Source organism: Malurus melanocephalus, unplaced genomic scaffold (genome assembly GCF_030028575.1).
Source record: "Malurus melanocephalus ecotype Western Australia unplaced genomic scaffold, MMel_1.1 scaffold_298, whole genome shotgun sequence".
Classification (NCBI taxonomy): Eukaryota; Metazoa; Chordata; class Aves; order Passeriformes; family Maluridae; genus Malurus; species Malurus melanocephalus.
Genome location: NW_026623530.1, coordinates 624,522 through 675,128, shown reverse-complemented (window position 1 = coordinate 675,128; position 50,607 = coordinate 624,522). Strand labels below are relative to the sequence as shown.

The following is a 50,607-nucleotide window of genomic DNA, read 5'->3' as shown; positions in this document are numbered from 1 at the left end:
CAAAAGGTTCACACAGCTGCTTGGACAAAAACAGATGGGAACCTGGTGAGACTCTGACATTGATCTCCTCCTCACAGCGGATGAAGCTGGTGGATTTTGATGCCCTTCCTCTTGTTGGTTTGGCCTTTCTGAAATCTAAGACTGGGCAGAGTGGCCCTGCAGCTCCCCAATCTCTCCAGCTGATCCTCTCCCTCAATTTTCTGACCTCAGACCAAAACCAAATCAAACAGTTCAGGAGGAAAGAAAAAACCTGCTGATGGATTGCTGTCCCAGTTTCCAAGGCCAGGGAAAGAGGAAAAAGAAAACCAAAAAATAAAGCCTAAGCTAATAAAAAGCCAAGATAGCTAAGCAAAAACCAGGAATGAGTCCACATAGCACCACAGATGCCTGAGGGTGAGGCTTTGAAAAAGCCCAAACAAAAGTCCAAGGCTCCCCTCTCCCTTGACCCCCGTGAATGCTACATTAACCATTTCTGAGCATAAAGTAGATGATYAGGGTATAARGTATCATCATAAAATCACCCCAAGACAACCCTGTAGTCATGGCAGYRTGTCCCTTTACATCTCAGCTCATGCAGTTGTGCAATTACATGATACCTTCTTCTGCCTTAAGAGAAATTTCAATYCCACGTGGTTCTGATAAATACCTTGAAAAATTCCACTTAAGAGGGAAAAAAGAAAAAAACAACTTTCCCCACAGACCAGAAAGGATCTTTAAAATTTTAAACTCATTTTATTTATACAATACAGACAWAATATTATCCTCTTGCTCTTAACAAAAGAAGAAAACCAATCCACAATGTATATTAGTTAATATTTTTATTATTGTTGTTTYTCTTCAATTAGAAAACACAGCTAATGCTGCTTCCATGAACAGAGGGTAATTTGTGCTTCAGATGAATAAACCATACACTGCTGAGATATTTAATCAAAYTCTCTGACTGGTGAAATCGGTCCTGAGAGGAAAACAAAACAAAACAAAACATGCTGTACATGTTAAAATCATTAATCTCAGGTGGATTTTAAGTTTCCTGTTCTGTCTCCCCCTTCGCCAAAATCTTCCTGTTCCATCTCCCTTGCAGAGGAGAAAGTCATGCCTGTGATAGCTCTGATCTGCTCTTTAGAGCAAAGGAATGGTGTTTCACAACCCCCTGTCTGATGCAGGAAAAGGGAAATCCTTTGTCAGGGGATGGACRTCTAACAACAATGCATCCCAGGGCYGAATTTTCCTCTTGTTCCCCACATTCCCAAGTATCTCCAGACCCTCCCGAAGCAGGCAGCCCAGARCTGGGCAGCACAAGTCTAACTCACTTGGAGGATGACAACAGTTTTCTACAGGGTTCTGTTTTCTAGCAGGAAAAGGAATGGTCCCTCAGGGACTCTTTTATCACTTTYCTGACAGAGACACTGTTAATTGTGTTCAGATTTTTGCCTTCTTTCCTCACTCCCCTTCCCCTCACCAAGGGCTGCACATGAAATATTGCTAGCTGCCTGCTTTAGTATGATTAAGATACTTTCTATTTTTGTAGAATAAAATACACAATCAGATGGGAGTTTTTTATAATGAATGACRTTGCCTACCTTATGGAGAAACCTAAATGCTATTAAACTGGAAGGGGGTAAGGATGGGGGGAATTAATCAAAACACACAAAACCAGACAGACATATACAGGGTCTAAAATATCAGATTTGGAAATAGCATTAAGTTTGAACTGTTTTATTGAATCATGGATAATTTTTTCAAATTTATAAATRATACTAAACCACCAACGCAATACTCATAAAGAAGCTTGGCTGTTTCYCTCAGGGGCAATAGTACAAGACTTTGAAATAATGGTATTTGTGGGAATAAATCAGATGTATTTTCCCAGCTAGTGTAGATCAACAGTGATGTGTAGTAGGACATGGAATTGGGCCAAATAATATCAGCTGTTGGGATGTGGTAAGACACGCTGCAAGAAAGGGAACTACAGCATCACCTGACATTCACAGTAAATAAAGCCATTTTCTTCAGTAGCTGAGAGATGTTAAGTGTTTCAGAGCAAAGCCTTAAAAACTGGTTGCTGAAGGCCTGGGGAAGGGAAGGAGTGATATATTCTCCTTGCAAAATTGGTTCGTGACAAATGCTCTCCCAAATACCTTTGAGACCCCACATGAAAAAAAAAAAAAAAAAAAAAAAAAAAAGAAAAAAGAAAAAAAAACCAGAATAGAAACATAGAATGGTCTGGGTTGGAATGGATCTTGAAAGTCATCCAGTTCCAAGCCCTGCCATGGGCAGGGACACATTGCTCTAGACTGCACAAATAACCTGGCAGTTCTATTTTGGGTCCCTGTTGTATCAAGAATTGAAATTGAGAGAAGGGAAACCTTTTTCTTCTGGCCTCTCTTCTGTGCTTTGCTGCTGATGCAAGGAGTGAAGCATCAGGGACAGGCTGTAAGGAGAAAGATGCACCATGAGCTGTTCCACCAGTATGGCCCTGGGTTATAGGTACTGTCTTTATTCCTAGTTTGTATTACAAGGAAAAGAAAGCAGGAAGCACTGTCTACCGCTCATAGAAAAACACTTTCTGAAAAATTGGAAGATGTCAGAGCATCAAGAGGGAGATCATAGAATCACAGAATGGATCGGCATAGAAGGGACCTTAGAGCTCATCTTGTTGCACACCCCTGCCTTGGGCAAGAATACCTTCCACTAAATCAGATTGCTCCAAGCCCATCTAACCTGGGTTTGGACATTTCCACGGCTGGGGCATCCTGGCAACCTGTGCCAGGGCCATACCACCCTCACAGAGAGGAATTTCTTCCTAACATCTAATCTAAACATACCTTATTTCAGTTCCAAGTCATCAAACTGTTGAGATGACCCTGATTTGCTGAATGAAGCAGGGGTGTATGAAAAGGGAGGCTGCAGTTTGTCAGACCTTGTGCATGACTCTCACCTTGAAAAGGCTCATCACCCTGGGCATACTGCTAATACAGTATGCAGCTGGTCCAGAGAAGGGCCTTGRAACTTAGAAGTTATGGCAAAAGCAGTGTAACACTGTTAATTAATAGACTAAAAGCCTAAAACATGGGCTAGGGTCACACAGACTCTTTTCTCAAAGAAGCAAAATTCAGATTAAGCCCATGATGGATTATCTAGAGGAGCCAGCAGAGATTTTGAACCTGGATACCCCAAAGTGCAAAGCTCCAAACAATTCAGTCATTTCAGGTCAGCATCTTCAGTAAACATCTGTGGCTTGAGGTGAGAAAGCATGAGGTACTGCTGTGGCTAAAGATCTGCTGTGGGTTCATTTCCCATCTAAAGGACCTGCAGATGAATAATTGATTTACTCCTTTTAATGCCAGGTGATGATTTCTTCTAACAGTAGAAAGCCAATCAAGGATCACAGGTCTGACATGGGAGGAGTGAAATGCAGTTGAAAACAATGTATCTTTAGAGCATTTCTTCCTTTTCATTATTTTTTTTTTTTTTACCAAGCAGAAAGACTCATGACATCAGCAAGGGAGCAAGAAAATGAGTTTATAAGAATGGCATTGAAATGCTCAATTTTTTCTTCAGTCAGAACATCCACACTTTGTTGGCTTCATCAGAAACTGGAATTAAAAATAAAATTCCTTAAAAGAATGAGAGTAGACAGTTTCTTTACGTATCAAATGAAGCCAAATTCTGGCATTGGAGAGSAGTGGGATTTGTGCCACCAGCCTGTCTGCATTCAGCCTAAAGACACCCACCACTCATCACATCACACCACAGAGATGTTTTAGTCCACTAGCTTTTATGGGGTGACAATAACACAAACCACTGACAAACTACCAAAGGCCTCTTTTTGCCTTCTCATGACTGGGGGAGGGAAGGAGGCAAGGAGATTAAACCCATTACAGCAAAGCAAAGTAGCTGAAGAGAGCAAAATATCTCAAATTTTGTTCTTATAACACATGATGCTTTTCTCTTCCAACTCCCCAGGGCTGCTCACACACATGTGAGAGGCAGTTGCCCCCTAGAGAGTGGCCAAGTGGGGAAAACAAAATAGAGGATTTGGAGAAAGATTGTGGTGTTACTTACACACTTCCCCCTAGGAAAGTGCCAGAGTCCCTCCACATTTGTGTAGGAGTGATTTTATGCTGCTTACAGCATTTTGCATGGGGATGGGATGGCCAAGAATGATGTAAAGGACATCAGAGCATCTGCTGCCTTCTGTTTCTGGAGCAGCATCCTTCCCCAATGTAATCTTTCATAACCAGTACACAGGGCTAGACGACCATTGGGGAAAAAAAAAAAAAAAAAAAAGCAAAGAAGGGAATCCAGGCTAAGCTAAAAGGTTCCCTGCACAGCAACTCCTGTCCATGTGCAGAAGCCAACCACCCATGACGTGAGAGCTATTAGTCCTTTTGTTATTAAGCTCCTCAGGGGCATTTGGAAATTTTGCAATGAGAGTGATCGCTGATTAAAAAACCAAAAGAGCAATGGTGACTCTTCTTTTCTCCAAGTGTTCTGTTTCATTGTCCTGGCAGTATCTTGGCTAATTCTGCTCAAAATAAGAGGCTGGGGAGGCAGGGAATAAAGGAACTTACCTATCCTATGCCAGTGAGYGCCTCAACCATAACCTTTTCCCATTCTTGGAAGGAAAATTGCTTTCCAAGCAGGAGAGTGAAACATAATAATCTAAAATTTTGCTGTTGAACCAGTAACTTCAGCATTTATTTCAATACTATTGTTAATGCTTGTTTATAATACAATCATATATTTATGTAAGAAGTAAAGTAGACAAAAGCATGAGATATAAATATTTCTGTATATCCGCATACAAAAGAAAATATGTATAGCCACAGACAGTGGTTCTCTGCTGTGGCAGGGCAGGGCCACATGAAGATCTGACAATGTTCCCATTCTTTCCTGCCATGAATAGCTGCTGCCTTCCATGGCTGAACTCCCTACAGCCAGGACCACTCTGCCCTCTGCAGTTTCTTGGGGTTGCACCAATAGTTTTGTGGGGGAAAAACAGCCAGTGGCGTATTTCCCCAAGGACTTGATGGGCCAGTGTGGAAGAATGTCAGTGACTAAGGGTACCACACCCAAAGGGCAAAGAGATAGAGAGCAGAAGCTTGCTTTTTTATTTTACTTTCCCATCCCACTGGACTTTGAGTTCACTTTGCTATTTTATCCTAATGGCTCTACCACTGTCYTGTGGACCCCATAAAGTCCTTCTTAGCCTACCCTAATCTCACTGGCTGCAGGATTCCAGGGGATTCTTTTTCATGGCTGAATTTTGTCCATCCTGGACAAATCAAGGACATATTTTCCTTCAGCAATAAATTCAAAGTCACAGACCTGTGTAAAAGAAAGATTAAAATTAGTGTTTAATTTCAGGGGATTCACCTGAAATCTTTCCACTTTTATCATTCAGAATGGATGATTCCCTGCTAAAAATTAAGTCTTTGGCAACAAAGGCAGTCATTGCTGAAAAAAATGCAGCATTTTGCCTTCTGGGATGGTCCTAATGGAGACTCAGTACCTGTGTTAGAAGGCGTAGGCAGGTGTGAGCCTTAGCTATTGTCAAACAAAAGTTGCTTTTCTTCCCCCAGGGGAAGTTTATATATTTGTTTCTCAGAATACTAAGGCACTTGAAGGCTGGACATCATTGGCAACCATAGGAAATATTTTGGAAGAAGATACCATCCCAAATGAGGTTTTGTCTTCTCAGAGAGCATTTTATTGGTAGGGGCAAACACTTGTGGGTTTGTTSCTTCTTGGGAAGTAATTTTACGTTCTTATTTTTACTGGTGTGATTGCTGCTTTTTCCCCCTACCATCTCTCCTCAAGTTTGTGTCTTTACAAGATAAATGATGTCTAGTCAAGGAAATGTTTTTTCTGAATAGTTCTGGGGTCCYGCTGCCATCTCAGCTCCCAGCTGGGCAGAGGAAGGTTTTCATTTGCACACGTATCTCTCGACAGTCCTCTCACACTTTTTACAGGTCACGTAGCAGCACCAGTGGTATTTGCAGTGRCAACGCTCCACCACTTTGTCCATGTAGGGATTGTAGCCTCTGCCACAGCACATCAAGTCGCAGCTGTCACTCCCATTGGAAGTCTTGTTGCATTGCCTGGAAGAGGGAAAATGCTGTGAGTGAGTGTAAATTCCTGCAGGGATTCCCAAAACACTGCCCTGCAGTGTTGCTGGGTCTGGCAGCTCTGCAAGACACTGGGTGAAACCAGCACAGCAAACACCCAGTCAACGCCCCCTGCACCTGCAAGAGTGGCAGGGAAATCCCTGTGCTGCACTCACATGAGCTGCTGTAACACCCAAAACAACATTAAATTCCAGTTCTGACTCTCAGAATGYTTGGCAGCATTCAGGCAAACCCGTCAGCTGGGCCAGGCTGCTCCCATACAGGCAGACAAGTAAAGTTATCACGATACCTACACAACAAAAACTGATCATTCCAAGCAATCTGTGCTCCCAGGCAGGCTCCAAAACTGTCTGAAAGGAGCTGGAAGGTGATGACACCCTAAAGAACAAACACTGGTATTTGCCCACTACTGCCTAACCTGAAAAGGACAGAGGAGGAACCCTGCAGCCAGCTACTATTTGCACAGACTCCATGCCAAAGGATCCCAGGCTGGGAAAAATCCAGAGCAGGCTCAGCCACTATGCAGCACTGACCCTATCAGGTCAATCACAACCAGTGCTAGCAAGGCTGGACTCTACACGTTTTTCCCTTTGATTGTCTCCCAGCACAGCATGAGCAGCTGTTGGCCCCACAACACCCCAAGTCCTGACCCAGGAGAAGGAAGCATGACAGGAGAACAGGGTATGATGACAAGTCACCAAAATATCACACAGACTTTCACTGCTTGTTTTGCTTCTGCTTTTAATTAAAGCCAGACTCAATGGGATAAGTCAGCTATGGTGTTGGGTTCCCTCATTTTGTCTGCCTGCCAATGAATGGCTTGAGGCTTCCAGAAGCAACTCATGAATTGAGGAATCTCTTTCAGTTATCCATTGATCACCATTTCACAGCTGTCCTCAAAAACTATCTATCCCAATTTCTAAAATATCCTAAACTGGGTCATTGTACATAGAAATGCACCAGACATTGACTTTTGAACGACATTAACCATGTCCTAGAGACACCGTTTCTCTGTAGACTGTGAAGATAACCAAGAGTGGATGGAAATGTCCATGTTTGGTCAGATGTTTGCACCTTTTGGTATATACCCAACACTATGGGGCTGTGAACTTGATGGAGTTTTGAAACTACTTCAAGAGAAGTGGTTCATCAAGTGGGGTAATTGTTGACATCTCTCCTAAATCTTTTTCTGTGTAGTTGTTTTGGACAGAAACACTCTAAGGAGTGTGAGATGAACCCTTGAGCTAAGCAGCTATTAACAGATGAAAACTGATCCACGAGATTTATAGGAATTGCTCATGAATTAATGTTTTAGGAGAAATTATGGGATTAATGAAGTGTTGAGATTTTGTTCTTGCTCTTCCTTCATTTTTTTCTGCCTTCTGTTTGTTATTCTGAATCACATTCCTGTCAAAGCTCAGTGTTTAAAGGCCCCCCACCCCAACTTGCTGTTATTTGGGAGTGTGTGTAAACATTTACAAACCTTTGAAAGACTCTACTGAAGCCAAAAGTGTGTGGCCACACCAAGCATATTTGTGTCACGCTGAACCAAAGGCCTTGTTAGTGCCCCTGTGAGCTGGGGCCCCTCCACAAGGAAACCTCCAAATARCTCCTCATAAATGTATTAGTAAATGCATTAAATATTCAGAGCAAAGGTTCAAATACAGGCATGCTGACATTAGAGGAGGGGAGGGTATTTGTCAGCTTTGCTAGTGGATGGAAAGTTTGTTGCCCAAAGGTTCACCCAGGGAGGATGGGGAGGTGGCAGAAGCATGGCAAGGGATGTGCAGTRCATCCATGTCACTTCATGCTGGGARCYCACTAAAATGGCAAARAAAAGGARTACRGRTCCACTCTGACTCCAGCTCACCACTGGGGACATTCACTCCCCAAATACATAGAGCACAAAACAGTGATTTACACCATTCAAACAGAGAGCAAAACTCTTCTACCTGCTGTATTGGGAATCTGGGATTCTCCCTTTCCCTCCATCCACTCCTGTGTTTTGCAAAAAAAAAAAAAAAAAAAAAAAAAGTGAATCTAGTAGGAGATACGCCTTTCTATATACCTTGCCCATTCCCCACAGCCTGAAACAAAGAAAAAAACAAACCAAAATCTTATTTAAAAAATCCTCAAGCTTCCCTCAGTTTGGTATCAGGAAACATTCTGGAATGGAAGGGTTGAATAGCCAAAACAAGGCTTTTGACCACATCCTAAACCTATATGGGCTACTAGAAAACTTTCCTGACTATGCCACTAAGCAGAGATTTTGTTTTCTGTTTTAAAGCATAGGCCTGGGTATGAATTATATTCATGCTTCATTAAACAAGATGAAACAGAGGGAGAACACAAAGGAGTCCAAAGACCAGAGTTYACCCATAGAAGCTGCTCTGAGCATCTGCTTTCAGAGCCTATGGCTGTGATCTCACCAGGCTCCTGCTGATGGGTTAAGTTCAATCTCATTTGTTTTGGGCCTGGTCCAGCACAATTACAGCAACTCCCAAGTTGCTCTCCTCCTGAGCCTCAGAGAGCAAATATGAAAGCATCTTCACACAACACTGTAACCTCTGGAATAACTTGGAAGACTGCTGAGAAATGATGCTTCGGTCATAATCCCAGCCAAAGTTCTGGCTCAGGAACGGGCTTTCACATTGTCACAGTGCTTTTTCCTTTGTTAAAAAGRGAGAAGGTCAGCACTGCTGASTAAACAAATCCMAAATTTGCCTGTCMAAAATCTCCCCTTTCCAGCCCTCATTTGCAGAAGCACTGCGATACACCATACAGACTCATCATGGGGGTGGCTCCTCAGCAGAGGTGGTGAAGGACATCCCAGTACATCTCAGAGCCTTCCCCCAGATGGAGAGTGGTAATTTTAGCTTTAAAAACTATGGGGAGATCATAGAATTATTTTGGTCAGAGAAGACCTCTGAGATCCATGAAGTCCAATTCAACAATGCCACACAATTTCATTGCATTTCACTGTCCCAACAGCAGATGGAAATATAAAATTCTTTTTGGTTGCACAGCTGTCACCTGGCATCCAAACTGAGGCCAGCTCTGTACTGTCACCCACAGTTATGATATATGATGACAGGAACAAGATATCCACTGGAACCTCACTCCATCAGTCCTATCGATAAGGGTTTTTTTACAAGGATATAAAAGAAGTCATGCTGGGGCACAGCAACTGCCTTCCTGGCCCAGTGCATCTCCCAATGGATGAGTGAGATGCTGTTACAGGAGTAGAACACAAATCTAAGCACTTTCTCTGTAGTTCTTTTGTTTTGGGGTGATTTTTTGATATTACTGTATTCCTGATAGTCTGCTTCATGCCCAGAAATGKGTCCTAYAGCTTTCAGGCATGCCTGGGGGATGGGCAGGAGCTGAGGGAACTCTGGGCTTTGTTCAAGCTCTCCCTCTCCCTTGTGCTTGGYTTGCTGTGCAGATCAGAGGCTACATTGCTGCGTTTAGCCAGCTTGGTTTTTGTTAGCTTAGGCAAGRAGWTTTTCCCTGGACTGCWGTACCAATTCTTCWGCAGCTTCTGTTGTTTTTTCTTGTACTGCTTGGTTTGACTTTCAGTCTGAATCAGAGCTGGTAGGCATGGACCAGGGAGGAAGCCACAGGGACACCCCATCTCAGCCCTCAGGAGATGCTGAACCAACAAAAGAAAGGATTCTAAATCCACCAGCTTCATCTGCTGCAAGGAGGAGACCAACATCAGAGGTTCACCAGGTTCCCATCTGTTTGTCCCCCTGACATCCTCTGTGGAGTTTCCTTCCCTCCCTCAGACAAAAGGCCATCTGCTATTTTGCTCTTTCTTGTGTCATATTYGGTAGTTTTTTCCCTTCCCCTGGYAYCTTGGGWTTKTTTGTTCTGCTGTGGGCAGGTGGAGGGGCAAGKTTCTGRAGRTTCAATATCTAACAGTTATTCTTGTTTTTTCCTGTGCACTGCACATTGTTTGCCAAATAAACAGGTCATTTTTTTCACTTGCATCCACAAAAATTAATTTCATTAGCGGGAAGGGATTGCTAAAACCCTTTTATTTAGAGGAAACATTCATTGCAGAGTGTTTTCCCCTWACAACTGTCTCCAAACAAAGACACCTTTTTCTCATACATCACCAGCACCTGGGCTGTTGCATTAGGGATGATAGAAAGGATGATCCTTCCTTGACATCTCATCCCCTTGGCTATGTTATTCCCTCAGCCCTTTATGACCACAGAAAAACCATCTGCCTTCATGAACTCCAGCAGTCCCAAGTCCCAGAACACAGTACTGCTGAGTATTATTTTTTTTACCTTTTAAATCAAATTCCTATTTATTTATTCGGTGCCCCGTGCTCCAGTAATGTCAAATAATGCAGCAGTATATAAAAGAAAGAAAGAAAAAAAAATTCTATCCCTCAGGAGTTATGTAACACAAYGGACATCAAAAATACATCAAAGTCCACAGCTTCATAAAAGATTTTAAGGGCAGAATCTTTACTACTTTTAAATTGCTTTATCATTCACAAGGAATGACTGGAGACTGACTCTAAACAAGTGTGCAACAAAGAGTTATCAATAGCATATGTCAGCAAGGAGATGTCAAGGGAGATCCTGGAACCAGCCTGTATTTTCATTAAGGAGGAGGAGAGAGCAGCTTAAAAATTTGGGGATAATGCTAGGGATGAAGGAGTTGAGGACGTTTTGTGACAGTGGATTAAAATGCAGAGTAAGCAACACACTTTGAGAAAGATCCAGCTAAATGTGGAAATGTTCCCAGGGGAGCCMGAGGTGCAGTTCTCAAAGTAGAAAACAATGAAGGAACTGATTTAGAAGAGTATGTAAGAAGAGGTGTCCTCCCCTCTATAAAAGATTATTGCTACRAAAAGAGAGAAAAATGTTCTTCACATGCCAAGGAAAGAGGATAAGAAATTATTAGTCTTGTTTTAGATTATGTTTAGTTTAAATTTCAATTAAGAAAAKACTAACATTGAGGATAGCAAAACCTTTTCAACAGGTTGTTTAGGGAAACTGTCTTTAAGAGCAGAGAAAAAAAGCATTTTCTGTAATGCCTAGGCGGTCTCAGTTCATTCTTGCTCCTGAAAAGATCAAGGTCCATGGAAAATCATTTGCAGATGCAATTTTCTCTAATTCCAATGCAATTTTGATGCAGAGGCACTAAATAAATTTAAGAGAACTAGATTTATTATCTATTGCAAATCTTCTGTGTAAAAATATTATTTCACAAATAAATTTATTATTCACAAACCCATTCAAGGAACTTTATGCTCAAATCCAGGTCTCTCAAAGTAGGAAGAATTGAATTTTCCCCACTCATTAAGTAAAATAACGGAAAAAAAGCACCGCTGGCCCAACTACTGAAATGGGTCCCAGCTGCAAGCATGTCACCCTGGGCAAGTAGGAATAACACCCAAATAAGGTGGGAAGAACAGAAAGCTAGTTTTTCTCACTTTCTAGGAAGCATAGAATAGTCTGGGTTGGAAGGAACCTTTAACAGCCATCTAAGTCCAAACAGCCCCCTGCTATGTACGAGGACATCTTTAGCCAGAGCAGTTCTTTGGGGACACTAACAAAAGAATTATCTGCTATTTGTTATTTAGAATTTGTCAGATCTTGTCAAAAAAAGGGTAGTGCATCTGATAAGTGTTCCAAAAAAGACTGCCATTGAACACATTATAACTTACTCAAAATCAAAGCTCATCTTTTCCTGTGCCATCACTAATAGAAACTAAAAGAAGCTGTAACGAAAACCAAACATCAAATGCTGTTGTTTATCCATAACTACTACTCTTCCCAAGCTACATATGAGTGCATCTGCTTAGAAATTTCATTGTCTACATAATCAAAGAATCACAGAGTGGTTTGGATTGGAAGGGAACCTTGAAGGTCATAGAATCATACAATRGAATCATTAAGGTCAGATAAAATCTCCWAGATCATCAAGTCCGACCCTGGACTAAATACCACCAAGTCCACTAAACCATATCAAAAAGTGCCATGTTCACTCACTTTTCAAACACCATTTTTCAAGCACTGGTGAGTTCCCTGGGCAGCCTGTTTCAATGCTTAACTWRTCTGTCACTGAAGAAATCTAATCTCGAACCTAAACTTCTCTCAGTGCAACTCGAAGCCATTTCCTTTTGYCCTGTTGCTGGTTCCCTGGGAGAAGAGGCCAAGCACAGCCTGGCTACAATCTCCTTTTGGGCAATTGTAGAGCAAGATAAGGTCTCCCCTGAGCCTTCTCTTCTCCAGACTCAACAATGCCAGTACTCTCTGTCGCTCCTCACAGGACTTGTATTCCAGACCCCTCACCAGCCCTTTTCTGGGCACATTCCAGCACCTCATTGTCTGCCGTGGAGCAAGGGACCAACACTAACGTTGTATTCAAGGTGCAGCCTCACCAATGCTCAGTACAGGGGCACAATGCAGTCCAAGACCAGCCAGTTCCAGCTGCCATACCATCCACCATGGCCTCGAACACTTCCAGGGATGGGGCAGCCACAACGTCTCTAAACAACCTGTTTCAGTGACTACCCTCACTGGGAACAATTTTTTCCCAGTATCCCATCTAACCCTGTTCTCTAGCAGTGGGAACCATTCCGTTTGTACTGTCGCTCCAGGCGCTTGTCCTCTCCAGCTCTCTTGGAGCCCCTTTAGGCTCTGGAAAGGACTCTAAGGTCTCCCCAGAGCCTTCTCTTCTCCAGGTGAACAAACCCCATACCGTCACACAATGCAAAACATACTTTTGGGGTAGCAGGAAAGAAGTGGYATCAAGGACTGCCACTGAACACAGAAAACTGAACAGCAGATGCATGCTCAGTCAGATTCATGTATGCTCGTAGGAGTTCAAGAAAGCTTACCAGCCTAAGACATTTGTGATTAATATTTTATGTAGAAGTAAAGAAAGGATATGTGAGCAAGGAGCAGCCACCAGAGAGTGGCCACATTCCTTGCCACAGTGAGTCAGCTGAGGAGTGGTGGCTGATCAACCCAGCTAAGCTGCAGCACATTGTTTGTTGCAGCCTGATTTCACGTTCAGCTTGATTCCAAGACTGCTCTGGGAAAGATCAGTAATAAACAGCTCGGTTATCTGCAAGGCTTCAGGGGCTGGATGCTTTCGCATGCACGGCAGAATTTCCCTTTAGTTGGATTCATTAAGGAACCTTAAACAGCCTTTGAAACATGATMCATTGCACCCTGCTGATAAAGAAGACTCATATTTTTGCCTCTTTTCTCACAAAAGAGATTTCAATTTTATAATCGGCTGTTATATTTCATTTACTCAAATATGATAGTGAATTTTTCAGGCAGGCGCAACTGAACTACTTTTTTAAGAGATAAAAAAATGCTTTTGTTTAGGCAATCTTTGAGAAGGGGTACATTTACACTTTTTCCCAGTGGCTGATTTRTTTTATTGAAAGTCATACTTTCAGCTTCACAGATCAGCTTCTTTAGACTTTTCTCCAGACCATTTTAAATTGGTAATGAAAGTGTGAAGGTGGTTTATAAGCACACAGAGTTTGGCTGGAGTCAGTGCGGTAGCAGCAAGACTTGTTTGCAGGAGACTTGGACACAAGTTGCAAAACTTAGCTCCTTAATCAGGTTTTGAGCACTTCAAAGAGTCCTCAAACCTCACATTTGAGTTTAGTTCCCTGACTTTGAAATCTGGATACACCCCAAGCACTTGGGAGGTATGCAGATTTGCAAACCATTTCTAAATCTCAACAAGCTAAGAAAGTCCAGAGTGTCTTAGAAAACATTTCAGGCTTGTTCTGAAGRAGGCTTTGAAATCCTTTCAGGAAAGAGCTCTAAAAGGCTTTTGAGTAACTAGGRGCACATTTTCTGAGTGGATTTTCACATGGTTCACCTACAGGATAATTTAATTCCCTTTCCTGAAAGGGAAAACACACAGTAAGTCTTCATAATATGATCCCTCACRTTAGAGGGATCACCAGTTAGATTACCCTTTCCACCCACCTGGCAGTGCAGGATTGTTCCCTACAGCATACAGCGAAATCCAACACRTCCAAGGTGYTGCAACTCAGCCATCAACCYCTATYCTGTTTCCAGCATTCTRTGAGAAGCACCAGASCTGGGGSTGAGGGTGTAGGAAAAGGGCTTTTCCTGGATATGCTGCAAAACTGCTAATTTTTTGTTACAACAATGCAGCAATATGAAATTTTAATCAAGAAACAGGGAAATGGGTTGTTAATGGCATATTCTGAATCCCTTTGGAGGCAGAAAGCAGGGATTCGAAAAATGCTTAAGATGCCCAGACTGAAGTCTCCTGAGCTGTGGAGACAGGAGACTGCCCTGAAACAGTCCATGGACTGATCTCTGTACCCAGAAATAGGCCAGAAAAGGAWTGGGAAAGTGGTGGAAAAACAAGCAGACCAAATGAGGGACCACAACAAAACAACCTCTTGACTTCATTGCCATGAAAGGCCTTAAAAACTAGACTACTAGGACACAGCAGCATCTACCTCCAGAAAACTTTGATGTGCACAAAGATAAAATGTTCARATGCCTCCAGGACTTGACTTGAAAAATAAAATCATGTTTGAGCTATTTTCATGTGAACATTTTGGCATCTTTCTGGAGTAAGCATGAACCACRTTCTGCCATGCCCTCTCTCTAACAGCATCCCTTTCTTGCTCCTTCTGCCTTATCCCTGTCATTAGGCATTATCTCTCCAGCAGACTGGAACAGAATCACCCCATTTAAAATGCATTTAGGCATTCTCTTCATGAGAGAAAAATTGCAAAGAGAAAAAGGCATCCATGGCAGGAGGAGACGAGGGAAGATCCCCTCCCCTTCCCTGCTCCCCCCAGGAAGCAGGGACCAATCTTGAAACATATTGTGTGTATTTTRCACTTATTTCCTCTACTAATTTAGTTGAGGAAAGCAGTTGCTATGTGTTACACATGCCAATTTTGAGATACTAGGCATCTTCTCAAGAGGCTGCAGATGGATTGTAATGAAAACAAGCCCAACTACAAATGGCCTTAAAACTTGGCCTGAATGATGCCTGCAGCTCAGCTTAGGACTACCTTGGCCTCCTCCCTCCCATGGCAATCACCATCTTGCACATCTGAGAATGAGGAGTATTTCTTGACAGGTTCCTTTGGGAAGTCATCCCTTCCTGCCTTAATATCTTGGTCTTCTAAATCCTCACTCAATCTCATTTTGTTTGTGCTCTTGGCTGGCAGGTCCACAATCACAGCTGTTGCCCAGCTTGGATTAAAGGGATGCCTGCAATACACATTTTCCTTTCCTCAGAAGGCAAAAAAAAAATCATTCAGGCCTTGACAAACTTTTCATCCCTAGATGGGATAAAATATCGAAATCTGCTGTAAAATAAGATTAGATAAAGAAGTTACACCTCCCTGTCTTCTGAAAGGATTCCAGCTCGTGGACAATGTTTTAATTGGCAAATCCATAATGATTTCAGTTTTGTTTTGACACAACCTGTTCATTTAATGAAATTTGCATAAAACTTATTTCCAAATAACCTTCAGCAATATTTTTCCTTGCAAAGCAGAGAGGTCCTTTTCAGAGTACAAATATGTCAAAATCCATACAAATCCCCAAAAACTTTCACTTCCACTCACACAACATTTTCCTTCAGAAACCAGTTTCAATACATGCTTTCTCCCTGCTAYTCCCAGTGACTCATAAACACCTTCACTTGATAATTACTTCTCCACTGCTGGACTGATGATGAAGGCCAGCAGGGTGTTCCTACCACAGGCAGTCCTGCCTCTGATGTCAGATACAGAACATTAACTATCATAAAACATCAGGGGACAAAAAGGACAGATGTGATGGTTTTGCTTGGTCCAGTGTTTTAGGGATGGGKGTGGAGACCATGRAAAGYCACAAAAATGGCTCCTGTGARAAGATTCTGGAARTCTTYATCACRTCCAGCAAAAAGWGCCCTSCACTGCTGTGTTTAAGGGCCAATCTCTGATGGCTCTGAAGGTGATGGACAKGCTGCTGACCAAACCTGGGCCAATTGGAGATGCTGGTTACACCTCTATGATGACATATAGTCTCATATTTAAGAATTCAAAACAASTTAATTTKCAGCAGCTGCCATTAGCACTTAGCCAGAGGTGGGGGGGAGGTAAGGAGATGTGAAAAAGAAATGGAGACTCCAAGGTCAGACGTGGTACTGACCACACCATGGGGGAGCAGGCTGTTYCCGAGRTGGAAGAAGACAGTGGGAGACCTATAGAAAGGCCCTGYTCCTGAGATAAAGGCTGGCCTTGGAGGACTGGACTGATCACAGCCTATGTGGGAGAGGTTCCCCTCACCCCTTCCTCCCCCCCATGCCTGGAGCGAGTGGATGCCTAGAAGAAACTGTGTTCTGCCAGGAGATTTGAGAGATTGGCCTTGCTCCCAGAACTAAGGCAGCCCRGCCTTGGGAGGACTGTTTCCCTTTTTGTGGACAAGGAGTCCCACGCCATCAGCAGGTTTGACACACTGGCTGTTTGTGGGAAGACCCTCACTGTGATACTGAGCAAAAAGAAGATCCTCCTTGAACAGATGGAACAGACTCATGGTGAGGAACTGACCAGAAATCTCCCACACCCTGCCCCTGCTGCGTGCAGGAAGGTGGGAGGGGTGGGGAGGGAATAAGAGAATGGTGTCTTCATGGTCCATTTTTCTTCTTGTGACCCCCTCTTACTTTGAATTAATTTCTTTCTTCCCTTTCCAGTAGTTTCTTAGTAGTTTTAGTAATAAATCTATTCTGCAACTTACGTTCCAGCCTGTTTTGACCACCATGGAGTATGAAATCTTTCTCTCAATCTGTAATCTTATCTAAAAGCCATAAATCTTTGTGTTAGTATTGGAGTTTTTGCTCTCCCCTCTACCTCTCCTGGGGGTGGGGGGGAGCATCATGGGTGCCTTGGTGTTCAGCCAGGGTTCAAACCACAACAACAGACTTGTCCCACTCAGTTGTCTTATCTACTGATCAGCTTCACTAATTAAATGCTGATGCACAATCACAGAATCATTTAGASTGCAAAAGCCYTCTAAAATCATCAAGTCCACAGCACTCCCAAGYCCACCAATAACCCATGTTCCCAAGTGCCATACCACCACATGCATATATTGTTTATCTTTTCTGCATTTGGATCATTTACTTTTTTCAGATCAGCAAAATSTTCTCTCTTCGAACCACAATGGTCCAAATACCACTATGTCCACTACATTAAAAGGAAGGCATCCCAAAAAAGGCCAGGCACRTGCTYCTGGCCACTTGCCTGAGTTTCCAYCATAAAATAACAGAAAAACCAAGGAAGAATTATGAGAACTATCAAAAGAAAGGTAAGTTGGCAAGACTAATGAGCCAGGTTGAAATCCAGCCATTGCAGCCACCTAACAAAAATTAGGGAAATTCTGGAAACACACAATTATTTGGCTGTTGATGAGTCTGCYGTAGAGAGATCAGATGGGTCTGCCCACCTAGAGATGCTCATATTGTTGAAATGTTGGATTAGTTTGTCTTGGAGGAAATTAAACAGATGGTGGGAAGAGGCAGGCATGTCTCCTGCCTGTGAAASGGGACCAGCCTGTGGAGGCTGGGCTTGCACATAATGATCTTAAATTCCTAAAACTAATGAAGTAAAAAAAATTCTCTGCAGATTCATAAGCAATACAAACACACCTGGACCTTTAAAATGTAGTTGAAGAAAAAAAAAATAAACTTCTTTGTAGTTTTTTGGGCTTTTTCAAAGGTGATCTAGAAACGCTGGTCCTGACTGGGTTAAAAATGCCTACTTAGAGGAGCCTTAGAGTAACAACTCTTCTAATCAGCAGTGACTGCAAGAAATGACAAAGACTCAACACAGTATAAAGCAGGGGCTTGATCCTTATGAGTTCCCATGGAGGTGAGCTGCCTGGGGAATTCTGAAATGCATCTTGTGCTTGCTTATGTAACAGAAAATGTGATAGCAGCYTTGTCTTGGCCACAGCCACCATTAACAGGGTTAGGCATTGGTAGGCTATATGGTATGTTAGAGATGTGCTTTACCTGCACGTATATGCCACCTCCCCTTGCCCCTTATTCATACATGTTCCCTCCCCTCTTGTCCCTCTCCCCCTGTGGGGTCAGAGTGCAGTGAGCACCCACTGCAAAAGTCCTCACCTGTCCTGGGTCCCATGTGACCCCACTTTTTCATTCTTCATGCAGAAATCAGGTGAACTCTGCAGGTAAATCAGCTCTGTCTCTTTAACTGGCCTGATATCAATATCCTTTGGCACAAGGTATTTGCGTGTGCCCATGGGCCGGTGAACGACCTTGGTGGCAGACAAATATTTGTTTTTGAGGTCCAATGCAATGTCTCGCAGTTCTTGAAGGCCTTTCCAACAGGTCTTGATAGAGCATGACCCAGAAACTCCATGGCACTTACATTTCATTTCAAGAGAGGCTTTCAAGACCTGCAAAAAGGAATGCAGGTGTTATGAGATGCCCTTCTCTGATCTCCAAACATCCCACAAGCTTGCTAATGAAGGCACTTCCTTAGCAGGCACGGCTGTAGGCATTTCTGCACAGGCAGTCCAGAGTAGCTACTTTGCAAATGGAATGGGATCCTGCAAATCCCTGATGATCACTGTCAGCCCAGGACTACTTTCACAAGGGCTCCTTTGCAGCCAAAAGACRGAAGAGTGCTTTGGCTTTTGATCAGATATCTATCTTTGGCTGCATTCCACCCTCTAAATTCTGAAGGAGATGAAAATAAAAAAACATTCCATAAACAGATAATTAACATCAATTTCAKCTTCCAGCAGCTTTGGGCTTTGGTAAGAGAGAGGTCATGGCTTTGTTTTGAATTCAGGGCATTCTCTCCCTACCTTTCTGCTGGTCACAGGGCCAAAATAACCTTTTACTTTGATTCTGGACTATTCTCATTTTGATGAGACGTGGCAGATGCTGCTAGGAAGGGCTGAGTGCATCAGCCATGACAAACAAAAATTTGACCTTTGCAAYTGAAGCAAAAATTCATGACATTGCAAAAATAAAATTTACAAAACCTCCAAACCCCAACCAAACAAACCAAATAGTGTGGAAATAGCAGGGGGAAAAAAAAGAGAACCAGTGAGGCTAAGTTCAGCATGTCTGTGCTTTGCAAAGATGGAATCAGCCTGTAGCTACACAGCAAGCTACCAATGAGCTCAACATGCTCCAAGTTTTGTGTGCACAGGCAGCTCTGGAAGGACCGAGCTGTCCAGAAGAAGCAGTCTATGGAACCACTGGAGCCCCAGAAATGGGTGCAGGGGTCAGTTTTATAGCTCCCCATCCATTTCTTCAGCTGCGTGGAGGGCTATTAGAGGGATTTGCACCGCRGTGCTCACCAGGCACTGCACATGGTAAGCATTATCCCTCCAYTGGATGCAAGCTGTTAAAAGCAGCTTGTGCCAGATATGAGAAATATCACTAGCACAGCAGTTTAAAAAGGAAAAAAATCCTCCCTCCTGGCTGCAGGGATGGCTGGAGGCAGCTGCTGCTGGATGCATGTAGCTGATGATAATCCTCCACGCTTACACAGCACTTTGCCTGCACAACGCCCTTGGCAGAGCACGACGGGACCCATCCCACTGCACCTCCTGGGGTAAGCAAGCCAGAGCCAACCTGGACTGTGCAACAGGTGCTAATGATACATCCCACCCATGGTTAAACTGGGCTGGTAATAGCATCTGGGACCTCCTGAGTCACTGGGTGAGTTATACAACCACAATTTTCAGCAGGCCAAAGGAGTCCAGAGCAATCTGAGAGAAATCTGTCCTTTCACTAGCTGGTAGAGACACTGAACCTCACAGAGGGACCAACACTGCAGATGATTGTACAAGTACAATAACTCTTGTGGATTTGTTACCTGTCTCCCTACTTCACTGTTGTGCAGATGCATCAGTTTATTGGCTTGTGATCCTGATTTTTTCATCTTCATGGGAGCATCTGAAAATTTGGACCCCATGATAAGACCATAGTTGAGGTTGTCTGCACATCCTCCCCATCGATACCCAGGTCCAGGTGTCTCACCTGGGATGGGACCACAGGAACAGCCAGGGAGGTCCCCGGAGGTGCAGGCTCTGGCAATGGTGTGGCTGATGGCAGCAGCAGAGAGGGCATACACAAATGCTGACTCCCTTGTACCTGAAAGAGAAGAACTTGAGCTCAGCCTCTGGGCCAGGTAAATATTCCCCAAAAAGACACTCACGCAGTCTGTGTCCCACAGAGCAGCCCACACTCAYTGCAGTTAAGATGTCCCATGGCACCACCATCTCCCAAATGAGCTCTTCAACATAAGGCAACATCCCAGCAGGGCAAGGAGTCACRTGGATTTAGGCAACTTGTTCATTGTGATGTGATCTGCTCTTGGAGCATGTGGAGAAGCCCTTCCCTGGACTCTCCTGCCTCCTTTTGCTCCTGTGCTCCTCCCATGACTCCCAGYGGGATGAGCAGACCAGAATGCTGGTCAGCTTTGTAAGAGTTGTGGTAGACCAGGTCTTGGACATGACTGGCACCATGGTGATGAACAGTCTCAGAGAACAAGGCAAGCAGGCTTTGGAGTCCCTCCACATCCTCCCAGGAGCAACACCCTTCCCGTCTCCACTGCACACACACACCCACATGCACGTTGGCTGCCTCTATTCACTCCAGTCCCAACTGAGCCAGCAGCACTCTTTACCTTTCTCTAARTCCAGCAGGTAGTTAGGAGCCAGCTCAATTGAAGAGCAGTTCCACCGCATGTCTGAGAAAGTTTTACGGCAGATCTTTATCACTTCCCGTGCTGCCTGAATAATGGTCTGCATSAGCTCCAGGTTGCTGCGGCACAGCTGCACCTGAGAAACCACCAGGCCTTCGAGCTGCTTGCAGTGCTGGGTTTGATTCAGGGCCAAAGCTGAGGGAGTCTTAGACAGAGCTCTGAGGAGACAAGAACATGCAAAAAAGCATTAAAGCACATAAAAAAAATTAACCTTTGGGTTAATATTAATTTCTGGACTTCTAGTGCAGTGAGCAGCRTTCACCTGACTTAATTGAAGCTTTCTGTAAAGAGGTGCCTAGATAAAGCTGGTGAGAAAAATGAGCAACTATGAAAAGTGATTTATTTAATATAAAGTAGGCATTTAAGTGAGGTGGGAAGAAACACCCTCTAGAAGTGTGCAATTCTCTCCATTATCTAGGGGAGTCTACACAAAACTCCGTGGGCATATGCCAAGTCAACTGGATGTGTCAATCCTGTGGGAAGGTTTTCTGCTGAAGAATGAAGAGCACAGGCCTCCCAACAGAGTGAAAAATGACCCATCAGTTCCATGATATAAGAAATCTGGATCCTCCAAAACTGTGGTGTTTGGGGAAAAAAAGCGATGGTGTTATCAGCATTTTGCATTCAGCATCTGTCTAACACACGCTCAAAGGATTATGCTAAATGTCATGTAATTAATTACGAAGAAAATCCCCTGCGAGGCCTAGAGAAAAATCACCAAATTTGCAAAACATATGCTTTCACTTAGAGTTAATGCCAAGGGCCTCCACTGATTCCATCATTGTTGCACATTGTCTGTTTCTCTAGTCTCTGAAAACCATAGTGCAAAAGCTCAGTGGGAGYATGTGCAGAGGAAGTACCACAGTCAAATCCAAGAAAGGATCCATGAACACGAGCAAGAATGTTACCATGGAAGAAAAGAACAACACTCCAAAGTGGTGGCTCTTCCAGTGTCCAACTGCCAAACTTTCCAGGTTAAAAAAGAACAAATGCTGCAATGCATCTTACAGGCTGTGCTTTCCTTCACCCACAATGATCAGCAGAAGCCTGGTATGTACTCTCTTTGTATCTTTATGGCTTTCTTAGGGTAGTCATAAAAGTTATTCCTTCCCATAAAACAACTTTCTAGCTGGCTGCRCCAATAACTGGCATTGAAGTTGTGCTGATCCTGGCAACACAACTTTAACACAAATTTTTTTCTCTCATTGTTAAATGTGTTGGCTTTCAGATTAATCCCAAGTCATCTTGGTTAGTTTGGCTTATTAGCAAACACATTTCTGGGTGCATTTCACTTTATTGCTGTAACATCTACATCCCTCAGAAGTTAAATGAGATGGAAACAGAGCTTAAATTGAGCCCTAACCAAAATGAAGTATTAACTCTGATCTTCTGTTTTCCAGAAAATGTATCTATTCCACCAGYTCCCTCAGGCTGGCTTGAACCAGATGCTGTGTATGTTGGAGCTCTCTTGGGGCTGCACATAACTGCAAACTCAACCACTCTTCCAAGCAGGGAAAAGCTACAGTCCTTGCTGGGGCTGAATAGGTCTGCRCTGACATATTCCCAGGTGACTGGAGACTGGCATTTCTGGCACTAGATAATCAGTGGCAAACTTGGAAGGGAAACCACCACTCTGCTAGCTATATAAATATACACATCATGCACATATTTAAGAGGTCTGTTAAACATACTGCAAACAGAAGTCCTCGCCAGTGAATTTCAAGGGAAAGGAAAAAGTAGTGGACTTGGCAGTGTTAAGTTATTGGTTGGACTCAATGATCACAGAGATCTTTTCCAGCCTAAATGATTCTATGATTTAATCATCAGAGATTCTGCTCTGTGGATCATCTTGGTCCCTTACACACTGGTGTTCATGCATTTTTCCATGTTTGGAGAGAAAGCAACTCATCCTGCCTTAGCTGGGACCCTGAGCTGGTGGAGACAAAATGTGTTCATTATTTACTGGGTGTGCAGGTATCTCAAACAAATCATGCCCTGGAAGGGGGCATGAGTTTCTGAATAGTATGACCACCACCTGACTGCAAACCCCTACAGTGTAGACCTCACAGTAGTCCTTCAGGGCCCTTCTTTAGCCCATCGAAAGCAAAAAGCCACATCTAGGAAGCAGTTAGCCTTTAGTGCTTTTTGAGACCTACAATAAGATACTATCATGACTTAGAAGTGCTTATTTTCTGCACTATATAGAAAACCCAGACACACCGAGCAGGGACACAGACATCTGGATGGTATAAGCACAGAGCTGGATGAGATATGTCCAACCCCTAGCACTTGACACCAGGGATCTGTGAAAACTTATCCCAGAAAGCCTATCAGCAACTCCCAGGAATGGGCTGAAAAAAAATCAGGCAAGAGGCCAAAGCAGCTCATCAGTAATAGAGTAAAAATGATAAATACTCCAGCACAGCATGTCCCAGCCACAAGGGAAGCAGGCAGGGTGCGGCAGGAGAAGTGAGAGAGCTTCACAGCCTTAGCTTCAGGCAAATGAGGAACATTCCAAGTCTCTGAGAGAGGCTTTACTCTGAGGCACCAGCTCAGTTTTCTAATCAGAGGTGTCAGGTGACACTTGAGAKGCCTTGGGATGTTTTAGCTGTCCTTGCAGAAGGATGCATATATGTCCTAGGTCCTGCACCACGTTTTCTGATCCTTTATAGAAATCTTCAGCATCTTTAAAGTACCTGGAAGGATACCTTGAGGCACCTCTATCTCACCATTACAGACAAGTCATGAACAGAAATAAACACCAACAGGTTGAGAYGAAAGCTCAGTTCAGACTGAAACTCATTCTCAATGTGAAAAGAAATGGGATATGGTGCAATGAGACTGTGTTATTATATCACTTCAGATGGCCTGAAGTGATCACCATTAAAGAAGCAGGTTTACAATGCAACATGGAAGCCATTTGCTTCATAGAAGAAAAAAAAATAAAAATATGTTCCCGTTGGTGAGAACTCAGTAAGCAGCAGCAGTGGCTGTTTCGTGCAGAATGAGCTGAGCTCCAGGAAGCCCACCAAGAATAAAACTGCAAGATGCAGGAAGGTGTTTTTGAACATCTCTCAGGCCTGAACTTTACACCTTGGCTTGTGAGAACCTACAATTGGAAACATCTCAAAGCATCAGGAGGAAAAAGTAAAAGGTAATGGAGATGGAAAAGAAAACTTAGCTACTGTAGTCACTTGCTGAGACTGAAAAGTGCATTAATAAATCACAGATCAGGAAGGTGAGAGGCCTATTAGGCCGTCAAGTCCATGCCCTGACAACCCAGGTTTGTTCAGTCTCTGTCCTACATTCAGAAATATCTTCTCCAACCCATGTCACTCTAAACCCTMCCTGTGGAATGCACCCCCCTCCCCTGCTTCCTAAATTCTGGCAGCATCAGAGGATGGATACCCACTGCCTGCAAAGACATTCTTGGGAAAAAAATGTCCGTTTGTAGGGCAGTGGAAAATAAAACACTTTTCCCCAGGAGAGTCTGGTCCATGATAGGATTTGGTGGTGGGTCTCTGTCCTATTTGTACCCAGTTTCCACCGAGCACCAGCACCAGGAGAGAAACAGGAGTCAAAGGGGCACAGCCAGCCTGAAAAACCAGCTCTCAAGGGCATAGCTAGCAGAACTGCCTCCATTCCTCAATCTGGGAAAAAAATCCCTGACAAACATCTTTCTATGGACTCAATCCCTTCATCTGAAAAGGGGATGTCACCTGCTTCCACCCTGTAAATACTGTTTTTCACATTTCCTGCTGATAACATCGTGGTCTTCYTCCTTAATTCTCCCACCCCATCCTTCATTCTCCAGACAACTGAGGGGTGGTTGTTTCAGGGTTTTTTTTAAAGACACATATTCGACCMATCTCTTTAAATAAATAGGGACTAAACCAAACATCTCCTGCTCTATACATAGCCCAGCAGGTCTTGCAATTGATGTTACGGATACTGACAGAAAACCACAAACATAATTACAGAGGAAATATGATTCATGGATGATCATGACATTAGTTTACTCTTTTCGTTATCTCAGGCAGTTAATAAATTCATTCGAAAATATGAATGATTTGTAGTGTTAGATCCTTTGAGAGGTATGGGCCCATTCCTACATATGTGGGCTCCATGAAAGGACTTTTCATAGCAGCTGCAGCTCAGGAAGGACCTTCAGTTCTCAGCAAATGTCAATGAAAGCCACACATAATTTGGTTTACAAGGTACACTGTGAGTAGGACACTGCTCCAGGTCAACCCAAAGGGAGAAAAAATCCTTGAATTGAGCAGCAAAGCACTGATGTCCTTTAAAAAGCCCTTGAAGGGTGGAAGAATTTCTTCTCTGGAGAGATCTCCCCATCCTCCCTTGTGTGACATGATCTGGAAGGTCTCACAAAGGGACTGCTGGTGAAACTGTGAGCTTCTAGTCCATTCTGCAAGGCACTCTTTTCAATACCTACTCCTAAACCCCTTAATCTTGCAGGGATCTGGGTGAAACAGAAGAGATTTAGACAAAATTACATGGCCGTGGAGAGTGATGTGTGTGGGAAATGTTAATAAAGAGAGGCAGAGATGGAGGGTTCTTTTTAAATTTTATTCCATTGAAGGTTTTTAATCTGCAGGAGCCTCATTTTTTCAGGTTATCATGTRGAAAAGGCTGGCAGGAGTGTTACAATAACCTTGTCTAATCTCCTGGTAGCCAGACGCAGCCCATGCYGCTGCCACCCTGCCCTGCATCAGTSCCAGTYTGGGGACCARAASGGGAATGTGRTGTCCTGGGAGAGACACCACATCYCTAGTAAATGCTCCCCCAGGTTCTGCAAAGCCTTTTCAAACAGAGAAGGAAGATTTATGTGGTTAAAAAAAAAATGAAAGAAAGAGGAGGAAGAGGGAGAGAAGTGTGTGGGTGTGGAAATCAACCCTGAAGTAAAAGCTTAAAATAAAAGCTGCTTTCAGATATGGTGCCAAATTCAGTGCTGGCAGTAGTGGGCACAAGGCCATTGATCTTGAGCCCAAGCTTGACTGAAGTTGATGCCAGCACTGAGTTGGCTCACTGAGCACTGAGGAAGGCCATGGAGYTTTGTGAAGTTTTCCTGAGCTGCCTATGGAGTGGAGAGCAAACTTCAAAGACGTGGTACCCCCCTCTCTCGCCCCCAGCCTACTCCACTCCTGCCATCCCCATCCTGCAGCCCTTTCACAGCAGCTCATCTGGCAGTCCCTTGCCAGGCAGACAGTCTCCTCTCGGGTGCCCATGTCCTCATGTCCCAACTCCCTCCCACCACTGACTGAAGGAGAAAAGTAGGAGCTGCCAGGAAGGATAAAATCTTTCAATTTTCTCCCCTGCTTTCTGCTGCCTGCAGAAGGGTTGCTCAAGGCTGGTGGGCTTGTGTTCATGAAAAGGTGTGGTTAAGCCACTTTTTGCTTCTGAAGGGCTGCAATCGAACCATAGGAATTGTGCACCAATAACTGGGAATGGCTCCAGAGTCCATGGGGCCTGACTGGGTCACCACAACAAAGACAGGCAGAGACTTTCCAAAGCTTCACCTAAAAATGATGGTATTCCTAATGCCAGCACTTGCTGTCCTGGGCTTATTCTGCAAGCCATGAAAAAAAACCCAAAAAAAACAAAACCCAAATCACTTGCTGCATTTGGCTTATTTACAACCACTCTTGCAGTGAAGGTGACGCTCAATACAGAGGGACAGAGGAAATCCCAATTTCTGTGAAGGCAGAAGTGCCTCAGAAGCTACTCTGTGCCTGGACATCCCAACATCTGCAGACCTCTGGGGTGTGCACATCTGGACGCAGCTACCCCTAGTGCACATCTATTTTTCAGTTCTACCCAAATAAGTAACTCCAGCACCTGCTTGGTCAAAATCAAACCCTCCTGGGGAAGCTGAACGGGTTGCAAAAACAGATAAGGAAGGTGAYAGAATTCCTAGATGCATTGGCCCTAAGACGTGGAATCCATCCCATGGAAAACAAAGGGTGCCTCACCTCTTCAGCCACTGTGACAGAACAACACTGAACACCATGAAATGATGCAACCTCCCCACATACCCACCTTGCTCCAAGGATGGAAAAGTGTTTGCAAAAATAACACTCAGATTCTCACATACATTGATGAGAAAGGCTGCCTCTCCACAACAAAAGCGAAGATCTGGAGCCATATTTTGGAGTCATACTCTGGCTTTACACCCAAGCAGCTCTCTGGAGCTCAGATGGAAGATATTAATTTCTCCATCAGCAAGAGCATGTATGCAAGATGCTGACTGTTCACACACCATGCTGGATGTTTGGTGGCGCCCAGTACCAATTTACAACAGCTGGCTATCTGGACCACATAAAAATAAGCCAAGTAAAATAATTAACTCCTTTTTTCACCTTCTCCCTGCTTTTACTAATTTATGGGATATTTGTGTTACTGAGAAGTCCTAAATGGTTGAAATGTGTGTTTTTCTTCTTCCTCTCCCCCCGCAATTACATCACGCGCTGAATCGAAGTTGAATTTCCTATCGCCTTTCATATCAGTCTCTCCCTCATCTCCAGGCYGGTGAAACCCACCTCCTTATCTCCCCCTTCCTCTCCCAAATCCTCTTTGAAGCTTGGCTCTGGCACCATGCCAACAAAAACGACACCRTGGGCAGACTGCTGAGAAAAGTCCACAATTGAAAACATCACATARCACTTTCCTCCTTCATCCCATCCTTTTTTCCCCCTTCTCCAACAAAAAGCAAGAGAGGAAAGGAGCAGATTYCAATTGCACAGCACCCAGAATGTGAGTCCAGGGCTGGGATTGCAGGTCTGAGGTACTACACAGTATTTGTTACTCTATTTACCAAAAACTTACCCAAGCAATTTCAAAGCACAGTCCCTGTCCCAAGGAAAAAGAGTGATGGGGAGCAGGGAAAATTTGCCTGTGTTTCCACAGAAAAACAAGGGTAGGGAAATGAGGAGCAGCAAATTAAAGAAAAACCCAATATAATTTTGTGAAATCCCAGCTGGAAGCATCCCAGTTGCAAAGTGCAGTGGACAGGGAGTACAGGTCTCTGCCAGGTTTTAAACAGGTGTGAGAGGAGCTCCGTGGCACATCTGGATGCAGTTCATGCTTCAAATGCCACTTTAATCCCAGCTTTCATCTTCCCCACTTGCATTTTGATAGGGAGGATATGTCTGCTGGGAAGGGGAGGAGCAGTGACTGTGATATCTTGCCTCCAACTGYTTCTCCCCTCACCCATCCCCAAAAGCAACCCTTGCAGTTTAACCACTTAGTGGCCAAAAGGCTGCTTTTTTTTCAGTAAAACTATTAGGGACCTTGCCCCACCCCCCAGCATTTTTTCATGTCTATGGCCTGACACTAGACTGTCAGATTCCCTGTGGAGTTCATCTTGCCCCTGTCCTTTGGAGGAACCCAAACCCCTCGCTTGTGATTTAGCACCTTGCCTAAGTGGGACCCCAGTGCCAAGCACATGGGCAAGCCTCTCCAGTCAGTCATAGTTCTACACATGTACTGAATTAGGGTGCCACAAAACAGCTTTTTTTGTTACGGTGCATAGAAATAAAGGTTGTGAAGGAGTCCCATGGACGTGTTGCCAAATGTCCTGTAGAAAGGAGATGCCTGCCCTGTGCAAGGTGTTGGATATAGGCAGAGCTGAGAGCCTAAATACTGGAGGAAGCTGGCAGAAAGAAACAGCTGGGCTATGTAATTGTGCTCTGCTGACTACTGCAAGGTATAAAGCCAAGACAACGAAGAGCAAACCAGATTCTGACTCTCCTCTACTTCCCAGATGGTTCTTAGAGTATGGAGATAGCAATTGAAAGATTATGGAATGGTTTGGGTTTGAAGGAACTTTAAAATTCATCTAGTTCCAACCGTCCCACCACAGACAATGATGCCACCCACTATATCACCTTGAAAGATGCACTAAAGTAGGTGACTATTCCTCCCACCTGTCCACATGCATATAAACACCCCTCTGGAGGGATTCACTCTGCTTCTCTTTAYGGATATAAAAGGCAGATGTGTAATCGCTAGCAGTACATGGCATCACCAGATGATAAAACTTAATGTTTCTCTTGGATGTCTGTTTGGAGAAGGTGAATTGCCATCTGGAAGATCCTCTGTTCCCTGACTGCATGACRTGCAGTAAAAACACCTGCTGCAGTTTCACCACCTAACCCAAAGATCCTTGCCTCAATGCACTRCAGAGTCCTCCTGTCATTGTATGTTATTGTGCCTTTTCTTTTACTGAAGATGCTCATTTGAGGCAAAYTCACATTCCCTTATTTACTTTGTAACCAGCTCCAAACCCAAGTAGAAAAAACAGATCACTCATGAAGGACATGAAAACAGATTRGTGTTGGAGTGGCTTGTTTGTGTATTTTGCAGCAAGCAACTAACTGCTTGCTTAAGYAAACAAGTGAGATAGTGATGTTTTCACTTTGCAGCGAACATTACCTGCAAGGAAACTCAATCCAGATGTGACCACAGTCCCTGGTATTTCTTTACCCTCCTCCCCGCTTCTCACCTCATTTTAACACCCTTCACAAAATCCAGAGGTTAAAAGGTCTGCAAAACCCCCATGTCATCTGCTGAGCACCCCCTATCGTTGGAGACTCGGGGCATTATCTCAGCTGCYTACTGCTCTCATCTACTCAGCACAACCAGTGCTCCTGGTGGGAGAGTTYCACAGCATGGCAGCAGCTAATGCCAGAAACTTCATTAATTGGCTCATGAGAACRTTCAAGTGTGTGCCTTTCCCTTGGCATCAATGAGAAGAAAAAAAACCAAGTGAACCTAAATCATGCATATTTTAGAAAGAAGATGGAGACATATTGTTAGCATAAGCCCCTAGTATACACACTTGAAATCAATGAATGCCTGGAGAACTGCAGTGTTTGCTGCTCTTTAAATAGCTTTACAGCATGCCTCAAACAGCAGTTGTACAAACGGGTAAAAGACCAGCAATTCCTACAAAAACATTAAAATGTAGAGATAGAGCCAGGTACTTACATCCATTTTATCCCAGAGCAAAGCCTTGTCTGCAGAATCAACAGAAAACCAGCTAAGAAAAATTGCAGACTTGGCTTCATTTTCTGCACCTTCTCCAATTTGCCGAAGGAAATCAGCTTCTTCAAAGAATTTTTCTTTTAAAAAAAAGGTTTTCCTAATATTTAATGCAATGTATTTTCCTTCAGTTTGGGTWTTGCTCGTTCTTGGAGGTGAACAACCTGAAAGAAGAGAGAGAAAGAGCCTGAGCTATGGCTAACTCTGAAGTTTAGTGAGTCACTGCGAGAGAGAAATCTATTATCCAAATTGCAAAGGAGTGGTTTACGAATCACGAAAAGGTTTGGATTATCCCTTCTCAGTCCCCTCCCTTGCCAAGCCTTGATACAACCTTTTGAGTCAACAGACAGACAAACCGTATGGGTTGAATTACACACTGAGTTATGGTCCGATTGTGTGTTTCCATTTAACCCTACACATGGCAAGACTTCATTCGCTGCTTCACTTTAGTGAGGTATTTTTTCTCCCCCTCTCCAAAAAGTCTGTGTAACTGATCAGGAAGAAGGAAGGAAGGAAAAAAAAAAAGATAGCTCTCTGGACTAGCCCAAATCTTCAGCTATTCATCTCTCCTCTCTCCTGCTTTCTTTTTCCTCTCTCTTTTTCTGCAGAGAAGACAAATTATAAAAACTGCATTTCCCTGCTTAATGCAGGTGCCCATGCCCTGCAGACTTTCTTTCTGATCTGTTACAACAAATGTGTTTTGCTCTTTACCTTTTGCTTTTCTTCTCACCTCATTAACTCTGCCTCTCACTTCTTCCAAGTCCTTGGCACCTGGAGCTCAYGGAAAAGGCTGCAACTTTGTAAACATAAAATCCCATTTTTGTCTCCAGGGAGCAAGCCGGGAGGAGGCAAAAAAAAAGCTCTCAAGGATTTCCCTTCCACYCCTTTTCTTTTTGTTGTTTTTCCCTTCTTCAGGCTAAACAAATAAACAAACCAGCTGCAGGACTTAAATTCTTAGAGGGGTGCTCTCTGTCTCCAGTGCACAGCTTGCTTATTTTAGCAGCAGTATTAATAGCAGTTAATGGGTTTCCTTTCAGTTATTCCCTTCAGACACCACTCTGAGCTGCTTTTTTGTGGTCTTTGCAGTGGTTTTCCACCCCATGAGAAAKCCAACATTAAAACAAACAGAAAAACCTGCCCACCCACCACATTGCATCTCTGGAGTCCCACAGCCCATCGCACAGCACATGGGGATACCCAAACTGTAACTGTGCATCCCCCCACACCACCCCCTCAAAGGGGTTTGGGAAGGGACTGGGAATGGCTGGAGCAGTCACCTTCACTTTGGGAAACCCCTCACCCTGGAAAAAGAGTATCCTACCTGATCCCCAGCTCTGGATTTGCACAGCTGCAGCTTTCTGTCTCAATATCCCCATTTGGGGAGCAACTGGGTTGGGGGGAATGGATGTTTCTGGGTGTTTTGTCTGCCATCTGCAGCATMTTTTTCCATTCAGGCAGCTATTTGGCTATCCCAATCCCAGCTCCTGGTGTAAAGGGTTACTAGAGAAGCACTGTTATTACAAAGGATTTTAATAACCTCTAGAGGCGAGTCCCCGCTCCCTTGAAGTCTGAGACAAAAATGACTGCCTACAAGGGAGGCAGGATTTCATTGCCATGGATTGTTTTGCTTTAATGCCCRCTTGGATTTGGGCTTGATGCATCCCTTGAAGGCAGTGCTCCCACAAGCATCCAGGCATACATACTTCTTGCCTCAGAGTATTTCTGTATCTTTTTATCTTTGGGAGCCCTCATCTTCCCACCTCTCCACAAGCACACAGGAAACCTTCTGCCCTTAATCCTGCCAGTGTGTTTCATTGTCTATTTAGATGTTTCAGAGCCCTTATTTCACTCCTGTGAACTGCTGGACAACACAAGAATCAGTTCAAAAATGCCTAAAACCCCCTCACTAAACCTGACCAGCAAACATCATTCTCTATTCCCCCACCCTCCCTCCCTGTTTCCTTGAAAATGTCACAGTTGTGATTTTTTCAACCCCTGGAGAGGAAGAGAATAGATCTAATTCTCCCATACCCACCCAAAGAATGTGAGCTTGGCCTGCAATTGCACCCCTATTATTTGGGGAGGTAATAATGCCTTTTTCCGCTCAGTCCAGCACAGGTTATATTTGCAAGAGCAATTTGCAAGGGGAGGGGAGGGAAACGCTTTGGGGCAGATGTGATGTTTACAGTTCTGGAGAGTTCTGGGTCACTGATCAAACCAACAGCAAGTGGCCTGTGGACTCCTTAAAAGAGAAGCTTTTTTTTCAAACCTCTTTCACCTCAAAGCTGTTTGCAGCCAGCCCCACACTGGCACACAGAAAACACCCCTATCACCTCCAAGACTCCAGACTCAGGGATGGGAATAGGCAATTTTAACTGTATATAAACCTGTGAGTATTCAGCCACATTTTTACAGTTTTCCCACCCAAGAAGAAAAGACATCCACCTGATCCTGCTGSCAGCCTGCAGCTTTCTCCAGGAGCWCAACGGCCTCGTTTAGGGGTAGCACATCCCCAATGACCTGCAGTGAGGACTGGGAGCAGGGAAAAGGAACAGAGGGTGGTGGAGCTGATTCCARGGGATCTCCCCACTTCCTTGCTGCCTTCTGTGTYTCCCTTCTCCCCTGCAGCCCCTGGGTGTCCCCTCTACYTTGCAGCCTCCCTGACTCCTCTTTCCACTGCAGCTCCTTGCATTGCCAGGCACATTTGCAGCTCCAAGTCTCCCCTCTGCCTTCAGTCCCTGAATCTCCTGTCTCCCAGCTGTTGGGTCTCTCCTCTCCCATGCAGCTCATCGGTCATGGGTATCTACACGCTCTGGGTCTCCTTCTGCCCTGGGTCCTCCCCTCTCTCCTGCACTCACACTGCCCCTCGCCAGGCCTCAGGTCTCTTMATTCAGCCGCTGAGTCTCCTCCCTCCTTGCATTCCCCAGGGTATCCCCTCTCCCCTGCAGTCTCCAAGCCTCCTTTCTCCCTTGCATTTCCCAGGTTCTCCCCATTCGTCCTTTCACGTCTCCCTTTTCCTTGCAATCCTCCGGGTCTCTCCTCTCCCTCTCCCTCTCCTCTCCTCTACCTTGCATCCTCCAGGTCTCCCTTCTCCCTTGCAGTCTCCAAGCTGCCTCTCTCCCTGGCATTCCCTAGGTCTGCTTTGCAACCTGTAAGAATCTTCTCTCTCTAGAAACCTCTCCCTCCTCCCATGCATTCCCCCGGAATGCATCCCCTCTCCTTGAAATCCTCTCCACGCCTCGCAAATGCCTGTTCTGGGCCAGCCCCGCACCTCTGGTGTTTCGAGGGTCCCCTTCCCACAGCTCCCGGCACGGCTCGCACCCCTCKGCGGTCCCCGCTTACCTCCGCCCGGGGACCGGCACCGCTCTGACGGGGCGGCCCCGGAGCCGCCTTATATGCGGCCCCCTCGGCTTTGATATGCGGAGTGATGTCAGCTCGGATTAGCATAACAAAAGGCTCCGCGCAGCGCGGATGCCACCGCGGGCAGGGCCGGGGCTTGGCGGGGCTCGGCTGATCCCCCTCCCCGCGTTCCATCCCCTGTGAGCGGGGCCGGGCGAGCGGCGATCCGGCGGGGCTCAAGGGTGTCACTGTAATGAGCGGTTAATGCAGCAATGATTAGCAATAAAAATAGCGAGTTGGTGTTTTCTCCGGAACGTGAGCGCTCCCGAGGGTGCGATCCCTGCCCCGGGAACGGACAAGGATTCTCGTCACCCTGGGGCTGTCAGGTAGATTTGGTTCTCCTGCGAGGATAAGGAACCTCCGCCCGGCAGTTCCTGCTCATGTCCTACCTCACCGTGTCCTGCTGTCAGCCTGCAGTCACACAAMCTCTTCTCTGATCTGTCTGGGATCGGTGGAAAGGGCAGATGTTCAAGTCTGGTTTTGCTTTCAGGTCGGTTTCAGGGTGAGAGGCTTGGTGGTTGCGTGCTAGAGAAAGAGGAAGAGGAAGGAAAGTATAAAGAAAAAATGAAAAGCAAAGAAAGCGGGGGCAAATAGGAAAGATRGTAAAAAAAAAGGAAAAGAAGGAAAGGAAAAAGGAAAATGATGCAAGAAAAGACAAAAGGTAAAAAGATAAAAAAGGAAAAAGAAAGAAGAATGACATGAGAAAAGAGGAAGGGAGAAAAAAAGCAAGAAAATTAAAAAATTAGAAGAAAATAGGAGACAATTAAAAGAGAAAAGGGAAAAGGGGGAAACGTAAAAAGAACAAAAAAGAAAGAGAATAAAAGGAAAAATAAAAAAAAATCATAAAAAAAGAAAAGTAAAATAAAAAAGGAGGGAAAAAGGAGAAAGGATACAAGAACAAAGGAAACAAAAATGTGCAAAGAAGGAAAATAAGAGCAAAAGGAAAAAAAAAAATTGAAGAAAATATTAAGATAAAAACCCTATAAGAAAGAAAAGCTCAACTGGCTTCTGGACATAAGGCCTYATGGGTCTGAATCTGTCAGCTATGGGCTCTAAAAAAATGGATGCTGATTGCAAACGCACTGGTGTAATTTTTTCATTTGGTTTAATTGTGGGTTTCAGGTGAAAGCAAAGAATAAATGTTTTCGACTCTGGATCAAGAGACTCAGAACAGTTTCCTTAAGGTCTATTTTCAGGACAACTATTTATATAGGATAATTTTTTAATGTATGTGTCCCTGTGCTGATTGCACTCATATACACAAGTTGCAAAAGGTTCTTTGTGAACAGCAAAGAATCCTGTATACACAATCCCAAATTCCCAAAGACACCATATTGTTTGTTTAAGACCCACTTTTGCCAGCAGCTTTGCACAGTATGTCCATTTTTCTTCATATGACAGTTGCCAAGAAGTACTCAAACTGCTCCAAACTTGTATTTCCCTGACCTGCCTCCCATCCCACTGACCCCCAAAAATGTGCACCTACGAGGAGGAGGTTTTGTCAGGGTTCTCCAAGGAGGACTTGTTTACATGGGGAAATTGCTGGGTATATCTATTGCAGYCTGAATTGCTGTCTAAATGCTCTGATCTCTGTATAAATAGACTTTTTTGAAACTACCTTAATCTTTAAAGGACAGAATGGAAAATGTAGTTGTTATCAGTCAATAGGAATAGAAGTAGTAAGTCGCACTAGTTATAATATTCAGGATTATGCAGTAGGTACCTGCTGTGCTCAGAACTGTGCAAACAATATAGCTACATGAGTCCTACCAGTGGATCTTCATATTGSTGCTCAGAGGTGACTGGCAAAACATGATGATGTAGAGGAAGAATATGGAAAGAAGGAGATGGGTCAAATCTACATGGTTTTCTTGAGCTCTRACTGTTTGTTAAGGTTCAGAATCACAGAATCATTAAGGTTAGAAAATCCCTGTAAGACCATGGGGTCCAGCACTGCCAGGGCCATCACTAAACCATGTCTGACATGCTGGGGAATCATTTAAAAAAAGGCATTGGAGTACATGTATGTAGTGGTTGCAGTGTGCATGGGTGCTGCTTGTCCATGCATTATCAGGACAGAAGGACATAGGAGATACAAGTGAAAAGGTGGGACAAAGAGTAAGAAGGCAAATACGCTCTGGACTATCCACAGGCATATAGGGAGTTRTGCAGGAAGAGCCTTGGGAAATTTAAAACCACTCCAAACCTTTCATTTGGGACAATTTTGTGCAGACAAGCCCCCAGCTCCTGACAGGCCAAACTATTTCAGCACATATTTAAATACTCCTCATGTGACATATTGCGTTCTAAGTGTTTTGGTAACTCAGGGAAATACATTGTCAAAATGTTGCAGTTTTTCATCTGCAGGGGTCTGCTCCTCATGCACACATTGGGATGTGGGTCTGGTGGCAAAGCACGGGTGTTTTTGGTTCACCTGGAAGGTAGGGAGCTGCCAAATTGTGCATGTGGGTTTTTTTTTCACAGGGCCTAAATGCTGAACCAGTGACCTAAATCTAAAAGTTTAGCARTTGTTAAACTTTCCTACTGCTTCTATGGGTCAAAACTATTACCATTTTAATCAGCAGAAGACATGATTCACCATTTTTTGTGGGATTTTCATAAAACAGAACCTGTCACACCAGTGTGACATTTAACAGACCAGATCTGGGGCTTTCCATTAGCATTTAAGCCCCATGAGAAGCAAGTGGATATTGAGCAAACAACCCTCTTTGACTTTGCAGACTGCACACATAGAGTGTGGCTGTATTAGCAGAAGTGGAGGCAGCTAGATGGTATTTTCTGGACTGCATTTCCTAATTGACCTAATTATTAGACTTGAATGTTTGGAAAATCATCCTCTTGCTAATATTTAGAAATACCTTTGGGGTCCTATGAGAAATTCATTAGCATGTCAGAAAGACAACTGGACTGGAAAATAAGGCTTTATTGTCATCTATTGCACTAGGTAACCGCCGAAACTCGAAGACCTCTCCAAATCTACCAGCAAGTCCTTGCAGGATTTACAAAGCGTGTCTATGGAGTTGAGACATAGAATCATAGAATCATTTAGGTTGGAAAAGCTCCACAGGATCATCAGGTTCAAGTATTCCCCCAGCACTGCCAGGGCCACCACTAATCCATGTCCCACATCCACACAGCTTTTAAATCCCTCCAGGRATGGGAACTCCAACACTGCCTTGGGCAGCCTGTGCCAGGGCTGAACAACCCTTTAGGGAAAGAAATTTCTCTTAATATCCAACCTTACCCTCCCATAGTGTGAMTGGAGTCCATTGTTCTGGTGTTACTGCCTGTTACCTGGGAGAAAAGACTGACCCCCACCTCCTTACAGTGTCTCTTCAGGCAGTTGTAGAGTGATACAGGAGAGATAAGGCTCTCCCCTCAGCCTTAGAAGACTGACATCAGTCTTAAAGGGTACCATGGGCAGCACAGGTGAGGTTCCCTTTACCCAGACTACACCTACACCTGTCCCTGACTTCAAATGTACTCAGAGAGAGTGACTCTCACTCAAGAACGAGTGAATCCTGCAGCCCCTTGCAAAAGTCCTAAATCTATTGCAGACCTTTGCCAATTCGCACTACACAAATCTGTGCCATTGAGAGCACGATACCACACACAGGGGCTGAGTTGAACTGGATTTCAACCAACCAGACACAAAAAAAAAGGCATATTTTATTACTAATGCCCTAAGACCACCCATGCAGCCTTCAGTAGCATTTCATTTATCWTTTTTTTTCATGTGTGTAGCTCCTCACGGTCTCTTCTTCAGTCCTCTCCCACAGGAGAAGACCCTCCATGGATGACTCAGGATAACATTAAACATTACAAATCCAAGACCCAACTGTAAACTCTCCTGGAGCAGAGGGCCATGCTCCTTCATTAAAAAAATCTCTACAGCAGTGTGTTGAGTCATGGCACTCTCCAAATATTTAATAWTATGACACAGTTACGTGTATTGTGGGTTGTGGCATTGTGGTTTCACAAGTGAGTTTCAAGATCCCGTGTGCTGTGAGTGAGCTATGAAAGCTATCATCCCCCCGCAGGGGTTAGGGTAGCATTTTGCCCAGCATTAGCGTGTGTGCTCATGTGGCAGCCCAAAAAGCCATGGATAAATGCTCCCAAGGAGACTTTAAAAAAATTATTTAGCTGGGACCGATGGCTGGAAGGTGCCAGAGCACATGACTGGATGSCATTCCTACATTTTAAACAAGTATTCTGGCCATCCTGAGGCACGGGCTACATCTGCAACTATAAATAACTTTGAGCTAGTGGCCATCTACCGTCCCAATGCACAACTGGAATGGAAAACTAAGCTCCATTACCCACACTCTGCATCAGGAAACATGTTTCTTTAAACCCCCAAGCTCTGCATTGACTTTGGTGAGTGGTTTATTTGTGAGCAATGAATAATAATAATATAATAATAATAATAAATTATAGGTCAGTGCCCATGTTGTGCCTTCGACCCTATTTATTTATTAGTTTAAGCAGATACAAGTTTTTCACTTGGGTCTTTTAAGTTTCAATTTCAAGCATTGATAGGAACTTTTTTTTTTAAAGGCTTTGCCACCTACTAAATATAAGCCAAATTATTATGATATGAATTTTGAATATTCACCCACATGCTTTATTTTCTGACAGGGAGAACAAGCAAAGATTGTTTGAGACGAAAATAATTTGCAAAATATGGAAGAGCAGGAGCATATATGAAAAAGTAAGGACTCAGAAAGTGAAGTCCCTCCAAATTAAATCAAGAACAGGGAACATCCTTGAGGAGCGCTTCCTTTGGACAACCTCAGAGCAAGCATTGATACTCCTGAGGGGCAAGTACATTGGTACAAGATGTTGGAGGCTAGGATATTTCCTTTTTTTTTCTTTCTGTCCGGGAACGTTCTCCCATTTGTTGCCTAAGAGATGGTAATCAGCACACTTATGACAGACAAAAGCAGTGGCCAAGGTAGCAGGGGGAGGAGAGGTAGCAGGTGTGCTCGACTCTGCTGTTCCAGACTGCAAAAAAAAAAAAAATTCCTGGGCTGTTAGGAGCAGATGCCAGAGACTCTGGGATATTACATATATGCAGAGTGACAGTAAAGGCAAAACAACCCCCTCACTGATGAGAGTCCGGGGCCCCAAGGCCAGTGCTACTTTGCAAGAAGAGACTGTACCTACCCCTGTACTGTGCTGTGGCAATGCCTGGCAGATGTAAGGTAAATAACACAAAAGAAATTTTTGTCTCAAGATGTTGCAGTCAGAAGGAGGCAAAAGCTCTGTGGTTCTTGTAGTACCCAAACCCTAGAGGTGGAGGCCAGATCCTATAGAGGCCATATGCAAACTGCCTTGTACCTATAGCATAGTGGACTCTAAAAGGGGATGAAGCCAYTCCTTGTGCTTCCTCTGGCTTGCAAGGCCACCTCTGTAAATCAGCAAGATTGCAGCAGTTTCTCCTCCACAAGACATCTAGCAGAAAATTACAGCATTTTCCAGAGTGAAATACAAGCTTGAGGAGTTATTCTGCCTCTGTTTTCTTCCTGCCCTTAAATAGCAGATATTTTTGTGCACTAACATGTCAATCACTTGCCTGTAAAGTTGCAGCCACACTCCATTTTCCTTATATTTCTGTGGGTTTTGTCTCCCTGGTTTAGTCTTTAGTATCATTACTCATTACCTATGCTGTAGGAGTGCCCAGGCCAAGCCACAGCAGTGACCAGTTCTTCTCCCACTGCACCAGCCCAGCTTCTATCACCAGCCAGAGGAAAATCAAAGCAGAGTTTCTTGACTTTTKTGCCTTTTGACTGGARACCACTCAAGCCTGACCTTSCAGCCTTGGGACTGACCAGAAAAGRCTTCTCTTCTATCCCAACACTGCCTTTTAAAGGCCTCAAATCCTAATAAAAAACATCTGTCGACTCCTCTCTCCAAGGCTGAATGCTTCCTTCAGGGTGGAGTAGTGCTTTCCCTTCCCTAAAGGGTTGCTTCCAGTAACCCCTCCTTTGCTGCAGTGCTGGGGATAGAGTCTTCATTGCAGGGGAGCTTAGCTGTGGATACATAATTAATAGCAGTGATTTGCAAGAATGGAGAGAATGAGACCAACTGGAAAGGAATATTTGCCTAAATAGCCTTTTTGGAATAGGACGAATCATGTAAAATGTTTAGGGGGGTGCCTTTCTTTATGGCCCCAGCTTTGCAGCTGCTGGCTAAGAGTGGAAACACCTCATCTGTAAGAAAGACATTTGTTAGACATCCCTGTTTCTGCCCAATTTTATTCTAGTCCCCAATCCCAATTCATTCTGACTGTGACATGAAGCAGGSAGTAGGAGAGAGCTGTGCCAGGTTTTGCTCTAGGCCAGTGGGTCTTGGGACCATCTCATGCAAGGCAGMATGAGGACCAGGTTATCCAAAGGGCTTTTAGAGAGGTTTTTAGACATGACTGACTTCCAAAAAAGAAAGTGGACTTTTTTGCAGGGCTCAAAGCAGCCATCCCTGCTACTATATCTCCTGGGCRGATATTCCAATGCTTTCAATACTTCAAAAATAAGATTTCTGTTGCCTAAGAGCTCAGGGAGCTGAGCATCTCTGCAAACCCATCTGTGACCACAGGGGCTGAGCATTTCTGGAGATGCAGTGTAAACTTGCTCTGCTAAARGAACATTCTTCTCCAGGTAACAAGCAATGGAATAAGAGGAAATGGGCTCAAGTTRTGCCAGRGGAGGTTTAGATTGGAGACTAGGGAAAAATTCTTCATCAAAATAGTTKCCAAGCCCTGGCACAGGCTGCCCAGGGCAGTGGTGGAGTCCCCATYCCTGGAGGGATTTAACAGATGCGTGGATGTGACACATGGGGACATGAGTTAGTAGTGGACTTGGCAGTACTGGGGAAATGGTTGCACTCCATAATATTACAGATCTTTTCCAACCCAAATGATTATATGATTCTATGGTTCYATGATACATTTTTAGACTCGGTGTGGTGGTGCATCCCCCCTGCCTTTTCCAGCAAAAGCAAAGCAAGACTGAGATGGGCCATGGATCACCTTGGTTAGTTGCAGTCCATGGCCTCAAGCAGAGAATGTAGAACCTCCAGACTGGGGGAAAGATCCCAAAGCAACCCGCAGTGCCCCATGTCAGCCAAGTATTTCTGTTTGCAACTGTGAAAAAAGCTGCTTTTTGATGGAAATTTAGGACAGCAAGGAGATTAATGGCATGATCACTTTATGACTTAACTTGACAAGAGCTGGCAAGGTAGCAGAGAAGATAGGAAAGCAGGCACCATTCTTTGAAACTCATACTGGAACCATTTGGACAAGGAAAATGTCTCCCAAATATACCCTGGACTATGTAATCATAAACCATAGATAACACCAGACTTTATGTTTTCACCTGAGATCTTCTTTGTTTTTCACAGGACTCAATTCATATATCTGTCTCACTCAAYCCTTCCCTGACTTGGAAACATAAGTTTTGAAACAACTCTACAGCTCAAGTGGGATCTACTTTTCACGCATCCATGCCCCATTAAGTCCCTGCTAATACTCTGCATGCTGATTTCTCCCAGCTGAGGGACACAGCTGTGGATACCCAGAGTTCCTCATCTGCTTGCACTGCTGGGAGACCAACACCCAAAAACCTGGTCTCTGATTTATATAGGCATTCTTTAAAACTTCCTTCCGATATTCTTAAGATATCCAGCCTGAGTTATCTTCCTTTTCAGTTGATTTCATTAAAAAACGATCTTCAGGGGGATGCTACAAAAACCTTTCATACTTTCTTAGAAGCAACCAGACTTGGTTGTTTCGCTCTTAACCTAAACTGCTCTCTTTCAGTTTAAAAGAAATTTCCCTTCTCCTATCACTACCTGCCCATGTTAAAAGTCACTCTTCTCCTTTTTATAACACCATGAGAGCCTTCTCTTCTCCAGGTTAAACACTCCCAGCTCTCCCAGCTTGTCTTCAGAACAGGCAGACCTCAGAGCATCTTCATGGCCTCCTCTTGACTTGCTCCAGCAGTTTCACATCCCTTTGATGTTGGGGACTCCAGATCTGGCAGTTCTGCAGGTGGGGTTTCACCAGAGCCGAGCAGAGGGGCAGAATCGCCTCCCTTGAACTGCTGATAAACAGCATTTGAACATGGACACAAAGGCATCAGGCCTTTGTGAATTATTCCAATCCACTGGATTGGTATAGCTGCCTAATCTGACAGAGCCACAAYTATCACATGGATGTGCATGTGATTTAACAGTCACAGAACCCAACAAGTTTAGAWATCATCCCAAAGGATGCACTCACAGAAAGGCTGAAGGCTCTGTGCTGTAACCATTTTGGGATTGATTCCCTGTCCCTCTCCAGATTGGATGACTAACGCAATGCTTTCTTCTTGTCTTTCAGTTTCTGAATCTAGTCCCTGATTGGCTCAGGGAAAAAGTCTTATTAATATCAATAGGACATGATCAGTTGTGAAAGCTACAGCCTTGATAAACTACAATAATTCCTATTCACTGAGGAGCTACTTCTCCTTCCCACTACTCTGTTTATCCCTTYTGCAGTTGTGTTAACAGTAAGACTTTTGCTACAAGAATAACCCAGAACTTGCTACTTCAGTGTGAAAACACAACAGCTTCAATTACTGACTCATCCTAATACTCTGTGGGAGAACTATATTTTTATGCTTTTAAAACATTTTGTACTCCCCCAGTCTTCTGCCTTATGCTCTTTTTTCCTTCAGCAGAAAAAGCACACGTAATTGTTCTTTGGTTGTTGTTTGTTTTTCTTTTTTTTAACTAGAGAAGGTGAGCAAGGGAAGGAGCTTATCAGAGCACATTAAAGCAGATGCTGGAATGGCAAGCCAGCAGTTATCCAAGAATATGTGGCAGAGAGCATCTCTCAATAAACAATAATAATAAAATAAAAATACTAAAAATAAAAGTAGCAGAAAGCTTTCTTTCATTCAACCAGGCCAAAACYGTAAAATTTTGGCAAGAAATAATCTGAGAAAGTGTCTGAAGAGCTGGAATTAGGTTCTGTATCATACAGAAGAGCCAAAAATCTGTTTGGCCACAGTGTGTGAGGCATTGCAAAATGCTTCACGAGGAGATATTTAGAGGGTGGGATGGTTGGCATGGAGAGGAAAAGGGGGGAGGCATCASTGGGGAGGAATATCTTTAGCCTTCAAACAACAGCCACTAAAACATCCCAAATGCTCTGCCTCCCCAGGGTTGAAAGTTTTGTGCAAGACAGCTTTTGAGGGATAATATAATCTCATTTAAAATTGTTTTTAACTGCTCATTTCATAGTGAGAAGGAAAAGCCCAAAGATAGGGCCTGATGCAGGGAGGTCAGTAGCCTTTGGATTAATTGGGTTTGGATTGGACCCATGGTGTAAGAGACAGTGCTCCCATCTAGCCATAAATAAAGCTACTCCATTAACATTTATATTTGCTYTAATTTATTTAACCAAGAAAGTCAGCAGAGGTCGATAGATCTCAGGATTAAGAATGAGCTGGCCAAGACAGCAGCAGATAAAATTTGCACCAGCGTAAATCAAAGCTTCCATAAGTCATACTCAAGAAACCATGGGTGARTAAGGCAATAAAACATGACCGTTGTTTCTTTATTGTCTCATTCTCAGCTCTCACTTTCTGCTGGAGCCAAACATAATTTTGTCTTTTTAAGAGGTCCTGGAGAGAATGGACCAAACTTATTGCAAACCCAGGGTCCAGAGCAGCAGTTCAGGAGCTGGGATTTGAAAGCAACTCACAAATGTTTTGCCTCCCTTTATGGCCAGATAAAAACAAAAATGAGATACAGAAGCTTTACTAYTTTTTTTTTCTTACTTAATGAAGTATCAGCTGCCCACCGATTCTCCAGCTCTGAAATACTAAAAAGGCCTGATGAAAGGGAGTGACAATGTCTTGCAGTTATGGTGGAATGAAGCCAGCACAGTTCTAGTACAGTGCACCTTCTTTAGATATCTTCTCTAGGCTGGAAACAAACCCTTTCTGATGTGGTGCCTTCCTGTTKCTTATTTCTTTAATCTCAACACAATTATTTATTCTTAAACATCCAGGTCTAAACATAGCTAAATCAGCATGAGGTGGATTCTGATGGCAGTGGACGAGCTTCTCTTCCATGGAAGCTGCTGTTTCTCTGGGATGCTCTGTAGGTCACCCATAGCACTCATGCAGCTCTGCCTGTGAAAGATGGTGTAGATATGTTCAAGCTCCAAAGAACACAACAGATGGCTCAGTGCCTGGGATGCTACAAGGGGCTCCTAGGAAAGCAGCCAGTTCCAGATCCATCTCCAACTCACTTTGGAGAGAAGGACATTCYCTTCTAGAYCRGCTTATCTCTTYCCTTTGCCTCKTATGGAAGGGGCAGAGGAGAAGGAKAAAACACAATTAAAGCAATGTAGCACAAAACCTGGACACCATGTTCTCATCTGGAAAGTGAGTGCAGTTCCCTACCCTGTAGGCTCACAGTGAGAGGCCATTRAAGACTTTTGCATTGATCAGATACTTCAGCCATGAAGGCTCTCCTGAGAGTTTAAAATTGACAGGATGAGGTATCATGACTGTACAAAACACTAATCTATCACAGCAATAATCTATGGAAGAAAGACACAACACAGTTACACAGCAAATGGTAAGTGACTTATGATGTATTCCACCAATCATATGCAGGAAAGCAGTATTAATAAAATATGCTGACATGACAGGTTAATAGCTCAAAGAACTGCAATCCAGGAGAGGTTAGACTCGCCTATGCTTCCTCTGGGGTTTTTAACGATAATTAATTAAGTAAATCTTACAAACTGAAGATAAGGKACAGGTAATATTAAAGCAAGGCTTTGGTCCGGATGGAGACTGTAAAATTGGTATTGCGGGATGTCTTGGGTTAATTTTATGATAACACTCTATTCCTATACTCCATCTGCTTGTATGCCCAAAATTTCCTTGTGCCTTTAAATCTGACCTGGAAGAAGGGGCAGGGGCGGCTGGGAAGGCAGCACAGGCAGTTAAAAGCCGGGGCTGCCTTGCAGCTTGTGGTTGGTAGCTCAGCTGGGCACTGCRAGAACTCACCTCACTGTGTGCAGGAGTTATATTGTTGCTGCTTAGCTAGCTCGGGTTTGTGAGCTTGGGCAAACAGCTCTCCCTGGACTGCCACCCCCTTTTACGACTCCTGTGATTTTCTTCTGGAGCAACTCAGCGGGGCTTCGGTCCGAAAACCGAGACACGGGGCTYAAGGTTTATTGTGCTGTGGTGACACCACTATAACACTGCACTGTTTAGAGATAAATTGTGATGTATGCTGCCAACCCATCCCAGGATCTGAGAAGCCAGATGTGCTCCTCTGGCTGTGGCACCAGCTCTGGCAGCATTGTGGGCCAGATCCTTCTCATCCATTGCATATCATTGTGATCACTCCCATCTTGAAAAAAACCCTAAAAAATCACCTAAAGAGTGGTGGTTCGTTTGCTTGTTTGTTTGTTTGTTTGTTTGTTTTAAACTTTTTGGAAATGAAACACGAAGTCTTGCTGGAGCTTATCATTGCTAAATAATTTGTCTTTTTTTGACTTTCCTGTCTGGATTCCCACTATTCAGAGCACAGCCTAGGCAGAGATAAAGGAAAGGGGGTTATTCACATGAGATAATTTAAAGCACTTAGAGTAATTGCCTAAGATGGTTTGGAACTTCCATAGTCAGTGGAGGGAGAGAAGATGTTCCAAAGGGCAACTGGGAGCCCTGGATCTGAGGTCAGAACTGGTATTTTGGCTGGAAGCTGCTGTGTTTCTGGTGATGGCTGGTCCCATCCAATGCTAACCATGAAACTTTGCCCRTAAAATGTTTGATTTGCCTCACCCTTCTACAGCATTCTAGGAAGTTTATGTCTAATTCAGTTTGCTCTCCTTCCTCTGAAGGGGAGAGAGAGTGCAGTCCCTACCAAAGGACTGCTCTGCAGGGGTCTGGAAAAAGCCTTTTCCATTTCAGACTTGCAGAATCATGAGTGCTGCAGGAGGATTCTGGAAATTTGGATCTCTGATGTGGAAAAAGAAAAACAGAAAAGGAAGAAAGGAAGGAAAAGGAACAAGAGTGAGAGAAAAAAAAAAAGAAGGAAAAAAAAGAAAATAGAGAGGGAGAGGGAGAAGAAGGGGACAGAAAGTACAAAGAAAGCTACCTTTGTTCTTTGTTACATTAAATTTAAAACATCATGCTGGTAGCAGAGAAGTAAAGTCCTGTAGCTCATAAGTCCACCAATAAAGATCATGATTTGTCAATAAAAATTAAGGCAGCCACTGATCCATAGTCTAGATTTCCTGCTTGGGATAGAATTGTAAAATATGATGATCAAATTTGGTGCAAAATAGACCAAATGTGCAAACCAAGCCAACCAAAAGTATACTCCTCTTGCCACTGTTGTATGGACCCAGACAGGACCAGGTCATTCATCAGAACACCCCAAACCACCTACAGCCATTGAGAAAAGAAATCCTATTTTTAAAGCTGTATGGAAAGTCTTAGCTCATGATTTTATGTTTAAATTTTTTGGCAACTTAGAAAAAGAGGCACAGGGGGGCTTGATTGAAAACTGATGACACAATCTCTCCCTGCTTTTAGCATTTTGGCATGCAGCAGAAAAGTATTTCTGAAATCCCTCCAGTATCGAGAACTGTACCTGGAATATTTTTAGGACTAATATTAAAAGTGTATGGTAGGCTAGAGGCAGGTCTGCTCAGAGGAGTGAACATCAAATGACCTCCCTATCTTTCTACCAGTGAACAATAGAAAGATAAGAGTCTTGTGTGATATATTTTTGCCTCTGGTGGTAGAAAAATCTTGAGAAAGTATCTTCAACTTAATTTCAAACTATTTTCTTTGTTTTTTTCTTGAAGAACCTTAAAAATGTTTGCAATCTCCTAAGCATGACTACAAGYCTTGTTTAGTTAGTTCCCAACCCCACTGCTGAGCCCCAGTCTTCCAGGAGCATATGCCAAATAAAATGTTTGGAAAAAAAATACATGTGGTCTTTACGTAGAAGTCTTAAGGCTATCGGGTGTGTGGCAATACTTATTTACTCCCAATTTATTATATTTTCCTTGTGGGATATTTTCAGACAAGCTAGAAAGCCAGAAAGTGSTGATCCTAGTAAATCCATATGCACYTTTAAGTAATAATTAAGTAATAACATTCACATTTGGTGAATGTACTCACCAAAACTCATCCTCAGAAAAAATTAACATAAGAGATGCTCATTCAAACATCTCCGGGGCTGATCCCACACCATGGTGGAAGGGATGGGGAGGGCAGATTCTGTCCCTCTGCTCCACTCAGGTGAGCCCCCACCCTCAGAGCTGCCTGCAGCTCTCGGGCCCAACATCAGAAGGATGTGGAGCTGCTGGAGCGAGTCCAGAGGAGGCCATGGAGATGCTCCAAGAGCTGGGCCCCCTCTGCTCTGGAGTCAAGCTGGGACATCTGGGGGTGCTCAGCCTAAAGAAAGGCTCCAGGGAGATATAATTGTGGCCTTCAGTAACAGAAGGGAGCCTGCAAAAAATACGGAGAGAGGTTATTTACAAGGGCCTGGAGGGACAGGACAAGAGTGAATGGCTTTCCAYTGCCAGAGGGCAGGGTTAGATGGGATACTGGGGAGAAATTCTTGGTTGTGAGGGTGGTGAGGCCCTGGGACAGGTTGCCCAAAGAAGCTGTGGCAGCTCCATCCCTGGAAGTGTTCAAGACCAGGTTGGACAGGGCTTGGAGCAACCTGATCTAGTGGAAGGTGTCCCTGCCTATGGCAGAAGGTGGAACTGGATAATCTTTAGGGTCCCTTCCAACCCAAACCATCCATTATTCTATGATTATGTGATTTGTGTTGATGAAGATGAGCAAGGGAATAATAATGCCATTATYGGAGGGCTGTAAATAAAAAAGAAAAACTCTGGGCAGACAAATAACATCTGGACTTGGGATCTGAGATGGAGATGAGGCTCTTCTAAGTGTCAGTGAAGGAGCAGGGCAAGGTACCCTATCACAAGGAAACAGCTTATGACCTCACAAAGGCTGCAATGGTAAGGCTGATTCTGGGAAGCTTTGGAATGAGATTTGCTTTCAAGTTTCTGGTTTTATTAGAACTTCAAAGTGGAATCAAAAGTCAAAGGACATGGACTTGCGAGGAAAAGCATTTCATGGTCCTCATCATCATCACTTCTCTCCAAGGGAGGGGATCTGCATTCATGTTTCAGTTCACAACCAGCTCAAACCAAATATCTGCTTCAGGTGAGCACCTGCCACATGCTGACCAAGACGGGGCCACAGGACCAGGCTATAGCTGATCAAAGGAAAAAAGCCCTCCGAACTGTGGATAGCAAGTCATCAGAACTTTTCCACTCTGCATAGCCTGGTGGTGTGGATAGAGCCAGGCACCTTCAGCAAAGAGCTGTGGTTAAAGTTGGGGTACGGATGAAGACCGTGTAAAGAGGCACAGAAGCTCCCAGCAGTTGAATTCAGAGGCCACRTCTATACTGCCAATTAACAAAGTCTAGTGAGTGTCCCTGGCCCTGAAGCCAAGCGGTGGGGGCATAAAAAGATGGACATTGACACACATATTCTCTGACATGCAGTGGTGGGAGAGGATAGAGGAACTGCTCTCCAAACGAAAGATATCTGATTGCTGATACAGGTGAGAAGAATCTGTGCGCAGAAGGAACTGAGAACTGTTTCATTTACTACACTGCTTCAACTAGAAGCACTTAAAAATAACTCTTAGACACCCAAGACAYTCCATCACATGGATGAAGGCAGGATGGGTAATCCTGCAGAGGATATGCAGAAACAGGAGTGCTGGACTCAAGATGCAGYGAAGGACGTTCAGCAGCAGTGGAAATGTGAAGGATTAAACAGCATCTCTATGCAAAGGATAATGTATTGACTGAGCAAAAGCTTTCCAACATCAAGGAGCAGCAAACAAGCCACAGGAATAAAAGATGCARAAACTGGACTATGTAGGTAGAAAGAATAATACACAGCTTTCCTGTTGGCAGGAGACATACATTTCCATTTCTGGACATGGGTGAAAGGCAGGTCCCATAACTCCAGCATCCACCTCGCCATGCACAGCTGGTTGGGAAATCCCAATCCCTTAAAAAAGGCATTTTTGTAGTTGTGATGGCTCACAGAAAGCAGCTGACCCCACTGAAAGCCACTGACCTCTGAAAAGTGAGTGCTGGCTTCTAAGGCAAGATGCTCTTGGACTGGAACTTGTGTTTGCAGAATTGGCTCCCAGGCATGGAGCAAAATTCAACAAGAGGMGTGTAACTAGCTTCAGATGTACCTGTCAAGATGTCACAGACACAGTCCTGGAGAGGAGCAGCATGTTATTTGTTTCTCATAATGTAGCAATTATCTTGTTGTAAGAGGGGCTCTCCCCAGTGCTCCTTCTCTGCCTCTTGTTTTTCTTCCACATTCATTCACACATTATTTAACTTCTGACTTGTACACAGGAGGTAAAAGCATTTAACAGCTTGGCTGCTTGCTCAGACATAGCTGAGAAGGGGAGGGGAGGAGGAGGTAACAATTTTTTGCCTGAAATTTTCAAGTTTTCAGTGTTACATTTTTCTAAAGGAGGGGAGAAAGGGAAGGGAAGGGGAGGAGGGAGCGGGAAATGGCATTCCACAAAGACAGAGTCACATTTTCCAACACTGTAACATGCTTTCTGCTGTCCCCAGCCTTCACTGAGAGATGCATTCCTGCTCCACAGTGGAGAAAAGGTCGGCAGTAAAAATTTCACAGGAACTCCATCATTATTCTCAYGGGACATGTTCATCAGGAGGAGGGAGCTGGGCGTCTCGCTCTGTTGACAGAAATCCACATCACAAAACGTATTATTGGCGGGAGGTGGGATGGGGAGACCCATGGCCAGATAGAGCCCATGACTTCATTTTGCAGGATCATTTCCCTCTGGCTTGCTGGATACCCCTGGARCCAGAGGGGATGGACAGATGGATGTTTTGCTGAACAAATTATAAATGTAGGAAAGAGAAAACAGGGTGGATGTGATTTTAAGTGCTGGAAGAGCCCCTGCAGTAGGGAAAAATTAAGTTTTAGTTTATATAAAGGAAGGTTTAACTCTGTGACACTGCCAGGTATGGATCTACCTGAGCTTGACCAGAGCAATTGTAGCAGCCAGGGCAATGTAACAGCATTAGCCCAGTGGTAGTCACTAAATAGAGTGAGATTTTTAATGGGGACTAAAGTTGATCATGGCAATAATGACTCAGTCTCCTGGATTCACCCAAAATGAGACTGGATGACAGAGTGTTTGAGCTTTGCTAGGAAGCACACATGGATGTGGAGCAAGGGGCTGATATGGAGAACCATGAAGCACATCATCTCCAACGGAGGGTGCTGGTGCTGGTGAAAATACCTCTTTCCATTTTGACTGATGCCTCTGGCCTTGAGAGATAACAGCCTGAGAGGATTGTTTACAGAAAGGAAAATTATTAAAATCAGTTGAAAAATGTTTGTGTCTCTCTTTTGTTACACATGCACAAATACAAGTTCTACCCTTCAAAAAGCATCCCTGCAAGCAGGAAGGCAACAAGTTCCAAGAGTCTCCAAACAGTGTGGTTTGCCATTTTTTTCCTCCAAACTCCAAACAAAAGTTTGACTGTGCTTGAGAAAAGGACCAAGTGCTGGGAGCTTGCAGGGGGACCCCAGGTACAGAAGACTTTGAAATGTATTTGAGGTTTTAAAAGCTGCTTCTGAAAGAGAGGTTTAATTTTTCTGGCATGAAGTTGCCATTTGGTTTTGGTTTGTMTTCTTTTTCTAGGAGTCACCAGCCTCAATCCCCAAGCTGCTTTTAGCTCCCTTTTCATGTGGCTGAATCCTCCCCACCTCTCCCAAAYCATATCATGCTGCTCACATCAAACAAGGCATTCCCTGTGGGTCTAGGCTGTAACATCCCCCCAGTTATGAGACCACATATGAGACAGGAATATTTACATGGCACTGCTTACCCAGGTACTGTGYTCACCATGAAGATACCTGAAGTGATAAGGCTTCACTCCGCTCACGCTGATGTTTCCTCTCTTTTCTGTGCATTTCAGAGCCTGTATGGCACAGCAATGTGTGGTCAACCCCTGGTTTCCACAAAGGCTGGGGGATGAAGGGATGGAGAGCAGCYTTGAGGAGGACTTGAGGGATGAGATGTTCAACAAGTCCTGGCCATGAACCTCCCTGT

General features: G+C 44.0%; 1 protein-coding gene across 3 annotated transcripts; it reads right to left on the bottom strand.

Moving 5' to 3' along the window:
* Window positions 1-4,286: 4,286 nt before the first annotated feature.
* Window positions 4,287-33,504, bottom strand: WNT11 (Wnt family member 11). 3 transcript variants are annotated; one of them, XM_057377024.1, is made up of 7 exons: window positions 33,313-33,504; window positions 31,025-31,033; window positions 29,917-30,035; window positions 20,833-21,068; window positions 20,020-20,297; window positions 18,291-18,583; window positions 4,287-6,104 (listed from the first exon to the last, which is right to left on the bottom strand). In XM_057377024.1, the coding sequence occupies exons 1-7, from the start codon at window positions 33,502-33,504 to the stop codon at window positions 5,930-5,932; spliced, it is 1,302 nt and encodes a 433-aa protein (XP_057233007.1). In that variant the 3' UTR covers window positions 4,287-5,929. The 3 variants fall into 3 exon arrangements, with proteins under 3 accessions (XP_057233007.1, XP_057233006.1, XP_057233005.1); XM_057377023.1 differs by lacking the exons at window positions 31,025-31,033; window positions 33,313-33,504 and having other exon boundaries at window positions 20,020-20,099; window positions 20,184-20,297; window positions 29,917-30,073; XM_057377022.1 differs by lacking the exons at window positions 31,025-31,033; window positions 33,313-33,504 and having other exon boundaries at window positions 29,917-30,073.
* Between the last annotated feature and the right edge of the window lie 17,103 nt (window positions 33,505-50,607).